The sequence below is a fragment of the Prunus mume genome, linkage group LG3 (assembly GCF_029339155.1).
Source record: "Prunus mume cultivar Tortuosa linkage group LG3, ASM2933915v1, whole genome shotgun sequence".
NCBI classification, from domain to species: Eukaryota; Viridiplantae; Streptophyta; class Magnoliopsida; order Rosales; family Rosaceae; genus Prunus; species Prunus mume.
In genome coordinates this window covers 20,476,965-20,547,140 of record NC_142700.1, presented here as the reverse complement: position 1 = coordinate 20,547,140, position 70,176 = coordinate 20,476,965, and the positions used below count along the sequence as shown (strand labels likewise).

General features: G+C 37.4%; 1 protein-coding gene, 1 long non-coding RNA gene and 5 pseudogenes across 5 annotated transcripts; 4 read left to right on the top strand and 3 right to left on the bottom strand.

Annotated features, from left to right (window-relative positions):
* Positions 1 to 12,783: 12,783 nt before the first annotated feature.
* On the bottom strand, positions 12,784 to 14,152 carry LOC148919063 (putative fasciclin-like arabinogalactan protein 20; annotated as a pseudogene).
* Positions 14,153 to 14,772: 620 nt separating this feature from the next.
* Positions 14,773 to 16,463, top strand: LOC103326676 (pentatricopeptide repeat-containing protein At1g08070, chloroplastic pseudogene; annotated as a pseudogene).
* Positions 16,464 to 17,226: 763 nt separating this feature from the next.
* LOC103326677 (nucleolar GTP-binding protein 1 pseudogene) lies at positions 17,227 to 20,911 on the bottom strand (annotated as a pseudogene). The gene is made up of 3 exons (XR_016125119.1): positions 20,776 to 20,911; positions 17,799 to 19,851; positions 17,227 to 17,366 (listed from the first exon to the last, which is right to left on the bottom strand). The product of XR_016125119.1 is annotated as a nucleolar GTP-binding protein 1 pseudogene (transcript).
* A 13,291-nt stretch (positions 20,912 to 34,202) lies between these two features.
* On the top strand, positions 34,203 to 36,682 carry LOC148919062 (uncharacterized; annotated as a pseudogene).
* Positions 36,683 to 38,223: 1,541 nt separating this feature from the next.
* On the top strand, positions 38,224 to 48,604 carry EMB2738 (GTP-binding family protein). 3 transcript variants are annotated; one of them, XM_008228914.2, is made up of 12 exons: positions 38,224 to 38,686; positions 39,078 to 39,145; positions 39,797 to 39,880; positions 40,036 to 40,329; positions 41,423 to 41,562; positions 42,871 to 42,958; positions 43,283 to 43,465; positions 44,402 to 44,563; positions 46,064 to 46,257; positions 47,107 to 47,257; positions 47,630 to 47,795; positions 48,232 to 48,604. In XM_008228914.2, exons 1-12 carry the CDS (start codon positions 38,296 to 38,298, stop codon positions 48,297 to 48,299), a joined length of 1,989 nt encoding a protein of 662 aa, XP_008227136.2. In that variant the 5' UTR covers positions 38,224 to 38,295; the 3' UTR covers positions 48,300 to 48,604. The 3 variants fall into 3 exon arrangements, with proteins under 3 accessions (XP_008227136.2, XP_016648694.1, XP_088904284.1); XM_016793208.2 differs by having other exon boundaries at positions 38,298 to 38,686; positions 39,797 to 39,848; XM_089048158.1 differs by lacking the exon at positions 39,078 to 39,145 and having other exon boundaries at positions 38,465 to 38,686.
* Positions 48,605 to 48,917: 313 nt separating this feature from the next.
* LOC148919061 (uncharacterized) lies at positions 48,918 to 49,988 on the bottom strand. Its single transcript, XR_016125141.1, has 2 exons — positions 49,631 to 49,988; positions 48,918 to 49,221 (listed from the first exon to the last, which is right to left on the bottom strand). It is a non-coding gene; the product is annotated as an uncharacterized LOC148919061 (long non-coding RNA).
* Positions 49,989 to 51,361: 1,373 nt separating this feature from the next.
* LOC103326679 (receptor-like protein 2 pseudogene) lies at positions 51,362 to 53,754 on the top strand (annotated as a pseudogene).
* Positions 53,755 to 70,176: the final 16,422 nt, after the last annotated feature.

The following is a 70,176-nucleotide window of genomic DNA, read 5'->3' as shown; positions in this document are numbered from 1 at the left end:
ACAGATAATCACTGCTTTACTTTGTTTCTTCTCAGTATGTTCTTCCAAAGGCAGAAAGACAATGTCGTCAAATCAAATAAAGTTGGTTGGTAAATACCTCGAAGTCCACTTTGATATTGCAACAAAACAATTAATTTTCTTTTATGGACTCACGAATTGTATAATAAGATGAATTTTGGAAGACTTGACAGGGTCGAAGATCTCACATTCAACTATGTTTCAATTATGGAGGCAATATTAATGGCTAGGAACAATGAACACAGTACTTTTTTTTTTAAACGGTTTGATCATATGACGAGCCCAATATCGTGTACACAATGAAAATTCTGTAGGTCTGAAATAATGTTATGTGGTGTTATTAATTTATTAAGTTTTATAATATAGTTAAATAACGGACTTATATAATATTAACGAATAAAGCGTGTTATATGACTAAATTGGTAATACATAGTGACCATGTTAGACAGAGTCATAATGAGTCACTCATTTTCATAGATCATCGTTGCAAAAAATATTATCTCAAAGATCATAAATCCCCTGCAGTTTTTTTTTTTTCAACAATCCAAACCCAGGTGAAATTCATTAAGACATCCAATTAGGAAATAACAAAATAAACGAACACGGTGACAATCCCAACAAGGCAAGGGCAACTTGGGCTATAACCTAGGTGAGATTAAAGTGTATATATATATATATATATATATATATATATATATATATTAGTTCTCCTTCTATTTAGGGACACCCTTTAGGGTACCCTATGAAATTTTTTTACACGATTCAAACCATCTATTTTTCACATCTTCATTCACAGATCATCCTTGCAAAAATTCAAGCAAATTGAAAATCATTACGGCATCTAATTGAGACTAATAAAATCAATGAACATGGTGTTTCAAGAAGGTACATAAATTTTAGTAATTTAATTGAGTGGTTAAATGATATCGGATTCAAGTAATTTTTTGTAGAGATGATTTTTGAAATGAATTTCTACAAAATAGACGTTTGAATTAATGAAATACGATGCGGGTGGGCCCTATAAGAGTGTCCCTTAAATAAACTTATTTGAATAATCCCTCAGTGAAAACTCTTTGTGTGTATATATATACGTGTGTGTGTGTGAAAGAAGATATGTTCTTCACTCCCATATCATTCAAGCCACTTGGGACGAGTTAAAGTTGAGAATGATATTTCTACAAGTGTTTTTTCATTGACTTTTTGGCAAATATCCCTCAGTGAAAACTCTCTGTGTGTGTATATATATGTGTGTGTGTGAAAGAAGATATGTTCTTCACTCCCATATCATTCAAGCCACTTGGGACGAGTTAAAGTTGAGAATGATATTTCTACAAGTGTTTTTTCATTGACTTTTTGGCAAATTTTTGGGTGAAGTGACAATGTCACTGCGGTCACATCAGGAAGTTAGGTATACGAAGGAAAGGCATGCAGTATAATTTGGGTGATGAATATGGTTGGTCCTCTTGATATTATGCAAATCTAAGTTTTGAGTATGATTATATACAAGTGGCAAGCAAGTTAGGTGAGCTATAGGTTCTATGAGATCTACATTTTCGATTGCATGCAGCAACCTCCTGCTAAGGCGAAACTTTCATTTATGTGTTCTTGCTTCCAAAAGAAATTAGGATCCACAACCAATAGGCCTTCTTAATCCTTGGATATATTCCTCAAACAAAAATAAGTCAAAACTACTCCAAGTGCTCCAACATTAGCCAGTCTGAACACAAAGTGAAGCTCTATGTAGAGATGCCCCAATAACTTCAACTCAATCAATGACGACAAAAGGCTCAAATTATGCGTCGTGTCCTCCTTAACAACTTTTTCTATTTTTAGGACAAAAATTAAAAAGAGATAGCCACATACCCCTTAGGACTCCAAGTGTAGGTCGCCCATTTCTTGCTGCAATAATTTTTATGTAAGGTGATTCCCAATTTGATCGCTAATAGATTCAAGATTATAATCAGCCCTTATCATTAGTTTTGCTAGTGCTAGCTAGGAGAATTGGTGACAAGATCTTGCTTGTTCAAGAATTATTACAAGGAGTGGTTGAGGTTCCTATATGTGCCATCAAAGTCGTTATTGATATTATGAAATGACAACTTAAATTGGAATTTTGTTCTTCAATATCTAATACATATTTCCATGTTTCTATGATTATGGATGAAATATTCTATCTCCTATCCAATGTTCTCCATCTGGCTTGTTTGGAAGCAAAAGAGGACATAGGCAAGTGGATCCAATGTCTCCTTACCTGTTTGTCAACGACATGGATATGTTTTGGCTAACCTAACTTTTTCTGGGCTTGGTTTACGCTTGTATTGTGAGTAACACGTTGTACCTCTTATACAATTCATTTACTTACCAAGAAAATGCACATAACATTTTTTCTATAGGGAATGATTGATAACACCTTCGTGATTAATTATTTTATATCAATCAATAATTGTAGTTCACGAGATTTGAACGCAAAACTTCCTCTAAAAAACAATATAAATGGGTGTCACTGAACTGAATGGTCATACGCTTTTTTTGTTTTCATTTTACGCATCATTCCATGACATTTTGTCCATCATCCATTCCTCCACCCCGTCTTTCTTCTCTCCTTTATCGCACGCATTTTTTTCTCTATCTTTTACTAAAAACGCAAAAACGAGAACGTGCATATTTTATATGTTCTCCCTACTTTTTCTACACATCTCTCATATCTCCCACTTTCTTCATTTGTATACAATTTCTCTCTCTCTCTCTTATAATATTTTAATCTCTTTAGTTTAACGGAAAGAAATTATAATATCTGAAGGAGAAAGAACATCAATCATTCTGTCATACAAAGATACCTGCATATCATTTATAGTAAGTTACCTTTTTTCATGTAAGTTGTTTTGTAAATGTAAGCCGACGAGGAGTGAGCTTTCAAAGATTTCTACATACATACCATTTTGATACTAGATATTGCTCTCACACCTACCCCACATGATGGCAAACCCACTAATTAAGGGGAATATCATGCCTTTATGCCATGGACCCCCAAATCATGTCTAATAAGGATGCCAAATTAAGGGGCCTTGTCCATTTTTTTGCCCTACAAAAGGTGGCAAGGAGAGGCATCGTTCATTTCATTCTCCCAAAGAGCTCTTCCCTTTTTGCATTCAGTCAAAAGGGCTCCCATACATCACAATTTTAAATTGTGTACATTGACTAAGTGGAGGTAGCCCAATTACAGATGAATCACGTGTTCGTATGTGATTGTGATTTCATAATTTTCATGTCGTTGATCTAAAAATAGTCATCAACATACTACAAAATTGTACCATATATTATGAATAATTTGATTTACATATATGCATTTCATATGTTGTAGTTCCCAAACACGTTTTCTAAAGTAAGAGTCCTTGTGGAGTGAGACAACACCTTCCAAACTGCAAGGACCATCTAGTTTCATGCCCTATACTTGTGAATGAGTACTTTTTGTGTCATGGAATGTTTTAGTTGTTCATGCCATGGACAACCAATCTTTTACGTTTCTTAGAGTGCTTGGGTGTGTCGCAACTTAGCTTAGAGTCCTAGGTCCGATTCCATCCTTTCTCAATATTACTTGTATAAAATATTTTAAAAAAAAAAATTTAACAAAATTTCTTAACTAGTGAGCGACTCTTTTTCACTGTGAATCAAACAAAAACTGCTAATGGCCCAGCTATTCGATATAGTAGTGAAAGTGAATGCTAGGATATTCAGAACAAATTGAAAGACTCCAATTCAATTAAGCTTTGTATACTTAACAAAAGAAATCCAAGTGAAAAAAGTAAGGGAACACAATGAAACCAAGACCCGTGAACTTGAAAGAAGAAGAACAAGGGCTTCCCAATGAGAGTGTAAAGACCTTTTAAGCGCTGGCTGCCTTGAAACGTCTTCAGAACCTCCTTGTCTAGATTGTGATGACATTCCTAGTTTCTTCCCAATTAATGCAAATCTGCCCCCTCCCGTATTGTTTTTCCTCAACGCCAAGAATACCTCTTTTTTGGTGACATCGCAATGGCCCTCAATTTGTAACCGAGTTTTAGGTCCTCCAGTTTGGTTTTTAATTTTTAGCATCCTTCAATTGTGTCATACATGGCAATTTTGTACCCCGTCGATAGGATGCCAATTTAAGGAGTAGAACCGTCAATTCATGTAAAAATCACTCCTAAAATAACCTACCCATCTTCTTCGCATTCCCTCCATAACATACCAACAAGAATTGGTATAGAGAGGGGAAATGGGGCTTCAATTAGGGGGAATTATAATAGGTTATATGAATGGACATTTGTACCCCTCAAATTGATGGCTTTTTTTTTTTTTTTTGGTCTGAATAATACTTCATTAAAAGCCAGAGAAGGCTCCAGCAGCACCAAACAGGAAGTTGCAAGAAGAAGCATACAAGGAAGGGGAGAACCCCAGAGCAATACAAACAAATCACAGGGAGGCCAAAGATACCTCCCAGGAGATAGAAACTGGGAATACAACCAGTAAACGTAACTAATAGCCAAATCTAATTACTAGGGGGGCACGGCAACCCGTCCTTAGCCAAAACCCGAACCATAGAGGGAGGAGGCTGTGAGGCCCAACGCAAGGTTCGCACCCTCATATTTGACAGAGCTGCAGCAGCATGCGCAGCTTGATTTGCTTGGCGAGATACCCATTCCCATTTGACCGAGGTGAACCATGAAGAGAGTCTCCTGATCTCCAAGATAATAGGGATGATTCTCCAATTGCCGCGCAGATTTTCGTTCCTCATACAAGTGACAACATCCATTGAATCACTTTCAAGAATGATTTCCTGACAATTTTTCTCTTTGGCTAGAATCAGTCCTTCCAAAACAGCTTCCGCTTCCACTTCTATTGCAGAGTTCCGGAGAGTAGCCTTACTCATACCAGCCAACAATCTGCCCCTAGAATCACGCAAGCAGCAGCCCACACCACCCTGCAAGAAATGTCGAGTATTGACAAAATGACAAAATGATCAAATTTAATAAATGTCGAGTATTGACAGAAATTCGAATGACCAAATTTAAAAGGCAAGAAAAAACAAAACATGCGTTTCAATTTTTTTTTGTTAGAAAATATGTTTTATTAGAACATCATAGGATAAAAACATCAGAAATCCAACGTGAAAGCCAAGAACAAGAGCTTAATCTTAAAAAGATTTGCAGCTTGAACCAATCACGAGGAAACAAAGAAAAAGAAAAAAGAAGACTACCATCCAAAACAATGTAACAGTTGAGTCCATTGATGGAGCAATAGTGGCCTATTTAAAACCTTGCCTTAAAAAGCCCCCAAATGGAGGAAAATTCGGTCAAGGAAAAAGAGTACCACTCTAAAGTTTGCTCATCCACAACAACCACATGCAAAACTTAGGCTAGTGGACACTGAATAAATGTTGCACAAATCGACCCAACAAAGCCCAGCCCAGGAACAAGTCGCAAGACCAACTAGAACGATTGCGATAAATGAAAAGAACACCAACTACAACATCACATTTCACAACAAAAATGTCTTGTAACTGCTACACTGTCTATGTAAGGTGGCCTCTATGGTTCTCCAAGAATGACGAACAAATGAATGATCCTCGCAACCAACACCATAAAGAACAGAAGATTTTATTAGGATGCTAAACAAGAAGGAAACTATTGCACAGAAGAATTAAAATAACAAATGGGTGGCTAAAACTAAAACTTAGAAAAAGAGAAGAAAAAAGACAAGCAGAAAATAGAATGACTTGCATTTGAAGATAATCACGAACAAATAGATGAAGTAAATAACACCACAAAGAAAAATGAAGATAACAAAACTAGAATCTGAGGCAAAAAAACAAAAAGAATAATAAAAGCAGAAAGCTGAAGACACTTGGAAAAAGGAAAGCGAAGAAAGAAAAACTACTCCCTGAACTGAAAGAGGAAGTGGACATGGGTGATAACCGCCTCCGCCTGTAACTGCTCATACTATTTGGAACCACCAAACTTGGGTGATCGGAACGACGACAACCACCGCATAGCTCCCATCAACCTCCTTTGCCACCAACGTTAAGATCCACACTAGTTCCCTCAAGTTCAACCAAAGTAGGCACAAGCGCCATCCAGAAAGACGACACCACCGGCCTATTCTTGGGTTAACATTTGGCTTTGGATCTTTCCTACCTTCAGTCAGCATGAAGTCCACGAAATCAAAATCCGTCGCTGATTTGTTGGGGATGAACCTGTCCAGATTTTCCCTAGAAATCATTTTTTGAAGAAACTGTTCGGCACCTAGACTCTGACTTCAAGATAGACGAAGAACTCATTGATCCTGCAAAAGAGAGTTAGATTCAAGAATTGTATATCACTACGCAAGAAATGAAAATTGGAGGCTACGTTTTTAATCTCTGAGCGTTGCAATTTGCAAAGAATTCCTCCCAATAGATTAAAGTCGTGTGAAAATGATATTAAATTTGTTGGTGAGGAAATGATTTTGCTTTTGATGATTGTGGGAATATTGTACTCGGGGATATTTTTCCCTCTGCAATTTTGCAATTTGTGAATTGTAGCATCATGTCACGAACAAATGCAGCAGCCCTCTGCTTTAGAATGCTACAAGTACTGTATATGTGAGGTAGAGGCTGTCCAAGGCAAGGTATAACATATCGATGGTTTCGAAAATATCGGTGATTCAAAAACACGGAAATTTCAATGAAAATATCGGGAAACTATCGATATCGGTAAAAATTGAATAAAAACCACAAAATTTGTAAGAAAAACTTGGAAATTTGTATTGAAACTTTGGAGGATGTTTATTCACAATTACCTATTAGTTTACCACAAAAAATTGGATAAAAATGCATTGCATGATGGGTTTAACTAATTCAAGTTGATATGTTAATTAGTGTAGAAAATATGTAGTAATTAATGAAAGAAGATTAAACACGCCATAATCATTTATTTATAATGATTTTTACTACAATATTTTATACTTTATAATCACTTAGTACTACATAGAGTTCCTATGAGGTTCAAATTTTTCGCTATCTTCATCATCTCTATGTATAGAGTAAGTGTACTGTGAAGAGTAAATGTACTTTGTGGAAATGTGGTGAGTAATTGAAATGGAAAAGTCACATGCTCATATGAAAATCTAAAAACAGCTTAAGAAAGACAGTATAAATATAAATAGTTTAGCTTACTAACACAAAAAACATCAGCAACAATGTGGTTAAGGCATTGGAGGAGTGGAATGGTAGGGGTTCGAATACCCCTTTGCGTGTTCGCGATATTTTCGATGTTATCGTGATATTTTCCCCAAATTTTGTTGAAGCGTGTGAGAAATTGTCAACATCGATATTTTTCCAATATTATCATTAATATTCTCAATAATTATACGATATGTGTATCGATATGTCCCAAAATATCCCCAAAAAACGATAATATCGGTGATATTAGAGAGAGTCCAATATATAACTGCTATGTTCAAAACTCAAATACAAACTGAAATGTCCCCTAAGATATAAGAGGTCATAATATTCTATGTATTTACATTAGTTGCCACTATAGTCCAGATATGTATCCAACCGTTTTCAATCACTAGCAACGAACGTTTCATTCAGAACAATTTTAGTTTACCACCATTTCAGCCTTGATCAATTCCCATCATTGAAGCATTCGATTCCAGAGCATTCGACACCGACGTAGCAAGTGTGTCTGTGAGACCTTGCATATTGCAGGTAAAATACGTTTTTGTGTGTTTTGCATTTTTAGTGCTCTCTTGTTTGTCTCCTCTGTCTGATCATATCTACCCAAAAAAATTGCACGTCCATGAGCCCCTCAATGAATAAGTAAATTATTCATTCATTAATAACCAAAAAACAACATTTAAAATTAGGTTTTATAATAGGTACTTTATGTTTTGCATAATTTGTCCACTACTGAAAGGTTGGGCTTGTGTTTCAATTGTGCACGTTATGTATTCAACAAAATCCTTAGATGAGTGCACAAGTGATTTGGTGATGTTATTTTTCCTATGAGGTAGCTATATTATTGGCCTGAATTGTTCCCCTAACGATTTGACACGCTTCACCTTGGGTCTCCATGGTGGTTTCTTTGTCATTGGCGGACTCACAAAATATTCTCCAAAATCCTATTGTGCATGCCTATCAATATTTGGTATGGGAAGAACAGGTTTGTTATAACACTTTTTAAAATATTCTTGTTGGCGTGAGCGATAATTCAAGGATCCTGTGATCCTTGATTTCCTGGTGTAATTTATGCTTCCTAATTAGAATAATTACTTAGTTAGGATTCCTTGTAATTAGCTAATTACTTTCGTTGTAGGAAAAGTGAACTTGTACTTGTATATATATATATCCTCCTCTTGGAGAAATACAATATCAATCACAATTATTCCATCCTGTGTTTAGTTTGAGTTGGTATTAGAGCCGGTTAACCCTAGTCTCTCAAATAAAAATACAAACCCTACCCATCAACATCCTCTAGCGCCGAATACAAGAAAAGAAAGAAAAAAATCCCAGTTGTCGCAAAACAATGGCTGAACCCTTGTCATCACAAACCTAGTGCGACAAAAGACTCCTACAACACCAACCCATCCAAACTTGTTCTCTCTCTTCCATGGCTTTTGAAGATACCCCAGACAACCCCACCTTGCTTCCAGTGCTTTAGAAATCCGTAAAAATCTTGACATGGTGCAACCAATTGTTACGGTTCGCAATGATACTTCCATTGCCCCATTCACCATATGGTTGAATGGAAAGAACTATAGCACTTGGTCGAATATGATGTTGCTTCATTTGTCAGGCCAGGAAAAAAGAGGTTATTTGACATGGAAGGTGGCGCAAGTGGAGGAAGACGCTCCGGGCTTTGATTTCTGGTGTATTGAGGACTCCATTGTTAAAGGATGGTTGATAAAAACTATGGAACCTGATTTGGTAGAATTGTTCTTAGATCTACCAACAACTAAAGATGTATGGGAGAGTACAGCCCATATGTATTATAACACGTCTGATGAGTCGAAGATTTATGAATTACGGTATAAAGCAACCCTTATTACTTAAGGAGGTCGCGATATTGCATCCTACTTTGTTGAGCTCAAGAGTTTTTGGTTGGAACAAGACCGTCGTCGTCCAATCAACATGAAATGCCCTGATGATGTGAAGATTCGACAGGCTAAGATACAAAAAGACCGTATTTATGAATTTCATGCAGGTCTATATGATGAGTTAGATAAAATTAGAGGAGATTTGTTGAGATTGAGTCCATTGTCAAAATTAGAGGAGTCATTTTCTTTTGTTCATAAAAAGGCCCAACACTGGGAGACAATGCTCAAGAAGGATGCAAAGATTGAATCCTTTGCTATAATGGTTTCCAAAGCCCCTGCTGCAAGTTTTTCTTTTCCCCATCCAACAACTGAGGAAAAAGAAAATATGCATTGTATTTATTGTAATGGCAGATATGTCACAAACTGAAATTAGGCTTTCATGAGACGAATATAGCAACAACAAAATCAAAAACAAACAAACAAACAAAAAACCTAACCAGGTGTGTGTTTAGCGTTGTAAATAAAATATTTAGGAACAAACCCCTAAATATAAAACAGTATTACCTAAACAATAATGTATAGTTTACCTATATAGAGTGGCGTCAATTGAATTTGAATGTTTTTTTGTTAAAAGAAGCTTATTTCATTACCTTGGTTTCCATTTTTCCTAGTAGTAGCAAACAAGGTAATGAAATAAGCTTCTTTTAACAATGGCATGCAAAATCTAAATCCTTCTATGCAAGCATGGAAGGAGAATAAATATAATAAAAATAAAAATAAAACCTTTTGAATCGGGATGTCTTTGGGTCATACTCCAACATACAATGTGAACTAGGATTTGAGCTAAACACAACTCCCATGTACCAAGCTAAGTGTTTATATGACAATGACTCATTACCATGGACCCTTTTCTTTGCTAATTATTTACCATACCATGCATTGTGATAAGAAAAGTCCAACCCATAGTTCTTCTTGAAATCCTTGCAAATTTCAATTAGTTTAATCAACGGTTTAGATTGAATTTGGTTGACCAAAATGGAGGACACAATTTTTGAAGACATCATGCTTCTCTTACATTCACGGATGAGTCCGTTGCAGGTGTGTTCGTTGTTCAGGCTCCAAATGTATTAAAAAAAAGCCAATTTGCAGGACATAATGACACATGCACACGCCAACTACAACCATCAGACACTTGTTTAGAATACTAGGTAGTCACTCTCACTTTTTCATTTTTAAGATACCTAACCTTAACCTTTCTCAATGGCATACTTGCACAATTTTTCTATAAACTCAATAACCCCACCTGTAAACTTCTACATGAATTGATGTAGTTCTTCCATGAATGAGAGAACTATGTATGACCATATGGTACTGCATATTTTCCAATGAAATCCTTCTCAGCAGTATGTGTATACCTTCACCAATAAACACATCATCAACACCGTTTTGCTTGTCAAGCAACAGGCACTCCTTAATAGCAATTGTAATTGTATATTTCTTCTCGTTCATTAATGACAGATAAATAACACGCACATCTAAGTCGGTCTCTAGTACAAATGGAGGATGATCCGACACGAGGTAAGTCATCTCAAAAGCCCCAACCTTGAGCTCATTAAATCTTGAACATATATCATAATCGAAAACCATTAGAGTACAATCACTTTGAAGTGGAATCGAAACAGTCTTATCCTTAAACACACATCTTCCAAATACAACAGGTTCCATTTTGATGTAGCAAAGAAAGTACAAGAATATCAATCTAAACATTTAAAATAATTAAAAATGCAGCATCATGTAACAATAAAAATATATATATATATATATATATATATATATAAAGCGTTTGTAGGAAGGCAAGTGTGGACAAACCTAAAACAAAAGAACTCGTAATATTATCGAATGGATGAACTGCACAACAGCAAAATAGAATGCAAGTGTGGACAACCTGAGACAAAAGAACAATGCCAATTGATGATGGGGGGGAGTTTACCTACCAAACTAACAAACATATCTTGCCTATCAAGAATTTATTTCTTTCCTAATCTGCATAAGCGTACATTTAAATCATGAATGTACTCACCTTGAATAGCAAAAAGATAACAAGATGATGACTCAATACCAAAAATGAAATAAATAAATAAATACGAGCATAAAGATTTTAAAAAACTAAACTAAACTAAATTGAGATAAGTTTGCTTAGTCCGGACTCCAATACTCCACAGGGTATACAGTTCACAAACATGAACCTCATATTGAAAACACATTGCTATATTACGAAATGAAAAACGTCAAATAAGTTACCTATCGAACTAACAAACATGGACTTGTTTGTGCCTAATAAATCACGGTCATAAACTGATTGAAGGGACTTCCTCTCGGTCCTAGCACCTACCGTTTCGTTAGGCATTTCGCCTTCCTGAAAACAAAAAAAACTGCAAAGGCAGAATCCTCTCGGCCTCGCAACCGCAGTATTGTAGGCCGAAGGCCGTAAAAGACACGGCCGAAGATACTGTGGTTAAATCGCCACGTGGCCTCAGGGTCCCACTCCCCATTTAATGAAGTAATGCCTCTGACTATCGCAGCAAACCCACTAGTCGCAAGAAGCATTTAATGCACAAGGGAAGAAGGGAAGTGACTGAAGTCAGGATTTGATGATGGAAATCAGAATGGTTAGGCGCAAACATTCTCACAAGTAATCTTACAACTTGAGGTCAGATCACCAACCACCAGACCAGGGCATTAAATGCGTTCCTGTAATACACTTTCAATACCTTTATTTGCTTTCCTAGGAGTAGTGGTAGATTGTAAGGAAAATCCATTCATCAATATATCATACGACCCTTGATTTTCAAGGCGCCGGAGCACCATCTCTGTTATCATCTCATTCACCCCATATATCATACGACCGTCGCTCTCTAGCAACGCGCCGGAGCACCGCCTAAAACCCGCCACCAACACCACCACTAAACAACCTTGTAGCTCGGTCGTGAACCTGACGGCCGAGATCAGTTCCTCTCTCGGCCACAATCGTTTGATTAGGAGTTGAACGCAAAACAGGCGCATCATTTAACCATCTTCTACCCAAACCTCATCACCATCTCGACGCGGTAGACCGTGCTGGCACGCCCGCGCACAACCGCACCGCATCCAAAAGAAAGACGTCACGTGTTGACGCATATCCTCGGCCCGGAGCACCAGGCCGTGAGATTTGCGCAGCCAACAGGACTCAACTATGATCATTATATAAGAGTATACAGTTAAACATATATATATATATATATATATACAGAATCATGTATAAATCCTAATCCACTCTCTTTATCCTTATAAATATTTGGTATTAAGTCAATCTCCAAACTAAAACCATAATCAAAATGTATGAATATGCCAATCAACCCCATAATCAAAACCGATAATTAATTGCAAATAAAAACTCTAGAGGGAATCACCACAATAAATTAGGGAACCAAAAATTAAAACACAATCCTATTACATCTTGAATTGTAAATAAGTGTATTTTGAGAACCTTAAAATTATAATAAATCAGATATTGAGCTTAATAAGGTAACTTGATAAGTTGAATCCCAGTCATGGGTTTTGGTTGATAAAAATTGGGTATTATTTATAGAAACAAACAGTGAAGGGTTACAGTTAAGGCAAATTGAATTTGAAGGAAATAAGCCAAATTTAAAAGCGATCTTATTGATATTTTAGTCCATAATCCAAGGTAAACGAGCTGCCCTTCCTTTATAATCAAAACATGCGCTTCAATTAAAACTTTAATAAAGGCTTTTCTCAATTAAAACTTGGCTAAATTATTGAAATGCCCCCTGTAACTCAATTTCAGTCTCGCTTTCCCCCCTGAAACTCTAAGTGTCTCACTTTCCCCCCCGAAACTCCATATATTGTTTCACTTTGCCGAGATTCCATCTAGCCCTAATAGAAGTCGTTAAATTTGCACACGTGAGGCCCATGTGCGGTTTTTCTAGGTTCTTCTGTCCCTAGAAAAATGAAGCCATAGTTTCTCTGTTCTATGTGGAACCTCAAGAACCTTACTGATTCCGTGAATCGAAAACCAGCCATTGTGATACACTTCTGAAAAAATGGCCGAGACACCATTGAGCATTAACACGTCTTGGGATCGAGTGATATTGTTTGTAAACCCCATCAGATTAGTCCTCAACACCGTCCCATCATTGAAACTCACCAAATCGCTCCACAAAAGCCCAAAGGGCACCACATGGCGATGAAAGATGGAGGATTGCTCACTCAAATTCCCAACTCGGTTCATCAAGACTTGTCAAATTGGAGCAAACACAGTCATCATGGTTTGGTACTTGAAGAAAAATCCATGAAATTGCATTTCAAGAAGCGAAGCCATAACGGGGCACCCTTTCGAACTCAACGCATTCCAAGAACCTATCAATTCAGAAAATTATCAACAACCCATCATCGAAAATTAGGGAAACAGTGATGGGGACGTTGTTGAGTGAGACTTTGGGGTCATAGGCCAAAGTGGTGACGGAGAGAAAGCGGTCAGAGAGTAAAGTTGAGATCTTGGTGCTGAAAGGTAGGGACTTAAGGGATCGGAGAGAGAAATAAATGAGGATGATGTGGAATTGCAGGAGGTTCAGCAATGGCTGACCGAAGTGAGAGAAGGCGGTGTCGGTGAGGGCGAAGATGGTGAGAGAAGAAGATTAGGAGAGGAGGAGGGCTTGAGAGGCGAGGTCGAGGGTCAGAGCCATGGAGGTGTAGTCGAAATCTGAAAGGATTTCAGCGGCATTGACGAGGGTTTGGGCGGGAGGCAGGAGAGAGAGAGAACTGAGAGGACGATGAGAGAGAGAAGGAGTTGGGCTGCCGCCATTGTCGGAGGTTGTTCTTTGTTTCTTGGAGTTTGGTGAAGGGTTTGGTTTTGCAAATGAGTCTGGTGTAGTTGCAGATTCAGAGAGTATCTGAATTTGTAAGTGAAGGTTATTTTTGGCGGTTAAGATTTGATGACTTCTGTTAGGGCTGGACGGAATCTAGGCAAAGTGAGACAATATATGGAGTTTCAGGGGAGAAAGTGAGACACTTAGGCCCCGTTTGGTTCATGGGAAAAGAGGCTTAGGAATGAGAATTCAATTGCTTTCCCATGTTTGGTAAGTCCAGGCATGGGAAATGGTTGCCTAGTACATGGGAAAGTAGGGGGAAAGTGAAACCTCCTCTCAACTTGGGTTTTGTTTTCCCTCCTTATGGGAAAGTTTGGGAAAATGAGCCAACATTCAATGCACAATTTTCATGACTATTTTGTCCTCATGAACAATTTAAAATTACAATGTATCATTAAATACATTCTTTTTTTATTTGATTTAATATGGGTATAATTGAAAAATTATACAAAATTTGTTTTTCATTCCTACTCAAAACAAACATGGGAAAGGAAACAAAGTGAAATTTCACGGTTACTTTCTTGACATTACCAAACATAGGAAATGAATATTCATTCCCATTCCTTAGAAATGACATGAAATTGATTTCTTCAAATCCATTCCAAACCAACGGGGCCTTAGAGTTTCAAGGAGGAAACTGAGACTGAAATTGAGTTACAGGAGGCATTTCAATAATTTAGCCTTAAAACTTTAATAAAGGCTTTTGGCCAGACGACGTCGTCCTCTGCTAGGTTATAAAAATAAATAAATAATTTGGGCCATCTTCTTCCTCGCGTTTTGTTGGCTTGCCAGGCGTATGTTTTTTTTTTTTTTTTTTCCGGTGAATTAGCTCAGGCGATTCATGACCATGTATTCATCTTACAATGAGACAACCACTAAACCAAATCCATGCCCTACTCATCAAAAACCCAAAACCCCAACTCTTAAACCCTTTACTGGGACACCTAACAAACTCCCCCACCCCACAAAATGCCTTCTTCCTCTACAACCAAATGCTCCACCACCCAACTTCCCATAACCACTACACCTTCACTTATGCTCTCAAGGCTTGTTGCTTGCTACATGCACGCAATAAAGCCCAAGAAATCCATGCCCACGTCCTCAAATCCGGTCACTTTTCCGATATTTTCATCCAAAACTCAATGCTCCATTTCTACCTAATTCAATCTGACATTGTTTCCGCTACCCGGGTTTTCGATTCGATACCACTCCCAGATGTTGTTTCCTGGACTTCGATGATTTCGGGTCTTGCTAAGTGTGGATTTGTAGAGGAAGCAATTCTTAAGTTTATGTCCATGGACATGGAGCCTAATTATGCTACTCTTGTCATTGTTATGTCTGCTTGTTCAAGTTTAGGAGCTTTCAAGTTTGGTAAAGCTGTTCATGGCTATTGTCTGAGGAATTTACGTGCAAGGAATATTATTTTGGACAATGCAGTGTTAGATTTCTATTTGAGATGTGGGTCTCTGGAGAGTGCTAGGTACCTGTTTGTAAATATGCCTAAGAGAGATGTGTATTCCTGGACTAGCGTGGTGGGTGGTTATGCACAAAGAGGCTTTTGTGAAGAGGCAGTGAGGCTTTTCCAACAAATGGTGCAAAGAGGAGAAGCTGTGCCTAATGAGGCTACCATTGTCAACGCATCGTCAGCATGTTCTTCGATTGGGGCATTGAGTTTAGGGCAGTGGGTGCATAACTATGTAAGTATGCGGCCAGATCTCATGGTGAACGGCAATGTAGGAAATGCCTTAATCAACATGTATGTCAAGTGTGGCGATGTGGGTATGGCGATTTCAGTTTTTAAAGGCCTGGATTGCAAGGATATCATTTCCTGGAGTACCATCATAAGCGGCATGGCCATGAATGGCCATGGTGTGCATGCATTGCAGCTCTTTTCGCTTATGCTAGTCCACGGGATTCCTCCTGATGATGTGACCTTCCTTGGCTTGTTATCAGCATGCAGTCATACAGGCCTAGTTGATCAAGGGTTGATATTCTTTAATGCTATGAAAGATGTTTACAGGATTGTCCCTAAAACACAGCATTACGCATGTCTGGTTGATATGTATGGCCGAGCAGGGTTCTTGGAGGAAGCAGAGGGTTTCATTAAAGAAATGCCAATGAAAGCAGACGGCTCTGTTTGGGGAGCACTGCTAAATGCTTGCAAGATTCATGGGAATGAGACGATGTTTGAGAGGGTCAGGGATGATCTCCTCAAGAGTACAGGAGTAAGCACTGGAACTTATGCTCTATTGTCGAATACGTACGCTAATCAAGATAGATGGGACGATGCTAATAAGGTTCGTGATGAAATGAGACGGATGGGGTTGAAGAAACTGCCCGGATGTAGTCGGATAGAGGTTGATCCATCCATCTCTCCATAGGATGATCACAATACATTATTGCATTTCCTGTAAAGTAGCTGTTTTCTTTCTGTTGTTAGCCCTAATAGGACATAGAAAATATTGAAACACATTGGCATTCTTTTCTTTTTCTTCTTCCACTTGGAGCATTCGTTTGTTTTTAGATCATCTATCATGTGACGAGTTCCTATGTTAGATAGATATGGAGAGCCATCCTCTATACGTTTATAACAGTACTGATTCATAATCTGAAAAATAAGATGCGTTAGGCAAGAGAAGGAATATTGAGCATCGAAATGGGCCAACAAAGCAACTCTTCTACGAAATAACTTCTCGACTCTCATTTTATTTCCACCGCAGAAAGAAAGAATGAAACATTTCTCTACAGAAAAGCATGACCTTTGAGGAAATGCAGGCAACCTCTGTTCTGATTTCATTGATCACAAAACTGCACTTGCAACATGAGGAAAGTGAACAATAAGAGAATAAAAACTAGAAATTAAAGGGAAAAAACCCGAGTATTAGAAAGGCCAACATAACTGGATCTTAAAAATAGCTCAGAATTTGTTAAATCGCCCACGTTTAATGAAAATGCTTCATCACTCTTATGTTGCAGGAAGTTGCAGAATCCAATCCCGGACTTGATAACAAGAAGTTACAATATCTTAAACTACGCTCGAAGATGAATAAAACAAACAAATGGCAATTTAACTTGGGCCAAGTTTCACATATCGTCAAACGAGAAAATTACAAAAGCAAAGGGTAAAGACAACTATTTGTCTGTAAATCCAAATCCACTCAATATACTGTAACTGAGGCATGCCTCGGATCCAAAATTTCCTAAACAAAAACAGAACTGAAAAATAAGGAAACTGTGAGACTCTGGTTGCATGATCTCGAGTGCTGCAATCTCCTGCCGAACCAGAGATGAAAGAACCAAGTTCTTTTTCAGCAGCAAGTACACTCCATGGTGCATAATACAGCAAATCACAAACCTAACTCCCTGCAAGAAGAAAAAGTATATTGATTACTGGCAGAAACATAAGAAACATTGAGCACATGACAAATATACATTTTCAGTCTTAATACCTTCAATAGTTAAGTGAAATCAACACCCCAGAACAGGAGATTAATTTTAATGATAAATATGACACTAGCATTTCCTAATGGACCAAAAATTTCCTAATGGTAGCTACGAGAATGTTATTCTCACACATCTCCATCCGATACATGGGTGCGCAAGTTGATGAGGTATGCATGTAACAGACACAAAAAATAGAATGCAATTGGTCCCAAAAATAATGTGATATGCACAAAGCATACGCATCCCTAAATCTGGTCTGAGAACAAGGAAAATCAACATATATAACTGTTTCCAATGAGTACTCCAAACAAAGACAAGCTGAACTGAAAGTGATGCAATGTGTCTGAGTACCTCAAATATTTTAACGCCTTTGAGTTTTTCCAATTGATCGTTTTCCAGAGAACAAGTGCTTTGGTTTTAAAGTGGGAATGACCCTATCTGCCTCTCCACGACAAGCATTCTTGTTTCTCATCTTATTAGATTTATTGGCCTTTTGTAGTGCCTTAGCCTTTTGAGCAGAGTCCTTGAATCCCTCTCCAGGGACAACTTCAGTTGGAGGCCTTGATCTTGACCTCGAACGGGATCTAGATAACATGCGTTGCTTCTTGTTGGGTGTATCTACATCCATAGGCATGACCACCATCAGTATCATCCCTGTCAAGTGATCTCTCCCTCTTCCGGCCCCTGGTTGAGACAGATCTGCTTCGAGCTCGGTTAATTGCCTCAGTTGGATCAAGTCCCAACTTTGATAGCTGCCTCCCCATTCGCTTTGTTGTGAACTTTCTGTCCTTGTCAAATTTCCTTGGTACAGTTGGTCGACTCTCTGCTGTACTTTTCTTGATTCTATGTTGTTGAATGAGCAAGCTTTTCTTTTTCCTTATCTCAGCCAATGTCTTTTGCTCTTCTGGAGACAATTCCAATCCATCCATCTCAAAATCATCATCACCCTCCTCTGCCTGACGGTGTCCTTCTTCTCGTTCCAATTCCTCAAGCCTATGCAAAATATCAGGATCAACAAAGTCGTAAATATTGTGCCCATCAAGAATTTCTGGCATGACATCCTCTTTCCATTCATCATTAGCTAAGATATAATTCTTCTTCAAACTGGCAGAGTATACACCTGCACCACCATTCTCATTCTCCAAATCCCTTTCTGTGTTTCTCTTTTCCTTCTCCGCTGCTTGCTTAGCCTTAGCTTCTAAAACTGCCTGAGGTATACATGGGGGTCTTTCCTTATTGTCACGTGGCTTTGGCATTGCAACATGAAAACGATTTAAGCAGTCATTTATCTTTTTGGATTTCATCTTCAATTCCACTCTCTGATTCAACAACCTCTCACAAGCTGCATTCTTTACAGCAATTACCCCCTCCTCGGTCAGAGTGCTCATGGTTAAGAGTACCCCCTCATCATTGGTAGCCTCACCTCCTTGACCAATCACTGTCTTCATAGCTTCAGCTTTCATCTCCGTGACCAACTTCTTGTCTTCCTCAGATATACCCTCCAGTGGCTGCAAATCAGTCTTGTTGCAGACTATAATCAATGGTTTGTTCATAAACAGAGACTTAATACTGTGAAAAAGAGCTGCCTGTTGGGCAATGCTGTACCCACAAGACCCCGAGATGTCCAAGAAAAACAAGACCGCAGCTCTCAAGTGAGCCAAAGCTGTTATGCTGCACATCTCAATAATGTTACGGTCTTCAAATGGGCGGTCCAAAATCCCTGGTGTATCAATTACCTGGTACCTCAAGTATTTATAATCTGTATGTCCCACAAAGAGTGACTTGGTGGTAAAAGCATAAGGCTGGACATCCACATCAGCCCTAGTGATCTTGTTAATGAATGAGCTCTTTCCAACATTCGGATAACCACAAATCAATACTGTCCTGGTATTAGGGTCAATTGAAGGTAACCTTGCCATGTGTTGCCTAATTTGTTCTAGGTAAGCTAAACTAGGACCAATCCTCTTTATAACCGTGCACATGCGGCCAAGAGCAGCAACCTTGAGACATTTGCATCGGTAAAGTGAATCACCATACTTTAACAATTTCACATAATCTTTGGAAATCTTACCAATAAGGTTCCTTGCAGTATTGATCTGGCCAAGTGCAAGCTTGTAATGGTCTTTGTTGTAGAGAACATGAAGAAGGTCGCCATAGAAAGGGTGGATGTCATCCAGCCTAGGAAACTCATCAATGATTGTGGAGAGCTTCTCATGAAAATTCTGTTGGGTATATTTTACTTTACGCATATAGAACTGACGGAGGCGGGAAATAGCATAACCCTTGTGGACTACAGTTGGAGTCTGCCTCTGGGTGCGAGACAGGATAATGTCAATGAAGTCCTTCCCACTCGGTACAACAGTCATCTTCTTGAAGTTATATTGCACCATGTTTACTTATTGGACTGTTTACAAAAAAAAAATCTATATATAAATATCAAGTTAACACCAAGGTTGATTACCACACACTGAAAGTAGAAACCATTTCAAAAACTGATCTTTACAGAAAATCACTTGATTTAAAACATCTGATTTATATTCATGATATTTTTTAAGGCACAAGAGTCAATTTCTCAACCCAAAAATGACAACAACCACACCAACACCACATCAGCCACCAGACAAATGCATATAACATGTATCAATACCGACCAACATGTGGCATACAGAATCACCATTAACATGGATTCTATAGGCAGAAACAACTAAATACATGTAGTGGACCTCCTATTCTACTGAAATAATTAAACACTAATTTCATCACCAAATTTATAACATTCATCATGAAAAAGTAATAGATGCCAAAACACCAGATAACAAAGTTGAAAGTTTAAAAATAAAAGATTCAAAGGAATTGACGGGGGCCTGCACAAGCGGTGGATCATGTGGTTTAATTCGCATTTGACAGAACTCAGAAAACAACCAGGCAAGCAGTAAAACAATTGACTTTCTTTTTACTCTGACAAATTTAACAACAAAAGAAAATATGGTCCCCAAAGCATCATAATTCGCGATACATGCGTACATAAGATGCAAACTGGATTAACTATACTAATGAAACAGAAGGCAAAAAACAGGCATGTTTAGCTGCTTATAAAAAGAGAATTTCCAACGAAAATTGAAACTTGGGTTAGTTACGAATTATAACTTGATCAAGAAATGGTATAATTTTCACAAAAACAGAATGAAATTCGAACAAACTGAAACCAAACACAAAACCCTATGTCTTCAGTTCGCTGGAACCATAACCAAAGAGGATGAAAAAATACTAACAATACGGTGATAGAGATTGGATAGAGAGAGAAAGAGGGTGTTTGAAGAGGTCTTACCTTACAACAGAGAGACGGGTTGAAGAGTTGAGAGTTTGAGAGGAGCGGAGGCCAAACTGTCAGCTTCGACCTAAAAGGGTTAGGGTTTATGGTTTTAGGTACGATTCAGATCTACTGTTATCGAAAGGGCTTTATATCGCAACACGTGTCTGAGGCCCGCGAAATTGCGCCCTTCATTTTATTTTATTTTCATCTATGGTCATCAAGTTCTATTAGTTTGCTAACATATATATGAGTATAGACGCAATATTGTACACGACACGAATTCACAAAAAAAAAAAAATCAGTATTCAGGTCCGAGTTATCGTGTCGTGTTGATATCATGTTGACTGTTAGTCACACGTTAAGCTAACGGGTCGTGTCGTGTCAATTCGCGAATACCGTAACCTGTTAAATTCAAGGGCATTTTTGTAAATTTATATCTCTTTCTTTTTTTAGGGAAGTATATTCAATTAAGATTTTAAAAGAATTTAAAAGTTTGGGTGTATTCAATTTAGATTTTAAAAGAGTTTTTAAAAGTTTGGGTGTATTCAATTCAAATTTCAATTGACATTAAAAAAAATATCAAAATCTAGGTGTATTCAATTATGACTTTTTAAAAGTCAAACAAAATTTAGGTGTATTCAAAAAGTAATTTATTTTGAAGGAATTCATAAGTTGCTTGATTTCGTTAGAAATTAAAGTGGTAAGTATAAATACAAAAGGTCCTGACAAATTTTATGTCAACTCTAGAAACTTTAAACGTGTTCTACGCTTTCCCATCCTTAGACGTGTGTGCTTGTCAAGTGAAGATAAAAAAATCTCCTCTTTTTTTACATTTTCATATATGTATGATCTTTCATCGTGTGTTTGAATATTTGTTGTTGTTGTACATCACCATATATTGATGAACAATAGTATATATATTGATGTACATTATAATATGAATAGTTGTTGGTTGAATACTTGTTATTGTTGCCATCATCATATATAGATGAACATCAACATATTTGTTGTTGTAAATATTTGTTGTTGTACATCAAAGGTGTTGTTGCTTAATTTTCTAAGCTTTTTTAACTTTTTCTTTTTTTATTTAGTTGCTGTTATTATTATTATTATTATTTATTTTAGGTGCTGTTAATTTTTTTGGTTTCTATACATCATATCATATATATAATTTGATCAATAAATAAAAAAAATCATATATGTAATTTTCTTTTCTCTCCTTCTCTTTCTTCTCTTTCGTCTCTTTCTCCCCCATTCCCCCTACTCTCTCTCTCTCTCTCTGCCACCTAGATTCCTTGATTATGAGATGAAAAACATATGATAATAATAAAGTGATTACTCTTCTGAAGTAATAAAAATCAGCCACAATTGCAAGGGGAATGACAAGGAAGATAAGCACAGAAGGCTTGTTACCAACAATGGCCTCTTGCAAATCATTGAGCAAACTTGAATGCATTTGGATCCGAACCCTTGATCTAAGACTCCGGTTGGATCTTTTACGGACTAGTATGGAGGCTGATGATGCCATTCTTCGTGGTGTACTACATCCATTAATATTAATCCGCTGCTCCTTATGATTATAACTACTTGTTGGTTGATTTTGGGGGATAGATGGCGGTGGTGATGAGGGCTAGGCGACGACGCACTATGACTGATTGATTTGTTTAATTGTTTAATATTTCTGGTTTTATTTTTTATATTTTATATTTAGTTTTTTTAATTTTTAACGAGTGAAGCAGGTCGTGTCGTGTAATTCGTGAATTGTAACAGTTTAATTCGTGAGTTGTAACAGTTGTGTTCGTGTTTGATATTTTCCACCCATTTTTTTAACATGTCGTGTCGTGTCAACCCGTTAAGAAAAGCGGGTTGACACGAACTCTGAAACGAACAATGCAAACACGACACAAATGTCAGGTCTATATGAGGAGTCCACATATCCAATAATACAGTGCCACATGTATTTAAAATACAATATATATTCTAAAAATAATTTAAAATTTTAAAATTCAGAAAAATTAAAAAAACAAAAGAAAAGTTGTATTTTAAAATTTAAATTATTTTAAATATATATATTGCATTTTAAATACACGTGACACTATATGATTGGATATATGAGCTCCATATATATGTCACATGGCAGGACCCGATCTAAATTCCACTTTGGAATCTGAGCCAAACCCTGTGTGTGTCCGACACTGTAAGTGCTTGGACACACTTGACTAAATTGCCCTTCTAACGAAATCGAAGTTAATCTCAAGTTTGACTTCTGAAAATTAGGCAGAGTCTCCCCTATAAATAGTCATTTCCCAAAATTCTTCCACCTGTACAAAATGCAATTGTAATCCCAACCTTTCAACATGCATCAAGTTTACATTCAAGTAATCCAACAACATAACTATGTGGCCTCAGGCCTTACAGAAATCCTAGTGCAATTTCAGAGCAATACTAATCAGTTTAATTTACAGGAGTAGTTCGATTATAAAAGAAATCCTAAATAGTAGAAAGTATGAGAGAAGAGTGGTCACTCTCCTTGTGGTGGAGCTTTGGTACACGACTACTGCCTGGGGACGCAAAACATTTAAAACTATGAGTGGACAAAAATAAAGTTTTGTAAAATAGAATATTAACATACTTACCCCACTGTTAAAACCATTTAGAAAATTCCAATTATGTTCATGTTCTATATTTGTACAAGAATAAAATCATGCATATTTATATACATATAACTAATCACGCATTCAACTCGAATCATAAAAATCTTTTGAAAGTATTGTAAAGAAATAATCTCTTTCCCACCTAAGTGTACCCATCATATATCCGTCAATTCCATGATCTTTATATTCATTTCCCACATTATACCGTCAATTCCTTGTGTCACGTAATGCGACACATCCTCGCAGGTCTCGAAAACACAAAGTCACCCGAGCCGCATTCCTAGCAAGACTCAGGGGACATTTAGTCAGCCTGAGCCGCATTCCTCGCAAGACTCAGGGGACACTTGGTCCACATGAGCCGCATTCCTCGCACCACACGGTCCGAGCATCCCCGAAACTCGTGGAACATTGTCAAACGGTGTTGACTCAACCGAAGGCAACTAGGATGTCCGTGGACATCATTATAACCGAAGACAACAATTTATCAAAAGGCAACATTTTATCCGAAGGCAACATCTTGGGTACCTATTGTGGTTTAAAAACATTTCCTGAAAAATTATAATTCTATTTCTCAATAAATCCTTTAATCCCGTTATCACTTCCTTTCCTACTTTCCAAGCCATTTACACTTTAAACATAACAGAATTTAATAAAAGTATTTGAATTCAAATATTTATGCTTGGAAAGTAATAGCCATAAATAATTCATTCAAAATCAATCAATAAAACTTTAATTGCATAAAATCCATTTATAAAACAAAAGTCCACTCACTGAGTGTCCAAGCTAGTTTGACCCTTTAAGGGTCCTTCCTGCAGATTTGAAGAAGCTCGAATACTTATTTAAGAAATAAAGAACATTTAATTAATAAATAGCTCAACCACATATATTAAATCAAAACCCTAACCCCCGGCCTCAAAAGTGCATGAACGTGACTTACAAAAGTTCCTAGGCCTATTCTCAACATTTTTTTGACACATGAAATGGTCTGAAAAGATTCGAGATTAAATAAGCATTTAAATTTCCATATTCGTCAATCTAGTACCCCGTGGGGTCCATGACCTCCGATTACCCATTTGAGAGTTCCTTTAGATTCAATATACTTTAATAACCATGCTCTGCATGTTTGGTCCGAATCAAACGATCGGATCGCATGATCGGACGATTATCATTTAACTTAATCTTTGAAATATTGAATCGGAGTATCCAGGACTCCGATTCTTGATCCGTGAATTTCTCCACGATCCTAGAAGTGCCTAGATCAACATATTCAAAAATGAAGTCGATCCAGTTGTCCAAACATATCAAACCAGGATAACGCTTATTATGTGATATCCGATCGACGATCAAAAGGTTACCAAATTGAAATCCGAGCATACCATCGTGCTCGGGTTGACATGAGGATTATTTTAGGACTCGAGGAGTGGTGTCCAAAGCAATTCCTGCGATTGGAAAATCTCCAAATCGCTAGTCAAGACATATACCTACATGATCAGCACCTAGAGTGGAGCAACTTTTGTTCTTGGACCTACCCCAAAAAGTGTACAGAAATGGCTGGAATCGGAGGCCGAAAACCAGCCATACTTCCATCGCTTAATTACGTCTCAAAACTCAAAAAAATTTCTTAACCAACACAACCAGCAGCTACAGTACATTGAAAGGATAAAGAAGCATGCCAATTACGCAAGGATTGGTCGTCTGAATCGCTCAATCCAGCGTTGGAAAAACGAGTAAAAATTCGATCGGGTTTTGGTAGATTTCGCGAGCACGGTGGGCGGCGACCGCTGAGATTGTTTGGGAAAGGACGGGGAGAAGAGACGGTTCAAATGGGATCGGTCTCGTCGATCGGGGTGGCCGAAGGTGGCGACGACATGGGTGGGACTGTTTTGGGTGAACAGTGATGGGGAGGGGATGCGCATGGGAAGGCTTGGGAGAGAGAGAGAGAGAGAGAGAGAGAGAGAGAGATCATGTTTTTAAAATCCCTTTTTGAAAAATTTATGATTTTTCCACTAGGACATTTTTTATCGTAACTTCTTCATTACAACTCCAATTTGAGCCCACTACGTATCTATGAACTTATCTCAACGTGCTCTATGCAACGGTTCATCTGAAATCCCAAAATTCATTTCCAAACAATAAGTCAACTTTTGACCCAATAAAATATTTTCGGGGTAAAATCATCTTTTACTTGAATAAATTAATGATTAAAAAGTAATTAAGGATCGGGTTATTACATCACATCTGCAAACTAACAGAATTTTTGACGGAATGACTATTTGTGAGCACGCATATAAACCTTGAAGACCACAAATAACAAAAAAAAAAAAAGTAATTTGATAGTTTCATAAACCTCTGAGACATTTTGTGATAAAAAGCCTTATAAAAAAAAATATCCAAAATTTTCCCACTTTCAAAAATGTCAATTTTTATAAAATCCTTCAAATATAACTAAAAACTCACCTAAATAGACATAAATTCCCTTAAAAATAAAACCCCACATAAACCTAAAAAATAAAACCCTACTACACGAAGTTTGGAATCACACGTACGTACGTCTGTAGCCTTGGTCAGATGAGCACGCACGTCTGCGCCCTTGGTCGAACTACTAGTGAGTAATGTTCTTCTTTCTCTTTCTGCATATTTTGTACCTCTTTGTGCAGTTGCTTCTTTCTTTTAATTGTTTATTCCTTTCTTTGGCATGGTAGGAACTAGGAATTGAAATATTCATCAGTTTAGGTGTGTTTTAATGGTGTGATGGTTTGGGTGGTATGGTTATACTTTCGACTCTTTGGTCTCAGTCCCAAGACTTGTAAGTTCCACGAATGTTAGAATTAAAACAAAAACTAAGAAATCCAAGAAGAAGTAAGCCTATTATAGTAGAAGAAAGTCCCACAAATTTGAACACTATACAAACTTGGGACTAATCTCATGAACAATAGTGTAAAAGCTTTTACATACACTATACTATAGATCAAATCAAATATAGAACTCTGTTCAGTCATGAGGTTTTTGTTCTAATGGCGTACAAGATAGAATTGTCTGACCACCAATTACACGAAACTAGTATGGCATAGGCAAGGAAAAGAGAATCTCCATCGCACTATGAGTTCAAGATGTGGTTCAACTGGGCATTATTGACAAACTTGCAAGAATCCGATTGCACTTCACCCTACCTTGTAGATATAGTGTAATATTTTACTCTTTAAATTTATGAATTATAGTGAATAATGGATGAATATTTAATTTTATAATTTTCTTAAACTTTCTAATGTAAACTTTTGAGGGTGATGAATAAAGCCTGCTGGAATTTTTTTTCTTAGTTGATGTTGATTGAGGGTAGGAGTTGACTACCTATTAGGTTATTCCATCCAAGTGCTACATACTCAGCTAGATTATTTTTTTTTAGCAATACTTTGCTTAGCAAGTGAGTTTATATGTTCTTCTTACTTGGGCAACGTGCGATTGGACAAGGTTATCATCACTTAGCAAAATCTCAGTGAGAGATGATGGGCACCTGTGAGACAATGGTTTTGTTGGACACCTACGATTTCACGCATTAATTTTCTTCAAAGACTCAATATATTCCAACTTTAAAAGTTTATGTGGGTTTTAATTTTTAAGGGAATTTGTGTCTATTTAGGTGAGTTTTTGGCTATATTTGAAAGATTTTATAAAAACTGACATTTTCTAAAGTGAGGGGTAAATTTTGGCTATTTGTGATAAAAACTCTCTATTGTGCCCACTTTCTCTCTACCCCATATGTTCCCAATTTAAAATGATGACAGATGTACATCAACTAAATTAAACTTTAAAACTTTTGCAAAAAAATCACTTTAGATCCCGGTAGTTTACTGGTTTTTTTCACTTTCATCCCTATAGTTTCAATTTTGTCAATTTTGTCATTGTAGTTTTGTAGTTTTAGCAGTTCAGGGGCACATCGTGAAAGAAATTGATGGAAATTTTGACGTGTCCTTGAATTGCTACAATGGCAAAACAAAATTGAAAACTATAGGGACAAAAGTTCAAATACAAATAAATTACACAGACAAAAAATGATATTTTTTCTTTCGAGTTAGAGGGCACTAAAGGACAAAAAAAAACCTCATGTGATGGGCACATAGTTACAGAAGGTTGACAGAAATTAGGATATGTCCTTGAATGTCTATAATTATGAAGGTATAATAGCAAAATTAATTTGACCTTAAATCCATATCCAATTAAACCTGGAATCATCCCAAAAACCAAAATTCATTGCCAATATCCATCACAAACAACCATCACAAATCATCCCAAAACCCAAAATGCAGCACCTTACAAAGGAAGTTTTGCACTATCCTCCCAAAAACAACATATCCACTCAAACATCCCAAAACAACATATCTATTTGAACATCCCAAGACAACATATCCTTTCAAACATTCCTAAACAACATATCTGTTAAGCTCGTAATTTCATACATATATATATGCCTTATTCGCTTAGTTCCTTAGCATTTTGAGTCATTTACCTCTCTTTGTCTATTTTGTAGGTCAATAGAGCAAGATAGCATAATTCATGCAATTCAAGCATGTTAAGGCCTGATTTGGATGAATGGAAGAAGAGCTTAAAGACAAATTGAATTTGGGATATACTTCTTTTTCAATCTACTTTCATAGGTCACATTCCAAGCCTTATTTCAGTAACCTACACGGCTCGGATGAGGCAAAATCCTTCATGGAAGTTGTTCCAATGGTGTCTATTATAACATATCCAAAATGCAACCCCATTGGATAAATCTGGAATTCGTCACACATCAAACACAGAACCATACTCAAGATGAATTTTGTGTGTGCTGCCAAATGAGTTAGTAATTTGTTTCGGTCTTAACTTTTTCCTTCGACCTTAGACTAGGCCAAATGACATATGGTTTGAAAGAAAACATTCTAAACTTCAAGATAGAGGGCTCAAAGTCGTTATTTGCTTAAGGGTGAGCTAAGTGTGCTTGGTCATGCTAACCTAAGGATGAGCTAAGTGTGCTTGGTTATTATGACCTAAGCATGAGGTGATTTATGATGGTAGGGAAGTTAGGTGAGCTGATTCAAGTGAAGATTTCCATCAACCACAAGAAATAAAGAAGATGAAGTGGATATTGTTGGTGTTGTTAGTGACTAATTTTCAATTGCATTGGTATGTTAGGTGAAGTAGGTGTGGTTGATGAACTCAATTGTAAAATATGATTCACCTATCCCTTGTGCCTATAAATAGAAAGTCTTCAAAAAGCAAAACAATTCATCATTCATTCATATTCCATCACATCATACACAAAAAAAGGGAAAGTTGAGAGTCACAAAGGGAGAGAAGAGAGAAGGCAACAGCTGGGAGGCTTTGGTGTCCTGGCAACCATGAGGATGAAGTTTTTCCATCTCTAACATACTGTCGCTATCTTCTTCTTCTCCCTTTGCCTTTTATTTTCTTCTTGTGTTTCCATAGTTTTACTTTGTTTTAATAAACACCATGATGATTTTAAGCTTTTGAAGTTTGATTGGTTTCCAAGTTTCAATTTTAGTTCTTGTTCTTATTTGTTGTACCCGTAATTTTGGGATAGCCATAGTATCACAATCATACAAGTAGAATGAAGAGATTAAGTGGTTCACCCATTGAATTCGGACTATATCCACTGGTTGTTGTATTTGTATATATATGTAGAGATTACATTGGGATAGGCTTGAGAGCCTTTACAGATGGGAGAAGGGAGAAATCTGGAGGAAAGGAGAGAGAGTTGTCGAGTGCACTCTTCTCTTGGTTCAGTGTCTTTCTTTTTGGTCCCCTCTCAGCAAAAGGAAAGAGTCCCTTTTGTAGGAGAACAACAATTGACTTCTATCCTTGGGCTTGCCGACGTGGCAGCCCATTAGAGGCCCACCCAAGTGAGGTCAAACCATGCGTTAATAAGCCCTCCAATCCTCAGTCTAAGAGTAGCTTCTTTGGCTGGGGACTTCACAAGTCCATAGAAGGTTTTGGCCAAGCTGAACAGTTTGTCGGAGTTAGTGAGGCCAAGCCGAGCACATATATGAAGATATAATTTTCCTTATCCTGCTTTGACTATGGTGGTACAAGGTCGATAGGGTGTCGAGCTGAGCACACATATGGAGATAATAAAGCCGAGCCAAACACATAATAAGGCTTTGAAGATATAATAAGGCCGAGCTGAGCACATGACAATAAGACCGAGCCGAACACATAATAAGGCTATGAAGATATAATAAGGCCAAGCCAAGCCATCTCGGTCTCGATGTAGTTTGAGCAGTCCCGGTCTCGGTGTCATTCGAGCTGTCTTGTTCTCAATGTTGTTCGAGCTGTCTCGATCTCGATGTCATTTTGAACCTGTGATATTGATAGTGGAGAACCCATTTTATAGGCGAATATCTTTTGTTGGTGAGGTACCCCTTTGTGGACTTAGTTTTTTGGCGATGTGGTAGCACTATAGAGAATGTTTGTGCTTAGCCAAATGTTGGGGCAGTGCATATGGCATAATGTCATAAAAAATGAGTAGACTACTATGGAGTTCGTGAAAACATAATCACATAGGCACGTAATACCATTAAGCAGTGGCAAGTATAATTATATGAAGTACATAACATTGCAACTTAGGTGTCGAGCAGTACATGTATTGGTGGCACATGAATAATTCTAGCATGCATGGGAGAACTCTCTCCCAGAGCTGAGCACAAGAGTCCATATCTCACACTATGCTGGCAAGTAGTATAATAGGTAGGCTACCCGAAATGGTCTCAGCCTTATGTGATCCCATGTGAGTATTACCCCTTGGGATTATAATTAATAATAATTATTCCATTTAAGATTTTATCACATGGTGCATAATAATATTGATAATATGATATTAAATGTATAATATTTCGAACCTGTAGATATGAGATAAAGTTTTTATTATCGCTTTGGGTGGCCTCAAACAAAGCACATAGAACTGTGCATGTTTAGACAATGGGGATGCCGTTGCTGACTGGGTGTTTGTATTTGTAGATATGAGCCCTCGAGTCCAGCAGCGTTGCAAATTAAGTGGTCGTTGTAGACTACAGTGGCCTACTCATCTAGGAACGATGGGGTGATGCTCTGCCATTTTGTGTTGGGCAACGTGTTGTCTCTTAACATGGTGTTCGTTGATATGGTGCTAGTCGACTCAATGGTGGGACTTGGCCGGAATGAACAGAGGAGACCACAGGTGAATCTGGGTGGTCGGTGGAGCCGAGCCCACATGGTCACTACATTGGGTGGCTAGGGGCTGAGCCGAACCATTTCCACCTTTTTCTCATTTCACTTGCTACTCTTGCTTTCTATCGAAGTAGGGGGAAAGATTCTTGGTCTTTTTGAGAGAGAAGAGGGCATGGGTGCCTTGAGCAAATATTTGGCTAAGAGATGACCCAACCTAGCTACCATATTTTGCTGAGGTTAAGTGGGTGAGATCGACAACAGTAGTAAGGTTTGGTCGGTAGCGATAAGATCAAGTCGACAACAGTGACGAGGTCTGGTCGGCATCCATAGGACCTGGTTGGCGACTTTGCCAGTTCGAAAACTTCTTACTTTCTGTTGCTTGTTAATCTTTTTGGCTGATCTGGGCCATGAAATAGAGGAGATGCTCTGTCCTCTTGTCAACATTTTTGCTCCACTGACCCACGAGAGATCGATTATGAGAGAAGGTACATGGCCATGCAAGGTGGTAAGGGGGTGCATTTCTATCAACACATGTGTAATACTGAACCGAGCACATTGGAGTTGTGGCACCGAGCTGGTTTGAGCATACTAGAGGTGTGGTGCCAAGTTATTTCTTTTGTTAAGCACGTGAGAATTGATAAACACCATTTCTTTTGCCTGCTGCATTATTTTTTGCGTCAGGTCGGCCATGCAAGGTGGTGGGTTACCATGCAGAGTGGTCGGCGCTCATCCACGGTGGTCAGGTTTGCCATTCAAAGTGGCAAGCAACCATGTAAGGTGGTTATAATTTGGTTCATGTATCGACACATAATAACAATATAATATCATAAGATATTATGTTATGACAGCCCATCATAGATATAAAGTTGAGATATTATACCTAGATATTTATGTTTGCATATTATTTTATTGTAACATCACCAAATGAGAGAAGATATTTCTTATCTTCTTCAAATGGTCTCAGAACTAGCACAAAGGAGCATGAAATTGAGGAGGTGGAAGGCATATGGTACCGATCATGCTTAGACAAATGGATGAGGTGGTCGGTGGAAATTTGCAGGCGAACACCTAGCTTGGCTACCCCATGCTCTGAGGTTGTGAAATAGAAGATAGAAGGTAGATGAAGACACAATGGGTGTCTTGAAAAGTTTTGGCAGAGGAGACACCTGGGTGTCTTCATAGTTGCTTGGCTGGAGCAACAGGTTAGGTGTGTCGTGACAGAGAAGGGCATTCTTCATGTGTCACATGCCTTGTTTAGACCAAAGATGAGGGGCTACCTCCAATCGGAACGGATTTTCTAGTGGGCCTCTTGGTTGCTCAAAGTGTTTCACGGTCAGTAACAAAATGGTGAGTACGACATGGATCTTTGCCGTGTTTCCCACAGACGGCCCCAAATGTTATACCCGTAATTTTGGGATAGCCGCAGTATCACAATCATACAAGTAGAATGAAGAGATTAAGTGGTTCACCCATGAATTTGGGCTACATCCACTGGTTGTTGTATTTGTATATATGTGTATATATTACATTGGGATAGGCTTGAGAGCCTTTACAGATGGGAAAGGGGAGAAATCTGGAGGAAAGGAGAGAGAGTTGCCAAGTGCACTCTTCTCTTGGTTCAGTGTCTTTCTTTTTGGTCCCCTCTCAGCAAAAGGAGAGAGTCCCTTTTGTGGGAGAACAACAACCGACTTCTATCCTTGGGCCTGCCAATGTGGAAGCCCATTAGAGGCCCACTCAAGTGAGGTCAAACCATGCGTTAACATTATTCATTATGCTTAATAGTTAATATGCTTGTTTGAATGTTTAATCATCATTTAAACTTGTATGTTAGCTATCTTGGTTGGAATTAAGAGTAGACACCATATGCTTTAATTTCAATTGAACTATGAATAGGAAGAGTATGTATGGACATTCGACAACAAGGATTAGATACATGCTTGGTTGTTTAAAACGTTCTCCTATACTTAATGGATTTCTAATGCTTACTTTAGGTTTGACAACAATGATCTAATCAGGGAATTAGGAATACAAGGTTTAGACTAGACACCATGGCTAGATTATACATTAGAGAGAATCAATCTTTTTACTTGAATTAAACTTGTTAACTTGATCGCTTGAAACTTAGAATTGGATTGTTCCCTAGTATACACGCTTTGCAATAATCTTTAAACAATGATTCAATTTCTATTTTGTGCAGGGAATCAAATTGAATCAATCTATTATCAATCATTGCGATCGACCTCATACTTACACATGCTATACTACCCATGGTTCGTGCATTTGCGAGTATCACAAGTTAAGGATGCAGTTGAATCAATTTTGGTGCAGTTGAATTCGGACACAACAATATCCATTCAAATATTCCTAAAACCATTTCAATTGAAACATCATCTTCAAGGGTGGAAGAACTGTGATAAAGTGCTTCTATTGTGTAGTTTTTTTTTTTTCATCCTCTTCCTATTAGGAAATCTATTCATATTGTATAATATATTTTCCATATGTTTTGATTTCAATTAGTTTCCCAATCCCAACCTCTTCACCATAAAAAGCCACACCATCCTCATAACCAATATCTTTAGCCATAGCCCACAACTCTAACATGGACATATACTCAGACTTTGTGTAGTCAAACCAACTCATTGAATCACCCAAGTAAGACCATGCTCTCTCACCCGAGCCTTTTTTAACTAGCTTACCTCCATGACAGAAATTAAATATCACGAGGTCATTTGTTTTTTCATCTACCACATACCAACAGTGGCGGACTGTGCAGGCGCAAGGAGGTGCGCTGCACCTCCGATCGCGGAAATATCCATTACAGATATCTTTGGAGTTGCACCTCTGCTTCAAACCAGCGATGCACATAATGTGTTCGATGAAATGCGCAAACCAGTCTGGGCAGGTGTGCACTTCCTTTTTTCAACGAAGTCTAGCCAAAACAACGTCGCTTTTGGACCGTGCTTTAAAATGTGCAGTTTTTTTTTTTTTTTTTAAAACCCGGCCCAAACGACGTTGTTTTGGACCAGGGTTTTAAATAAATAAAAAAGAAAGAAAAACAGGAAACTGCTGCTCTGTATGATTGTATCACGTGGGCTTTTGTGGGCTTTTCAAAAGGGCTTCTATTTCCTTACTTAATTGGGTTTTAATTAGGAGTTTTCTTTATTCAATTGGGTTTTGGGAATTCCTTAATTAAGTAGAATTAGGAATTCCTTAATTAAATAGAATTGGGAATTCTTTTTATAAAAGACTAATAGCATCACCCAATTTAATCAAATTGTGTGTATGCCTCACAAGAATCTTGCGTTTTATTTTCCTTTTTGAGTACGCTAATCCAAAGTAAGTCGAATGCATTTTTTTTTCTTGAGCAAACACCAATTTTGTTTATTCTTTTTTTAATAATTTTTTTTCTTATTTAGCTCTCTCTATATTAGTAAAATCAGCAGCAAACTCGAGGAGTAAGAGGCTACGTGACACGTTATTCGAGGTATAATTAATTTTTATTTGTTTATTTAATTGATAATTTGATATTTATTTATTTATTTGATAAATTATAGTCAATTAGTCATAGTAAGAGATTGTACAGTTATGGAACGGTACTTTCAGAGAAAAAGTTTAAATCCTCCTTCAAATAATCCGTCTAGTTCCAACCCTCCTTCAAATAATTCAGCTAGTTCCAACCCTCCTTCAAATAATCCGGCTAGTTTAAATCATCCTTCAAATAATCCACCTACTTCACATCCTCCCTTGAATAATTTGAGTTGTCCAAAACGATCGGAGGTCACTGAGTTGGATGAAATATTGGCCAATCTTCTTGCAGACCCTAGACTTAGACCTCCAATGACTTATTATAATCCCAATTTTCGAGAACAAATCCGAAGAGCCTATCTGCAAAGAGGTCCTTGTCAGCCTAAAAGCCAAAATGACATGCCTCAAACACTTATGGGGGAGAGTAATCAATGTTTTCTTGTGAAATGGTTTGATTCATTTGTTTGGTTGGAGTATAGTAAAGAAAAAGATTCTCCATTTTGTCTTCATTGTTATCTTTTTAAATGCGACTTTGATAAACAAGGAAATGGTTGGAAGTGATGTCTTCACTGAGAAAGGGTTTAAAGATTTGAGGAAGGGACCCAAGAATTTTAGGGACCATGTTGGACAAGTTGGAAGTCTTCACAATAAAGCTACACAACATTGTATAGATTTAATGAATCAGAAGCAACACGTTGAAACCATTGTGATCAAGCAGACAGACCAAGCTTGTAGTAATTATCACATTCTATTAACTGCCGCACTTGATTGCACTAGATATTTATTGCGACAAGGTCTTCCTTTTCGTGGTCATGATGAAAGTAAAACATCTAGTAATAAGGGTAATTATGTGGAGCTTTTGCAATTTCTTGCCAATCATGATGAGAAAGTTCATGCGGTTGTGTTTGAGAACGCTCCAAGGAATCTCAAGTATATTGCTCCTAAAATTCAAAAAGAACTTGTCAGTTCTTGTGTCGCTGAAACCATTGATGCAATTATTAGTGATATGGGCAATGCATTCTTTTCCATATTGGTAGATGAATCACGTGATATTTCAATAAGAGAGAAATGGCGGTGGTGTTACGTTATGTGAACAAAAAAGGTAAGTAATTGAAAGGTTTGTGGGTGTCCAATATGTCTCTGATACTACTAGTAGCAAATTGAAAGAGGCAATTGAGCAGTTGATTTCTTCAACAAATTTGAGCATGTCCAGGCTACAAGGATAGAGGTATGATGGCTCTAGTAATATGAGAGGTGAGCTCAATGGTCTTAAAACACAAATTTTGAGAGAATATCCTCAAGCATATTATGTCCATTGTTTTGCACATCAACTACAACTAGCTCTTGTAGTCGTGGCAAAGGGAAATGAAAACATTGCTACTTTCTCCACAACGGCTAGTAGTGTTGTTAATATTATTGGAGCATCGTGTAAGCGTCATGATGCACTTAGAGAGCAACAACAAAAAGATATTATGAAAGCTCTTGAAATTGATGATCTTGAAACGGGGCGAGGGTTAAATCAAGAAACTACTCTCAAACGTCCTTGTGATACACGTTGGAACTCACATTATGATACTTTACTTAGTATTAATACTATGTTTCATCCCGTGGTGAAGGTGCTTGAATGGATTGTTGATGATGTCAACCAAGATAATTTAGGTGAAGCAAATAGGTTGTTGAAAGAAATACAAACTTTTGACTTTGTGTTTCACCTATATTTGATGAGATTTATATTGGGAATCACAAATGATTTGTCAAAGGCATTACAAAAGAAAGATCAAGATATTGTGAATGCGATGATGTTGGTCCAAAGATGTAAGCAAAAGCTACAATCCTTGAGGGATGATGACTTTGATGATTTGCTTCGCGAAGTATCAATATTTTGTGGCAACAATGATATTGATGTTCCTAACATGGATGATTTATTTGTACCACAAGGAAGATCAAGACGTAAAGCTCAGAAAATCACAAACCGCCATTATTATCGCGTGGACCTATTTCTTACTATCATTGATAAGCAACTAGTGGAATTGAATAATCGCTTCAATGAGGTAAATACTGAATTACTTCTTTGTATGACATGTTTGAGTCCGGCTTATAATTTTGCAGCTTTTGACAAACAAAAAATACTTAGTTTTGCTAAATTTTACCCTCAAGAATTTAATGACCGAGACCTCATGAAGCTTGAAGATCAACTTGGGCTTTATATTGTTGATATGCAGAGCAGCACAGAGTTTTCATCATTGAACGGAATTACTGATATGGCAGAAAAATTGGTGAATACATGAAGGAGTAGAATATACAACTATATGTATTTACTTCTTACATTGGCTTTAGTTTTACCCATTGCAACTGCTTCGGTTGAGAGAGCTTTTTCAGCTATGAATATTGTGAAAACACCATTGCGTAACAAAATGGGGAATCAATGGTTGAGTGATAGCTTGGTTGTTTACATTGAGAAAGATGTTTTTTCTTGTATTAGTAATGAAAATATAATGCGACGTTTTTATGATATGAAACCTCGTCGGCAACAATTGTAGGTTAATTGTAATGTTATTTTTTTAATTAATTATGAATAACATTATTTTTTAAATGATAAGGATGTTTAGTTGTCTTCCTTTTTTTTTTTTTTTTTGTGTTTTGTTTTTGTTTTTGTTTTGTTTTTGTTTTTTTGGTTGAGCTCTTAGCTTTTAAAAATTGCACCTCCATTGAAAAATTCCTGGGTTCGCCAGTGCATACCAAGCCTAAATATAGTGCCTTAACTACTTTAGTCAATAGAATAACGACAAAACTACACCCTAAATAAAGACATAAAACCATGCCTATTTACACAAACATGGCAAACAATAGAAGGACCAAAGAAAAAAGGAAAAAAAAGGACCAGTGACAACGAAAGGACCACAAAATAGTTAAAAGCAAAAACTATAGTAACACAATAACAAGCATTCAAAAGCACAATACAAAAATCTGACAAAGTAGTGAAGATATGGTCCACTTACACACGGGTTGAACAACTCCAACTTCTCTAAGCACAGTCATGGTCACACCAACTTAATCTGCAGCCTTAAAGTCCAACACTAACCAATATTCAATGATTCTTGCCCCTAATCTCAAACACAAAAACCCTACGCTAACTACCCCATTCAAAGATTCCCCGCTCTAATTTCAAGTATTTTAAACTATAGATGAGATTCCCAAATTAGCATGCTTTAATATTTTGCACTCGATCCCCAATTTTTTTTTTAATCCTAAGAGCACTTCCACCCATTTGCCATGGGCATGTGAATAGTGTTTGCCCTAGCAATTTTTTTTTATGCATTCCCATCTATTGCCTTGGCAACCCAAGGGCAATTACTATTTACATGAGATATGAAGAGATGAATTTGTATGAAGTTTTGGTGTGGGAAGTGAAGAATATTGCTAGGTATTTATAAAAATCATTTTAAACTTTTTTGTATTTTTCTTTATTTATTTATTTAAATATTTTGGTATTTAAATTGGCTGTTGACGTCAGCTTGCCCATGCAAGTCTTGCCTTTGGGCTCGCCTAAGCTTAGGTATGGCCCATTGTTGCCGGGCAGTTTTGCACCGTTATGATGGGTTTTGGGAGGCTAGAGGGCCTTTTGCCTGGGCAAGCACCTTCCGTTGCAAGTTTTCTAACTTGGCTGCACTACCCCATATAATCAATTTCGAGTTATAACCCTCAATCTGATGAGGGGTCCCACAAAATGCCACCTCATATCTTAACCTACACCTATCCATGTGGATGAAATTATTAAACTACCCATTCCACCTAAGCAAACTTAATGGCTCTCGTTATGAAATTGACGAATTAATGTAATGTAGGACACATAAAAAGTGAGCACGGGAAATAGTGATCCTTTTTAAATTTTCAAGAGGTAAAGTGAGATTTATGATAAATCACAAGGGTATATTAAAAATTAAATAGTAAAACTGACAAAATCGAAATTACAGGGACGAAAGTGAAAACATTGGTAAACTAGAGGACAAAAAATGATTTTATGCGTATAACTTTGGTCGAATAATTTTAGCAGTAGATTTGAAAATTATAATAAAAGCATAACCCCACCAAGCCAGGCGCGGAAGTGGATAAACTACCACCCAGAAAACTCAAAAAGCTTTTTACACAGACAATGGCAGCTCCAACGACAGAGCTCTTGTGCTACAGAGGAATCACGGCTTCTCCCACTCTCTCCAAAACACTTTCTCTTCTCTCTTCCCCATTTCAAATCCCCAAATCTCTATCTTCTCCAATCCCTCGCGCTCCGCCGCTTTCCCTCCACACTTGCCTTCCCTCTCTTCCTCGCGTCCTTTCCCGCCTCTCCACCAAAGATTTCAATATCTCCATAACAGATGACCAAGAAGAAGACGGAGAAGAAGAAGAGGAAGAAGAAGTGGGAGAGCTCGTGGATGAGTCTGACGGCGGAGACGATTTATTAACGGTCGACGCCGATGACCTCGAAGAAGACGCTCGATACGTGGTTCAAGAGTTCTCTTCCACCTTGTCCAGCCAGCTCAGAATCGGTACGTTTGTCTCTGCCTGTAATTTGTCCCTTAGACTATCGTTTTGATGCTTGGTATCGTATTCTTGGAAAGTGAATTGTAATTAAAGTTGGGTGAAATAGCCGATTTTGTTTGTATCTGACGAACCCTGTTCATAATTTCACCCAACTATTCTGAAAGCTGCTGACCTTTTCCAAAAAATTCAAAAAGAAATAAGGCTGCATTAACTTTTTCAACGTTTATTTTTCATTTTAAAGGATTTTCCTTCAGGTTTTCCACATTTGATAAAAATAATTTAACTTTAGTTTTGTTGCCCATTTTGTTTGGGCATTATTGACGACCAAGTTATCAATGTGTCCTTTGTCATTTGCTTGTGTATGATGACTACATATCCGTCATCTGATGCTTTCAGAAGATGAGAAGGATGACCAAGAAGAAGTTAGTCGAAAGCAGAGGAGGCAGAAAAGTACAGTTAAAAGTGTAAGTAATCGTCTTATCAGGGTCATTTTCATAGTTTTTATGAGAAAGTAGTGAGAGTTATGTCTGAGGATAATGAAGATCTTGAATTCATTTACATTCAGTTAAAGCATAATTGTGCTTTTTGAGTTCTTTAGAAAAATTAAAATCATTATAAGGGATGGTAAGAAAGAGATTACTGTTGGTTGAAACTTATAACAGATGCTTGGGGCGCCCATGATCTCCGTGCATGACCAAGACTAATGTAAATGAATTCAAGATCTTCATATTATAGTGGTTATCGTTTTCTTTACCACTTAGGACCTCAGGCCTTTGATCTTAGGAATTGATAAAAATGCTATGTTGTAGATTGCAAATCATAACTAGAATCATAAATTGGTGGCAATTCCTAAAAAATACTGCACTTGTTGTTCTTTGAAGTGTGCGGTCTTTGCATATTTCCTCAATTCTGTTTATCTTATAATTGTGGAGCATTTTTACTGTTTTTCTTTCCTTTTTTGTGGTTTTTGCCAAGTGTTTTGTTGATTTCTATAATGCAAACAGACTGTTCTTTCAAATAATGTAAGTTTGGGGCTCTTTTTTTTTTTTTTTTTTTGAGTGAAGGAAAAATAGAGAAGATTCATAGTCACTAAACCATTCAAATTTCATTTGCAGATCCCTGACCATCTTCTTCCAAGGGTAGCAATTGTTGGAAGACCGAATGTTGGTAAATCAGCATTATTTAATCGCCTTGTCTCGGTAATCTGGTCTTATGTTTTCTGTTTAGTTTCAATATGTTTTGATACTGAATATACAATTTCAAGCTTCCAAATGTAACTATATCAATGCTTTTAATTCGTAAGTTGACTTCTTCTTTGTTTCTTTGTATTTTTATTCATTTTTATGTATTGCAGGGGAACAATGCAATTGTAGTTGATGAACCTGGGGTTACTAGGGATCGCCTTTATGGTAGGTCCTTTTGGGGAGATCATGAATTTATGGTGGTGGATACTGGTGGTGTTCTTACAGTTTCTAAGTGCCAGGCTAGTGTCATGGAAGAGTTAGCTATTTCAACAACCATTGGTATGGATGGAATTCCACTTGCCTCCAGGGAGGCAGCTGTTGCCAGGATGCCTTCGATGATAGAGAAGCAAGCTACTGCAGCTGTTGAAGAATCATCTGTCATTATATTCCTTGTTGATGGCAAGGTATAGTTTTTGGTAAATACTTGTGGGACCACTGCAATGTGCCTCTTTTGCCTGCTTCGGGCTGGTATGTGTAAGGAAAATATGAGCTTCTAGCCTGCAATATGCTTATACATTATTGGTTTTCTGAAGATGCAAATGTTGCATAACATTAGTCATGCTGCGTCTATGTATTGTTTTGGTGGCCCAATAAAACATATTAAAGCAAAATTTCTTAGGCCCAAATTGATTTGGAAAGTTATTAAAAATTTAGTGTTAGCCCCAAAGTTATCTATACACTTTTGGAGAGGGTACTATTAAATAATAAGAACATATGAACTATATATACACACATATTTATATACTTGCAACGGGCCATATTAATGAATGAAAAATAATTACATAAATACCTTTGAAGTGATAACCGTAATCATATTCAAATATTAGGTAGTGATACTGATATTTTCAAAACTTTCAAAGTCGAAAAACATATGTTAAATATTAGAAATATTAAACAAAATTGTATCACTGAAATTGTACAATAGTATAAGTGTACACAATATTGAAACACATATAAGTTTATGATGGTAAGGTGGATGAACTGCATCTAATTTCAGATAGCATTAAATTTTTAGCTTTGTTTTGCGCATTTTTGTAAAAGCATTTTAGAAATATTTCTTTTAGGGCAGTTCACTTGATTGGTGGGACTTTTGAATTGAATGTGATGTGTTTTTGCTGAGTGGTTATCAATCTGGTTTGACAGATTCTTGTCCATGCTACTAGTACTTTTCTTCCAGATCTTTAAGAAAATAAAGTTTGTGTTTCTTCTAAAATAAAATGGAATACTACCAAGAAAAATAGAAGTTGTCAAAAACTGGTCATGAGGTGGAGTAGTATGATTCCATAATTTCCGAAAAGATTTGTTTCCAATTGATTTACAATAATAGCCATCTTACTGTGACACGAATTTTCAATTATGACAACCATGTGGATAAATGATATGAGTTCATAAAAGTGCATATTTGGAGGTTTTATATTAGCAAATACTTTGGTGAAAAAGGTGCCTGGGTTTAGAATTGTGAAGATAACTGTATATAGTATTGACAGTGATAAACAGGCAGGTCTAACTGCAGCAGATGAGGAAATTTCAGATTGGCTACGTAAGAACTACTCAGATAAGTACATCATTCTTGCAGTTAACAAGTGTGAATCTCCACGTAAGGGGATCATGCAAGCATCAGAGTTTTGGTCGTTAGGGTGAGATAAATTTGTCTGTTTTTACTAAATTTTTGACAAAAGGGTTCTGGTCTTAGATCAGTAGCATTAATTTTATTTTAAAAACTGATAAATAGCAATGCATCTCTGCTAGTCTAATGATCGACCAAGAAAAAAACGTGTTAGTCTAATGAACTTATGGGTTATACCCTGTTTTGTTCAATCCAGAATAAACAAGGTATTAGATAGTAAATTCTTCTTTCTATCTTAATCTACCTTCTTTGTGTGGGTTATATGTGTTGTGTTGTCCTTGGTGATGCATGGTAGCATTATCATAGGGGTATACACACTTTCTTTTTGTTGTGTTTAAATATGCTATTCATCCTTTAGCCTGGTAATAGTTCCAATTTAGCCCTGTTTTAATACCAACTTTGACAAGACAATAAAACAGAAAAATCAGGCATATAATATTCGAAGGAACAATTTTTTCAACATATGTCCCAGATTTCAAGCCTTTCTAGTCTATTTGTTATCTAATTAGGCTTGTAAACATGAACTGTTTTCAAAAAGGAAAAAGAAAGCCAATTCTAGGATAACTTCGTTTTTTAGTTCCGACATCTAAACTGATGCCTTATTAGCAACTTAGACAAGACACCAAAACAGACCAATTAAGCATATAATCAAAGCAACAATGTTATCGACAACTTTCATCATAAAAGATATAAGTTCAGAATTGTACCTGTGGATTTCTTATCAGAAAAAGAGTTATACCAGTGGATTTCTTATTTCCACCTAGCTTCGTCTTTTGTAATCTAATTATAGTGTCTCTCCTACCCCAGCTGAAGCCTCTTTTATTATTTGCTGCCCCTAAGAGTGTGCCCTCCTTATTAAGGATGTAGATTTTTATTTCCTTGAACAAAAAAAAAAAAAAAAAAAAAACTGTTATGTTTCACTCTTAAGAGAATGTTTCTGTTGTTAAATGACTGCATAGTGTCTTCTTGCTTTTATGAAGATATTCTTTTAAGAATTAGGTTGACTCTGGCATTTAAGATGGTTTAGAAATATAGGAAGTTTACTCCTCTGTATTATGTTTTTTGTTTGTGATTTGTTTGTTTTTAGCTTGGCATTAACAATACTTAGCTTAGCTTAAAATTGATTTCCGAAATCTGATACTTGGGGAGGATATAATGTCTGAGTTTTCGTTAAGGTTGGTTCTTTTCATTAGTGTTAATATTTACAATCCACAATGATGGTACACATAGGCACATTTTAAGTTTTGGATCTAGTGGATACATAAAAATGTAGTATCCTTATGTTAATGTACATAATGCTTTTTGGTTGGTTGACCAGGTTTTCACCACTTCCTATATCTGCTATATCTGGAACTGGAACTGGAGAGCTTCTTGATCTTGTGTGTTCAGGGCTGAAAAATATTGAGGTTTGTAGTCACAGAATTTTATTTAGGTTATATCAGTCTTCAAATTTAACTTCCTTTTGTTGAATACTGGAGTTTAATTGGCAATTGGCTTAACTTTGCCATCTGTTACTCACTTTTGAAGTAGCACTTTAGGGAAGAAAGCTGTTCATTTTGAGCTTGTTAGTGAACTTTCAGTTCAATATTAGAATCTCTCCATGCTTCTTAGTCCTTAGTATAAAAATCTGGTGCTTCTAGTAATTTCTTAAGCCCAACATAGCATGTTGTTGCCCTGTTCTATGAATTTTGTCGTTTCTTTATGACATATTTTTCTATGCTTATATATAGGACCCAGAAGATTTTGCTGAACAAGAAGATTATGTTCCTGCAATTGCGATTGTTGGCCGACCAAATGTTGGTAAAAGTAGCATTTTGAATGCATTGGTTGGGGAGGACAGGACAATTGTTAGCCCAGTCAGTGGAACTACCCGTGATGCAATTGATATTGAATTTATTGGACCAGATGGACAGGTTTGATTGGATTACAGTTATACATTCTATTCTATTATACCACATATTGCTGGCAGTTATTACACAAAATGTTCTACGCGAATCTACTGTGTTATTAGTATGAAATTGAAGAATCATAAAAAGCACTTCAGATCAGGTGCTTTTCACAATAGTATTCATCCACTCTTTAAATGGAGCTTTTATAAAAATTTCCTCTATGTAGAATTCTGCCTAGGAATACGAAGAGAATTTCTAGTGAAATTAATGATTATTAAAAGTTTGATGGTAAACTTGTATCTTGAGACAAAACCATCATGTCTAGCCTAAGAAGTTCATTTACCTCTAGCAATTCTTACTTTCCACTATTCATCTTTTACCAAAATTGAAATTCAAGTGCTGATTTTATCGACTGAATCTTGGAATTGGGCTTAGAAAAGAACTGTGCCACTTGCAAATTGTTCAAGATCAAATTGCTCAAGTTTGATTGTTTATTTTCTTCTCTCTGTTTGTGTGTGCTTCTATCCTGGCTTTTTATTCTGTTTGTTATAGACACGTGGAGATTTTCTATTAGTGTAGGTAGAAAGGTGGGCTAGGGTCTGACTCTTTGTTAATATACTTGACTTATGAAATATTCAAATCCTATTTGCCTGGCTATTGCTCTTCTCCTCTTAACTTCCTTTCCCTTATCTTTCTCTTCTTCTATCTCTTTCTCCTTCTCCTATTGGTTCTGCATCATCAAGCCTGGGAAGTTTCCTTGAGGCAAATCCTGAGGCTGTTTAGGCAAGTTCAAGTATAAGCCCAGCTCGAACAAGCAATAGTTTGGTTCAGGTCTACTCATATGCCGTATGTCTTAGATGGGATCCTATAGCTATTGCTAGCTTATGATATTAGTGGACAACTGTTAGATCAGTAATCCTTTATAATTCTACTTTTTTTTTTTTTTTTTTGGTTTTGCAGAAGTTCCGGCTCATTGATACTGCAGGAATCAGAAGAAGAGCAGTCGTTGCTTCATCAGGTAGCATGACAGAGGCTTTATCGGTAAATCGAGCATTTCGTGCCATTCGTCGTTCTGATGTTGTGGCTCTTGTAATTGAGGCCCTGGCTTGTATCACAGAACAGGTAACATTCTTTTTGAGTTATCCTTTCTATAAAGATCTGAAGAACATGCCCACAGTTTTCTGCCTTCATGTGCGCAGGGTAAACTAGGTTGGATTTTTTTAAGGGTGCTGATTTTCCCACTCCCCTTTTGTCCACTTACACTCCCTTTTGTTTTTTATTACTTTTTACTATAACAAAAAAGGGAGTGTAAGTGGACAAAAGAGGAGTGGGAAAATCAGCTCCCTTTTTAAAAGCTTGAATATAATGAATAGTTCTGATTCCTATTAAAGAGTCTTTCTCTTATCCAGGTGTCCGGATTGTTTAGTATTCGGATCCCAATGATTCTTCAGTATGTCCCTGCATCATATATGCTGCCAAATCAAGCCACTACACTGCTATATAAAAACATCCAGTCGGTGCTGTGGAAGTATGCATCTTGAAATCATTTTTTATAATGAAACATAGGTGCAAACATTGGGGTCCACATGCTAAACAATCCGGACGTCCATTTAAGAGAAAAACTCTCTTATTGGATAGGACATATATATAAGTATATAAATGTACGTCTCTATATGTATTACATGTATTTTTATATAAACACAAAATAGTATCACATATAAGCTAAACAGAAAATGTTATCACAAGCAAAAAGAAAAAATAATTACAATATGAGTTAATGCGTAGAAACTTCTTAAAATAAGTCATGATATAACTTTATGGGTGTTTTGGTTGTATGTTAATTATTTATCTTTTCCTCCATATTCTAGATTTCTTAACTTTCGTTGTTTCTTTTAATAATATTTAAAACACAATATAGTGTAAACGGCCTAACATTCCTCTCCATACCCTAACAGGTCCTTGCAGACTTGAAAGTCAGTCTCATTCATGCCAAATATGAACAGAAATAGAGTGTCTATTGTACGTTTGGAAGTTATGGTTTTCTTGAAATGCTTAACAAGCAAAATTGAGTGTTTTGTGTGTCTTGTTGGCATCTGTTAGTTTTCCAGTTTTATCTTTCAAGTTTTAAAATAAGTTTCAATGAACAAAATTTTGCGATAATGTCTTTCCCTGAATGTGAGCCATTTTTTTAGTTTCAAATTATGTACCCTTAAACAAGGAGAAATCTCTTTTTGAAATGAAAAATAATTAAGACACAAGGATCAGTGGTCAGATAGTTTTCGGGCTATTCAATTTGGATATACTTCACTGAAAAGATAGCAAAAAAAGTTGTCATGTTTTAGAAAACTTTCAACTATATATATATTTGGTCCAGTTCTTATGAAAGCTCTTTGATGCTAAAGATATTCATATTTCTAGTATTTAGTTTATAGTTTATTATCTAATAACTCATAGAAGAATGAGTAATAGGGAAAACTTAGCGTTTTTTTTTCTTCCAAGACATTTTTTTAAGCTTTGATCGTATAATATGCATCTCGAAATTTCTTCAAGCAATGGCATCTTGGAATTTTGATTAATGAGATGTTTTCTTTTCCACATGTATATTTCTTGTATATCTCTTAGGATTGCAAGATTGCTGAAAGGATAGAAAGAGAAGGTAAAGGGTGCCTGATAGTTGTAAACAAATGGGATACCATACCGAATAAAAACCAGCAGACTGCAACATACTATGAGCAGGATGTTAGGGAAAAGCTTCGTGTTCTTGGTTGGGCACCTATTGTATATTCAACTGCAATAGCTGGTCAAAGTGTTGACAAGTATGTTTTCTGTTAACATCATCTCTTTTATAGCTTAACAACTGCAGTCTTTACCTAACTTCATGTACGTGAAGAAACCCTTATTCTCTATTCACACCACAAGATAAATGATAGGAGCACCTTAACTGGAAGAAGTTTTCAATTTGTTGTCAATATGATGGATGTGATAGGTTATATTTGAAGTTAGTTTGACGTTGCTCCATCTTCTAATAGATGTTTGTTAAGCTTTAGATTCTTGTTAAGATAGGTCAGCCTAAATTATGTATGATATCATAGTTGTATATATAACCTATACTTGTCCCTACAGAAAGAAGTTGCATGATGTAAAACGCAGATGGTGGTAGTTTTCTGTTGAAGGGTATAAAGTCTCACAATTGGAAAATTGACTAAGTAAAATACAACATATAATGAATGGTTCCACTACTAATAGCACCGAGGCCTTTTCTGATATACCCCAACACCTACTAGGCTTTATAGGTGGTTAAGTTGGGGACAATATCGGTATTGCCAGTAATGGGCCGCTGCTGACCCGTCTTTCTGAAATTTAACAGGATTATTCCCAATGGACTTTAGGCTTAAACCAGTTTGTAATTTCGGTTTTCAGTTTATGAGTTATATACATTCTTATATACAGTGTCCCGTATCAGTAAAACACTATACAGGTTACAAATGGAGTTTCACAAGAATCCTATGCATAATTTTAATGGTTTGAAGTTTCCAGGAATTTAAGGTCTTAGTATTGTATGCTATTCTTGATAGAAAACCTCTGTATATGCCAAGAATTTGTTTTCATATTGCAGATATGTTGGCCGTGGGCTACATTAATGGTATTATTGTCTTTGGTTTTAGGATTATCATTGCTGCCAGCACAGTTGAGAAAGAAAGATCAAGAAGGCTTAGTACTTCTGTAGTAAATCAAGTTGTACAGGAGGCACTAGCTTTTAAATCACCACCAAGGACACGAGGTGGCAAAAGAGGGCGCATTTATTACTGCACTCAGGTTCTTGTTTTATGCAGGATGCATTTTATGTTTTTTGGTGATTAATATATCTCTTGCATTCTTGTTGATCATACTCCTGGCAAGCGACACCCTCGCAAACTTTGGATGCTAGTGTCAACGAAATTTTGATATTTTTTGTTGTTATGAACAGAAAGCATGATCTGTTAAGACCTGGAAAAGCACAGTTTTCTACTGCTATTAGGTTTTAGATGATTCAGTGCTAAAAATTGACTCTATTAACTTTATTCCTTGCGTGCCTATCCTGAGGACAGTATCTGTTCTTTCAAACTTGCATGTGATTGACTACAAACCAGTATTTGTTTTTTTTTATGAACATGACAATTATGTGCATTACTTTGTATTCATTTGCAGGCAGCTATTAGGCCACCAACATTTGTGTTCTTTGTCAATGATGCAAAACTTTTCCCAGAGACGTACCGCCGTTATATGGAGAAGCAACTGCGTTCAGATGCTGGGTTTCTGGGAACTCCAATTCGGCTTCTTTGGTCTAACAGGAGGAAAACAGAGAAAGAGGAAGGTCAGTTCTGATCTTGTCTGTTTAATGGATGCATGTATCAATATATCTTTTTGGGAGATGGAAAGTGATAAATGTTTGTGAGTTCATGTGGTCTATCTATAATCATGTGTACGGTTTTTGTTGACTTAATGACTTGTTTTCTCTTTTTGTGGATTTTTTGTTGTTGAGTTTTTTGTGAATTGCAGAAATTAACCCGTACTATGTGCTTGTTTCTGTTTTGTACAAATATGCAAATGAAATAACTTTCTGCCCACATGATACGCAGATGCGTATAAGAACTTTTTTGTATCAACTTTCCTGTCCCCCTTTTTAGATCCCTCTTGAACCCTTGATTATGTCCTCTTTCCTCCATGAATTTTCCATGTTCTTGTGATTTTTGAATGCCCAAGAAGACAAATAATCACTTTAAACGGCTGTAAATCATATATGTTCACAGGCAGAGCTGCAACGAGGACACAAGCAAATCTTGTGCCACGTGACAGAAAATTGGAGTTAGCTACATGAAGCATGTGAAATATAGTGTCATCTCAGAACTGGAAAGGAGTCTGTTCTGGAACAGCTTTATGCACCGCTGAAACTATTTATCAGAGGCTGATGTAAAATTTTCTCCAGTTTTATTAATTCTATCAACCCATGCGGCAAAGGCCTGTCATTGAATGTATATCCCCCAACTGTGATGGCTTAGAACTTGCAAGTTAAGCCTTTGAATTTACTTTTTTTGTTTGTTGGGTTTATGGGCCTTTTAATATACTTTGGATTCAATGTAAATAACTACTATGATATGAAGATCCAGCAGATTTTCTTGATAATTGGCACATGCCTGTTTTGTGTTAATGAATTAGATCTGCACTTGCATCTTGGGTTGGCCAGTAGGCCGTTTCTAATTTGTAAATATATGATGCCTGCAAGCTATTATATTATAAAGAACATCGCATTTCCTTGAGACTGAAAAATCAAATGAGGTCAAGTGCAATAAAAGTAGTTTGATTTGGGTGATGGATTACGTAAAGCCCAAGTTATCTTTGATTCATCGAACTATTAGATTTTTTTATAAGTGTTATACTGGCACGCTTGCATACAAGATAATCTCTTGGCCAATTTCTGAGGCTGCTGAGATTGGAGTAAATAAAGTTGGTACTAATATATGTATTTTTTATATATACATTAAGGCTTATTCACGCGTTTGCCTGCAGATAGGTAGAGTGGTGGTATCGCTGAAAAGGCAAGGCGTTGCAGTAAAGGCTACGTAGAATAAGAAAGATGAACTTGTGAAAAGATTGATGGAGAATTCTAAAATATATGAAGATACAATTCGAATAAACTCTTGAAACCGAGTAACGTGATATATTGTGGAGCGCCACCAAAACGGAGATCCACAATGAAAAAGCTTGCATCCATGAAATCTAAGTCCTTTTTCCAATGATCCCTGCTCAAAGTAACAAAACCAGACAATGGATTAGTATAAAACCACGCGAATGTCTATAAATTGTAAACTTTGAGAAATACAATGACAAATTTGGCTAAATTTTTTTCTTAGAGTGACCAAATTAAATTTTCGTACAAAACCCAGTAACCAAAAAGTATTTAATCCTAAAAAAAATATAAAGATGAGCAATTGTGTTTAGTTATAACACCATGTGACACGTTACCAATTCATTTAAATTATAACATGTGGTGACTCATAAGCTACATATTCTAAATTTGTGTGAATCGATAACGTCACGTCGGGATGCCATGTTCAGTTCCAATACTTTTGAAAACCCAAGCAATCAAATTCCATTGATCTAAAGTCTAAATTGTGGGTGAAATATGTTTCTTAAGTGGGGGAAAATTACCGCCTTTAGAGGTGTCCCCTTGTGCGTCTCCTCCATTGAGGGCCCGACCTTGGTGACGATAAGGGATGCCCACTAAATGGAAAGAACTAAGGGAAGCCCAATTTATAGGATGAGAAGACGTATTGGGGGAGAAGGACATGGGGGTTCTGCATTCAGTTTGGTTGCATGCATGAATATTTGTAGAAATAATGGAAGAGAACAAGAGGATGAAAAGGAAGCCATGAGGCAATGGGTGAGCAGACTGCAGTAGCATGTTAATTTCTTCTTGAATGTGCCTGGTTTTTGATAGATTTAGATTGTCTGCAGGTTTGTGTTTATATGTTGGAGCAAATCAGAGTGTTAGGACTTAGGAGCAATTAAAGCCAATGACAAAGAATTCGTATTTCTTTTTTTAATTTTAGCTTGAAATGAAACTTCAAAACGTCGCTTACAAACTGATAAAGTGGGAAACAACCACAGCCACATATTCTGAATTCTTCAAACCGATCAATACATCGAAGAGAGATTTTACCACAAAAGAAAACCGAAGCGAAGACCTCATTAATTGGGTGTACAAAGTCTATAACATACTTCAATGGCAGACTATAGAACTAGTAATGGTGCAGCGACTTGTGACTTTGTAAGCCTTGGCTTTTACATGTCATGATCATGTGCGTATTGCAGGCTACAACTTTTATATATGGAAATTTTTGTTTCTTGTAGGATCGGAAATGTCCTTTGTTGACAACAGCCCGAAATTTAACAGTTACTATCATTTCTTCCATATTGAAAATAGAATGTTGGCATATATATCAAGTTATATGTATTGCTTTCCTCCTACGCATGAAGCTGTGGAGTTACAATATGAGAACGGGGACATTACCATCTTAGCAGTTGCCCATTCCATGTGGGGTGAAAGGGCAATGTGCTTGTAAATAATGACTATCTTACGAATTACAACTTTTCAACACAAGAGAATTAAAAAAATCAAACGTTCCAAGTAGTTTGAACTATTAACCAAAAACGAAAAGTTCAACCAAACGCAGCATTGGCTCGTAGTCTTTGAATGTTTTGCATTTCAAACCTAAAAATTAATGCATCTAATTGACAGTCAACTATCTCAACAAGAAGTTCGCTGATTATGAGAGAAAAGACCTGTATCGTCTAATCCTATATCTGAAATATTTTCCATGACCATAATTATATTCAGGAAAATATGTGCTCAGCTTGACAATCGACATCTTTCGAGTCAATTAGACTTTAAAATAAGAGTTCCGGTCATCCCATGCAGCTCTTGAGAGCCATACAAGAGTTTTCCTAGCCGTCAAAGAGAGACTTCCGATACAGACTACAAGTTTTCCTAGCCGTCATAGGGAGACTTCAAATACAGACCTCATTGGCTCTCGAGAGCTGCATGGGAGGACCAGAACTCTTATTTTAAAGTCTAATTGACTCCAAATACCGTCGATTGTCAAGCTAAGCACATATTTTCCTGAATATAATTACAGTGTAGTGTTTTTTTTTTTTTTTTTTTTTTTTTTTTGGGCAATTACCATTTTCTCAGTTAGTTAGGAGATGTTCTGAGTCGTTCTATATATTGATGTATCGTTTTTAGGCCAGAAGAAAAAGAAAGACATTATGCTTTTTAGTTGCATTGCTTCAAACTCTTATAAATTTTCCCCATTATAAATACAAACCTGTGAAATCTAAATACACATAATATAAGCAAATACATCACAGAAACATGCAAGTAGAGAATATCCCTTACCACCAAATGGCTCGTGGCCTCCTTTTCTTCCTCTTATTGTCCTCCATTATGTCCACAAATTATGCATGCAATGAAACTCAACGTAGCTCTCTTCTTGTCCTTAGCTCTCACACTGTCTTCTCCTTCTTTGAACTGGACTTCCATTGATTGTTGCCATTGGGAGGGCATCACCTGTGATCACAACGGTTGGGTCACAGATTTGGACTTGCCCTCCAGATCAGGGCTCAATCTCAAAGGAGGTATTTTTCCCTCACTCGAAAATCTCACGCATCTCTCTCTTTTGAACCTCTCTCACAATTCACTCTACGGTTCGCTTGAACCCCGTTTCTTCTTGTCCTTAAATTGTCTTGAGATCCTTGATTTGAGCTATAACCGTCTGTTTGGAGAGCTACCACTTTTCATTCCACCCAGCACTCGCATGGTGGACTTGTCCAACAATAACTTCCATGGTGCGATTCCATCGTCATTTTTCCGACGAGCTAGGAATTTGACTAGTTTCAATGTCAGGAACAACACCTTCTCAGGTTCTATCCCATCCTCTATATGTCTTCATTCTTCTCCCCTGATTAGGCTGTTGGATTTTTCCATCAATAAATTCAGCAGCAATATTTCTGGTGGACTAGGGAAGTGTTTGAAACTACAGGTTTTTCGTGCTGGTTACAATAGGCTCTCTGGACCACTTCCAGAAGATATCTATAATGCTACCACACTTGAAGAAATCTCGTTACCTAGCAATGCGCTTCATGGAGACATTAGTGATGAAATTGTCAACCTCACCAACCTCACAATCCTTGAACTACATGTTAATCAATTCAGTGGCATGCTCCCGATGAATATGGGCAAGCTCTCCAAATTGAAACTCATTCTTCTTCATTTCAACAATCTAACTGGTTCTCTGCCCCCGTCTTGGCTGAATTGCACAAACCTTAGGGAATTGAACCTCGGATTCAACCATTTTGTAGGAAAGCTCTCCATGCTTGATTTCTCGAAACTTAGTCGCCTTACTAAACTTGACTTTATGAGTAATCAATTCACTGGTGCCTTCCCAATTAGCCTTTACTCATGCAAGTCCCTGACAGCACTTCGGCTGAGCTTAAATGACTTAGACGGACAAATACAGCCTGAGATTCTTTCACTGAAATCTTTGTCCTTCCTCTCACTTTCTGCGAGCAGATTGTCCAATATCACAAGGGTACTTAATATACTGATGGGCTGCAAAAGTCTGAAGGTTCTCATCCTTTCAAACAATTTTATAGGTGAAGAAATGCCAAATGGTGATGGCATCGTTGGTGTTGATGGATTCCAAAATCTTCGTATTTTGTCTTTCCGTGGTTGTCAGCTCACTGGTCACTTACCTGTATGGTTATCCAAAATAACAAAGCTAGAGGTCTTGGATTTGTCCTCTAATAGATTCACAGGCTCAGTTCCAACATGGTTGGGGAATTTTCCATGCCTCTTTCACATAAACTTGGGCAACAACCGAATTTCAGGTGAGCTTCCAAAGCAACTTTGCAAATTTCCAATGTTGGTGTCTGAACAAACTGCAGCTCAAGTAGATCATAATTATCTCCAATTGCCTTTCTTCGTCAAACCAGCAAGTGGTGCAGACTTTTTGCAGTACAGTTCCCTTTCTTTCTTTCCACCAGCTATACACCTACACAAAAATAGCATCAGTGGGATTATACCAACTGAGATCAGCCAATTGGTCCTTCTTCGTACATTAAATCTTGACGACAACAATTTCTCTGGAAACATTCCCGACAAAATATCCAACCTGAAAAAGTTGGAGACATTGGATCTTTCAATGAACCACTTGTCTGGAGAAATCCCACCATCATTGACGAGCCTTAATTTCTTGTCCTTTTTGAATGTCTCGTATAATAATCTCGAAGGGCCAATACCAAAAAGCACTCAGCTCCAAGGCTTTGACGTCTCTGCATTTGAGGGGAATCCGAAACTTTGTGGTGCCCCTCTTCGGAATGAGTGTCCTCTAATGCACCGTAATAGCCAAGATATGGAGAATGAGCCCCAACTTTTGTGGGTTCATACTTCGGTTGTGATTGGCTTCATCGTAGGACTTGGTGGATTTTGTGGTCCTTTAATGCTAAAAAAGACATGGAGAGATGCATATTTCCAATTCCTAAACAATGTACAAGATAGGCTCTGTGCGATGAGAAAAGTGCGTGCATGATAGGCTCTATGATCATAAGGATGCAGAGAAAGTTTAGAAACTTGTTTAAGTATTTTTATGTAGGTTCAGCTATTAATTGTTGGGGATGATTTCTTCTTGCCCTAAAATGTGGCTATTATTGAATTTATTAAAGGCTTAAAAGTCAAAATAGTCCCTGTGTTTTACCCATTAAGCCAATTTAGTCCCTATGTTTTTAAATTGGCTAATTTAGTCCCTATATTTACATATGTTAGTCAATATGTAGGACAATCTGTCAAATAAACATATGCATTGCACGTGGGTGGGCATAAAGGTATTTTAAAACAAAGCAAAACCCTCGCGACTCTATTCCTTGGAGACAATGACAATTGTCGTGGCATGTGTTCATGAGAATTGGGGTATCAAATTCAATCAGTTCCCTTGAATATCAATCAATTCACATGAGCCAGCAAAAAGATGGCAAGAAGACGAATCAAATCTGATAGAGGCTCAATCAACCCGGGTGAGTATTCTCGAGTTTGAATCCTATGCTTGTTTTCCTTTAGTGTTTCATTTTAGTGACTCGTTGGTACACATGTCTTGCTTATTAACTATTTTTTCGCTTTATTTACTTTCTTTACTGATGCAATGCTCGACGATGATAATTTCTATGATGATGCAGTTGATACACTAGAGACTTTCATCGGATGTGGTAAGTACAAAAAAAACACTTGGGTGGCAGATATACAAGTTAAGGATATGAACATGGAAGAAAACAATATAATTTAGATGCGTTACATTCAGCATCAAACTCTGATGAAGAAGGAAAGACTCGTAGATACAAAGAGTTTAATATTGATACTGATATGGACAACCCACAGTTCGATGTTGGGATGAAATTTCCAAGTAAAAAGGTCTTGAAACAGGCTGTACAAATTTATGGACCATTAAGGTCATATGAATGCAAGGTGGTGAAAAATGATAAGGCTCGGTTGTCTGCTAAGTGCAAAGAAGGTTGTAATTGAAAGTTGTAATCCTTATTGGGCTCCGGGCTGAAAATTTTAGGTGTAAACAGTAAAATGTTTAAGGAAGTAGCTTCCAACTACTCTTTGTAGAGATCATCGTTGTGTTCCAAACTTGAAACACTACTATCCCTTAAGGAGTCTTTTACTTCTTACTAGTTAGTTTGCAACCTTTACATAGAAATTTCCGTTCCATTGTCCATCCTTTCGTAATGAGAATATGTTCCTTTGGAGTTCTTTACCTTCTTCTTCTTGACTTCTTCTTTGACTTTAATAGTCTTGGTCCTACTCCCAATGTCTCTCTTGAGACTTTGCTTCAAATGTGATTCACAAGTTCAACAATTGGAGAGAGTGTGATTCACCTTGGTCAATGACACAAGGGAAAAATCTTGCACAAGTTTCCCATGTAGTGGAGTGCATAAGCTCTCCAACTTTCAATGATCTCAATCATTCTCAGTCTATGATGGATTGATGCCCTTTTGACCATCTAGGTCTTGACAAAATTACAGACAATTGAGAGGCGTCCGGGACTACTTCTCTTCTTCATAACTTGTTTACATGAAGAATTATGGCACTGGTAGTGTCCATGTAATGCTTCTCAATCGAGAGGAAGCATCTTGCCTGAATGTCCTTCTCAACATGTAATGTTTAAGTAAGAGTGTGAGAAGTGGACTAGCTCTCATACATTGCCGTACTAAGCCGGGAAACATAGGCCTCGCACGCTTTCTTTGTCAAGTGTTGGAATGCGTGTTTGCAGATATATTGAAATAAATATAACTTAACAAATTTAAATTAGATTGATTTTAAGTCTATTGATCCGAGTCTTTAAATCAATGACACCTCCCACTATTTTGACTAATTCCGCAATCCCTCAAAAGCGGAACTCTAGAGTATTCTATCTTGAAAACTTTTAGTGGGATAGGAGGCTCCTTATGCCTTGTTCACCACACCATAATAGGTTCTTGGGAATTGTCAAATAATAAAGAGAGAGTCATATTGGCCATATTTGTTGTGAATATTCGCAACATCTAATGTATAAAATAGACTCATTTTAAACATAAGTACTTTTCTTTGGGGACTCCCATATTTGAGTGCAAGCCTTTATTGCAATTTAATGAGAATCCACCATTGTGGAAGGCCATGACTAGGCATTCAAAGTGCAAATTGCTTCTCTACTTAATCTAGGGTTAATTGAGGGTTTTAAAGTCTCAACATATAAAAATTTAATCAAATTAAACTACTAGGCCTATAAACAAGGCCCTTGGATGATTATGGACTTTTACTGTGATCCAACATCGAGCCAAGATGTTGAATCCAGGTCTAAGGCAGGTGATTGATTTTATTATTTAACTAGTTAAGAACATACATGGTTTGTGGGCATTGGACCCAATTAAATTATAATTACAAAATTGATCTCCCTTCTTTCAGCTTTTCTTCTTGGGCCTCCATCTTCCTAATTTACATAACTATTTCAAAAGAAGAACTCAAAAGCCCAATGGGCCTTGAGGGAGTTACATAGTTGAGGGAAATGGAAATTTACATTGGAGATAGAGGGAGAAGAAGCATGCAAGCCTCTATCTAATAATTACTGTTTGGGCCAAAATTCTGCACGCCAACCCATTTTGTTAAAAGGCCCATGACAAAAAAAACCAATTGGGCTTTGTATCTATTTGAATTGGAAATCAACCCAAAATGCTGAAATAGCCTAGACCGTTTTTTAGGCAAATTACAAATATAGCCATGGTCTAAAAAATAATTACCATTATTGGCAATTAAAATATGACACACACAGCTTTGGATCAAAAGGCCCAACTTTTAAAAAACTCTCACCATCTAGTCTCAACCCTAAAAGCAAGTCAGCAGATTTTTTGTCTAAACAATGTTTTGTCAAAAGAACCCCACGTGACTTTCTGACTTTGGAAAAGTCAAAATTTTCAACTAACAGAGGAAGTGATAGGGAGTTAATGAAGACATGTCATACATAAGAACTTCTCCATTTTTTAGCCAGGGAAAGAAGATCAACTCCTCTCTCAATATGCAAAAAAGCTCTGCACCTAAGCAGGTTACATTTCCAAGAGAGAAGCAGGGAGCAAGGGAGTTGTTCACAAGAAAAAGCAAATGGACCATCATGGCATATTGTGTTTTTGCAAGGAACAAACAGAGAACAAGAATGGTTTTCTTTTAGTAAAAAGCAAGGAAAAGACCACCATGAAAACTAACTGTTGATGGTTCTTCTTTGCCAGAATAATAACTTCCCTTTTGTAGCATTGAAAAGGGAAAATCTTTTTGAAAGATCTGCCGCCCAGTATTAAAAGATTAAAAGCCCCACTCCGGCATTGTCTATAAATATGAGAGGAGGTGGATAGATTAAAGGACAGCCAAAAAAATCAATCAAGACAAAAACTCTCAAAGTCATACTGATAGATCCAAAAAAGATCAATTGATCTCAAAAAGCCTCTAGATATTGAAGCAATCAAAACTCTTTGATCCACAAGAAACAGGTCAGCTAGAATTCAAATCTCTGACTTTAGTTCAGTTGATAGAAACAGTTCTACAAAGCAAGATTTCTCTCGTTACAAATTTGGTTCAGTATAAGCCAAGTCAAGCAGAATCAGTTTTCACAATATGAAAAAACTCAACAAATTTATAGAAGGTCTTGATCAAGTAGAACAGGTACTATAGTGCAGGTCCAACTCAGTAATCATCAATCTAGCCACTTTTGCCCCTTTCAGACTGAAAAGGCCTCAATTTTGCCCATTCAACAAGCCTTCCAGGGTTTGAAATAGATCAAAGCTCTGCCAAACTCAAACATTGGTATCGATTTCCAATGAAACCTATCGTTGAAGGTGCTGACGATTCAATCCAGCATAAACACATCCAATCCAACCCAATTCAGAGGCAGCTACCCACGCAGAAATCGAATTCCAATATTCCGTTGTCTTTTTCATACTTGACATTTCTCTTTTAAGTTCTGTAATAGGCGTTCTGCTTAAATAGTTTGCTTTCTTTTTATTTATTCGGCCAGATCGCCAATTTTTGTACTGAGAAAAATTGTGAAGTCCTCACCAGTCTGAGAAAAGAACTTACTTAGGAGATATTCCTAACCTAAATTCACAATTGCTTGTTTAAAATCAGTAACTTGGGGCGCAAGTTATCTATTTTTTAGAAGTCTGCTAGGGTTTTAATGCTAGCAGTGGCACGATTGCACACAAAAAGAAAGTTGACTTGTTAACCACCAATGATTTTCAAGCCAATGGGGAACTTTACCCTACCATCACAAAATTAAATGAAAAACGGGTGAACAATTACAAACCAAATAATCTAACTAATTAGATTACTACTCATTTAATCAATCACATTCATTCTTTATGAATAGGCGGCCAATCACATAGCTCAATTATTGGATAAGCCCTAAGTCCATAATCACCCTTTATTTATTTAATCTAAGAGTTATTTACATTAATACCCCTTTAGGTTTTCGATTTTTTCACAAAACCCCATGAGGTTTCAGAAATTACACGAATACTCCCTGAGGTTTCAAAGGCTAACTTTGTCATTTTGGAGACATTTTTTATATATATAAAATCAATAATCTTTGGACAAAAGATCAACAAAAAGCGGTTTTGTGAAAACAATTTCAAACCTCAGGGGGTGTTCGTGTAATTTTCAAAGCCTCAAAGTGTTTTGTGAAAAAGCCGAAAACCTAAGGGGGTGTTAGTACAAATAACTCTATAATCTAATTAGATAATTCAGATGGGAAGCAAAGTAAACAACTTGTTATTGGATAATATGGGCTTAACTTCAATGGAGCATTTATTTCAAACAAATAAATGTTTTTCACAAAAAGGCGAATACATTTTGTCATTTAGTGAAATGGGGCAAAACCGCAATTAATTAAAATTTTGGGCAGAACTGTAATTTTTAGAAATTGCATAACGACCCCAAAAATTTGAAAATTGCATGAAGACCCCAAAATGGGTCTTCTCTTAGGGTGGGTTGGCCTAGGGTTATGTGTGTGTGTGTGTGGGTTCCTGAGAAGTTCGTGAGAAAATGGCATCACAATGGTGACATCATCTTGTGTACCATAAAGCATCTTCATTCTCATTGGTGCATTTAAAAAAGGAAGAGACAAAGGGAACAAAGGGTACAAGTTTGGTGGGATGTGTCATAATATGTTTTTGATTAACTCAAGAACACAATAAACATTTCATATCTTTCGGATATTTCAAAAATTCATACATAAATCTTAAAATCACGGAAAATTCATATTCATGCTTAGAATTTTAAAACAAAACAACCATATAAGTATTTTACACATTGACACATAATAGCAAGGCAAGCTCGAAAATGCCCTATGTCGCCACCCCCATAATGTCCTAAAGGAAATATGCATCTCATGTCTTTAAAATGAATTTAGCCGTAACACATAACAAAAACATTCATAATGGCGGAATTATTTTGCTTATTCCAGTTAAGCTAATCCTATTAAACCCAAGTATCTTGGATCTACTCTCCTTGAGCACAAAAGAAAAAAGAGAGAAAAAGGTTAAGCTGAAGCCTTTTCTTGGAAAACCAAGAATGATCACCTTTGTTGGAAAGGCCTTCTAACTTCCTCTTGATTCAAGCTCTTCAACCAAAGAATCTAAAGTAGAATTCCTCTACCTCACCACACCAAAATGGACTAGAGATGGAGAGAATGTCAACCAAGAGATTTGAGGTGCTAAACTTTCTCTTGGTTGGGCTGACTTTTAGCTAAGGAAGATGAGAAGGAGGATGTCCCACCTACACATCAACACTATAAACTTGGAGGCCAAAAACCCCAACTAGGTTTTGAGTCAAAGTGTGGCTTTTATAGAAAAGCACACAAGAGAGGAGAGAGAAAATATCTCCCCATGGCCGGCCAAGGTGGGAATGGGCGTCACTTGGATCCCTTGAATTTGTGTTGTCATACAACACTTATTCTTGGGCCCAATAGGCATTTGGGTTTTTTCCCTTTTTACCTTAAATCACAATACAATTCCAAATGTCAAAGTTAATTCCACATGTAACTCCTAATTATGAATTATAATTTAACTCCTAAATTACAATTAGGAAAAACTACATACAACCCCCTAAACTATAGGGTCATTTTCAAGTTCATACCCAATGTTAGAGACATTTACGAGTACATACTCAAACTCCCAGAAACTATATAATTTTCCCCCTCCGTTAGTCAAACCGTTAGTTAATCTGTTAAATTTTGATGTGACATTTGTCTGACCTACTTTTTTAATGACATGGACTTCCATGTAGACAAATAAATAATAAAAAATTCTTTCAAAAAAATTAAAATCATTAAAATTGAAAAAGAAAAAAAAAATCTCTCCATCACTCTCCTCCCAACCTTTCCCTAGCTCGACTAAGAGCATCTCCAACCGATGTGTTAGACGTGTCACATAGACATTTAACAGCTAGAAATGACATCTCACATCACTCCAACCGATATGTCAAAGCTGATATGGAATGAAGGCTGGAGGTTGAGATGTTATTTTTGACATCCCAAAAGCAAGATGTCAAATGAATATTTTATTATTTTTTCTTTTCTTTTCTTTTTAATTAAAAATAAATCAACACTAAAATGTAATAAAATAATAATTTAATTTGACATATCGGGTGGAGTGTAAAGCTGTGTAAGATGTCAAATTACCACATTAACCATCAAAATTAAATTTGATGTTTGATATTTGACATCTCCCTTGGAGATGCTCTTAGCTAGCCAACCCAAGACCCAAGCCACCCAAATCAGCACCCCAGTAGCCCAAACAACCACCCCAGCTAGCAAACCACCACCCACCACCTCATTCTCCCTCAGTACTCTCCTCCTATCCCCAACCAATACCAGAGACCTAGCCAATAGATCTGAGGAGGAGATTTACATGTCGTTGGAGATGTATGTCAGATTCGGCATATGGGTTCGCGACGACGTCATTTAGTTTTCGAGGTCGACGACGACCCATCGCCCCTCCCGATTGCTCATCGCACCTCCTGATCGCCCCGAAATCTCTCAGCCCAATGCCACCCCTTTTCTCCACATAGGCCCATCCCCTTTCCCTCCTCCCCTGAAATCTATTTGCCTCTCTCTCTCTCTCTCTCTCTCTCTCTCTCTCTCTTTTACATCTGGTTTGATCCAATTATGCTAACACACCCATATCCCTACCACCAAGCCCCATACCAAGATCTGCAAGTGGTTAAACTCCAGTTTGTGAAACAAATGTATTTGGACTAATATGGAGGAATCAAAGTCACGCCCTTGAAAAAATCAATAGCCCACTTTCAAAACATGACCAAGTTCTTGAAGCCTAAAGTTGCAGCAGTTGGGGATTTGAGGGTTGGGCTGTGTTGGTTAGGAGAGAAAGAGAAGGGAGGAAAGGTGACGGGGGTTGGGTTGGAACAAGATGGGTTGTATGGCTGGGATGGTTGGCCTAGGTAAGTTATTTGGGGATGTGAGTGGAGGAGATGGGTGGCAGTTTTGGTGGCTTGGGTGGTTGTTTTGGTGGCTGGAGTAGCTAGGTTCACTAGGTAGGGGGCTTGGAGCAGAGAATTTTTAATTTTTAATATGATTTTAACTTTTTATTAAAAGTAGAGAATTTTTAATTATATATTTGTCCACATGAAAGTCCACGTCAATTCAAAATAGGTCACACAAATGCCACATCAACATTTAATAGATTAACTAATAGTTTGGTTAATGGAGGGGGTAAATTGTAGGATTTCCGGGAGTTTGAGTATGTGCTCGTAAATGTCTCTAAAATTGAGTATGAACTTGAAAATGACCCTATAATTTAGGTGGGGACCGGGCTAGGGACACCTTAAGAGATGATATTTGGGCCTCCTCCATCAAGTCAAAGGGGGACACCACTACTCATGGTATTTTTACCCTCATCCACTTTATAACTTGGAAGGAATTGGACGTTCTTGTTGAAAATTAGTATTGCATGAGAGACCATAAATATAAGGTGACATGTCGAACCTGATCCTTTTTTCTACATTATGGGCAAGCTCGATCCCATACAATGAGCAGATCAGTTCGACCCATTGTATAAAGGGTAAGGTATGAGCCATGATTTGTAAGTTGGGCAGCTCGATCTGACTCAATATTCAAATTAATAAATTAATATGCTTAAACTAATATTAATTATGATTGTATTTAATATAAGTAAACAATTTGAAAGAATTAAGATTAAAATTAAAAAAATTAAAATGCAAAAATGATCCCTGTGTTTTAGATCGTTGGCAAATTTAGTCCATATGTTTTTAAATTTGGTCAATTTGTTCCTTATGTTTAGCATTGTTAGACAATATGATCAAATTTGTTAAAAAGGGATCTGCTTTTCCCACTTCTCTTTTGTCTACTTACACTCCCTTTTGTTTTTTTAAATACTTTTGTAATACCGTTTGTTCACCCGTTTTGTGTTTGCTCCTGTGATGGAAGGGTAAAGTTCCCCATTGCCTTGAAAACCATTGATTGGTCAGCGTGCCACTGCTAGTAATAACAATTCTAGCAGACTTCTTAAAATAGATAACTTGCGCCCAAAGTTACTGATTTCTAAACAAGCGATTGTGAATTTGGGTGAGGAATATCTCCCAAGTAAGTTCTTTTCCTGCCTCAGACTGGTGAGGACTTCATAATTTTATCTCAGTACAAAATTGATAGTTCTGGCCAGAATAAATGATAATAAGGTGGACTGTTTTAGGCAGAACTACCTTTTACAAAACTAGGAAGGAAAAAATCAACTCTAGAATGACAAAAAGAAAGCTAGAATTCCATTTCTACCTGTATGGAATTCTCGATCCGGTTGACTGGGTATGTCTGATCTGGATTGAACTTTCAACAACTTCAACTGCTAAGCTTCAGCTGTAAATCAATACCAAAGTTTAAGTTTGGTAGAGCTTTAATCTATTTTAAGCCCTGGAAGGCTTTTTGAACGGGCAGAACTACAACTTCTTTGGTGCAGGCAGGCGTATGGTGGATTGAGGATTCTGAGCCGGAACTGCACTATGGTACCTGTCCTGCTTGGTTAGGGCTCTCCATAAATTTGTTGAGGTTTTCATATTTGTGAAAACTCAAACTCTGCTTGTTTTGGCTTTTGCTGAACCAAATTTGTAATGAGAGTAATCTCGTTTTGAATGACTTATTTTTCTAAGTCTGAATTTGGAAGTTCTGATTTATAGCTAGCTTCTTCTGTGGTTTGAATGAGCTTTTGGTTGCTTCAGTTTGTTTGGGGGTTCTCAAGGATCAAGTGATCATTTTGAGTTCTTGTCTTGGGTTGAGTTTTTGATTGTTTGATTGATTGTTTTTTTGTGTGTTGTTTTTGCTCTGTTCACCCTCTCTTCTATTTATACGAAATGCTGGAGTTCTTATTCTTTTAATAATGGGCAGCAAGACTCAAAAGATCTTTCATTTTTAAATGCAAAGAAAGAAAGGGGTTTTATCAATTCTGGCAAATAAACCCTCAACATCAGTTCCTATGGCGCACTTCCTGTATTTTTGAAAGGAAACCTAGCCCTTCTTCCAATTCAACTGCCCTTTTAGCCCCAGAGTTTCAGAGAAGTCTTTTGCTAATGACCTGCTTTCATTTAATTCCCAATCAACTTTTTGTGATAGTTGAATTTGTTGACTTTTCCAAGTCAGATAGTCACGTGGGTTATGAGAATAGGCTCTCTAAAAGATCTTTGATGATTTTGCACTCTGGGTTTTGAGATCAGTGGTGAGCAGAAGCAGGGCCCCGTCTAATTTTTCTTTCAATTTTTTACTAACCTGCTTCAGTGGTTGATTGCTATTTTGTAAAAATCATGGGCCTTCTAATTTGGTTTTGGGCTTTCTCAAAGCCCAGTCCTCCGTCTTTTCTATTTCGTGGGCCTTTGTGAGAAGTGGGCTGTCGTGCGATTTCTTTTGGTCCAAACAATGCCCCCTTAAGTTTGAACCGTTTTAAAACGGTTTCAGACTTAATGATTGGCCATTCAATGATATGTGCCAGTTCCTGCCGTTGCACTAGCGCACGTCTGCGCTATTTGATTTGGACTTCGTGGGGAACTGGGTTTTAACAGCTAATTAAATCTGAATAAAACTCCCTTCTTTCTAACTTCCCATGATCTTCCTACCCAGTTTATAAAATTTGTCGAATCCTCATTACTGTTTCATCGAACCCTAGTTATGTCTCAGCTTTCTATTCCTTTCGAAACCCTCTATTCTTTTGATTCCGTTCCTTTCAATTCCCCCTTTTGTTTGTCTGATTTCAGAAAAGAGAAAGGAAAATGTCTTCCCCAAACACTCGCGCCAAGAGCTTCTCTTCTTCATATTCTCATTCCTATCTCACCGGAGATGGGGTCGATCAACATGGGATTGAGGTCCGTAGCAGGCTTCATCCATATGCATGGAAGAATTTGGATGAAAACATTCTTTATCTGTTCGAAAACACCCTTATCTTAGGTCCTCACTAGTTTGGCTCCGTGCCGAAAGAAATGGCGGACCTGCTTAAGGAAGATGTTAAGGCTCCTCTGTGCCTCCAAAGTCCCACGGCTCTGTCTTTTCATACTTGGGTCAGTAAGAACTTGAGTCGTTCATATCTTCGAGTGAAGTGAGGAACAGTGTAGTGAGGTGGTCTGATTGGATCGACAAACTTCTCCCAAGGCATGGAGCTTATTGGAAGAAGGTTGGGATTTACGACGCGATCCTTTTGTCTAGGAACTTTGTCAATAGGGACGAGAACTTGCTGCTACTGCCTTGTCAATCTGGAACTCTGCCAGAAACACCTTCGACTTTCGTTTAGGTCCCATGAGTCCAACCCTGCTAGATCTTGCTCAAATATTTGGGTTCAGGCCCCATGGGAGGCTTGTTTATGCTGTTGGTGACTACCATAGAGGAAAGAATTGAGAGAGATTGGCCAAACCCTTTACCATTCCTGCTACCACGATCAACCAAAACTGTTCATTCTCTAATTTTTTCAAGAAGTTTAGTACTGAAAAGGATAAGGATCAGCAACATATGTTATTCCTTCTATATTGGTTGAGCAGGTTCGTCTTTCCCAACCACTCCTCGATAGTTCTGCTGGAATACAAGAATTTGGCATAAGCTTTGCACAATCATGCTGATGTAGGACTTGGCCCCACAGATTCTGGCTCACCTGTACGAGAATCTTCACAGCGCCACTCTAGAGAGTCCTCTGAACATCTCTGCTCCTAGCGCGTCGGATGGTCAGTTAGGCGACGTCTATTTTCGGAACTAAGATTCCCGGACATTGTTCTGCCTAAAGATCAGTCATGGCAGCCCCTTGATGTTGTGACAGAGGTGCCTAAGCGCTTTATTGAAGAATATCTCATGTTTTTAGGCACTTTGCACCAAGAGGTTCTGCTGCGCATGGTAGGTAGTGCTTAGAAGATCATACCCTTGGTTCCAGTCCGACACGACTTTTCAACAAGGAGCGAAGAGGAGGTGGCAAAGATTGATTTGAGAAAAAGTTTACGAGTGTGGCGTTGCCCAGGACATGCCCTTGGTGGAGGGAAACCTTCCAACTATCATCAGGGGCGAAGTGTATCACCCCAATTTATGTGCCCGAGGCAACTTGGTTGTCCCGACTCATCCCTCTCAAATCCTATAGGAGCTGCAACCGTGCTACCTCATGGAGGGACTTAGATGATTTGGACGTGCACAAAGACTGCAGGTGTTCGGTGAACAAGATAAATAACAACGTGGATGCCTTCTACCCATCCTGGGAGACTAACTCTTGCAGCTCTGGTGAGTTTGATGCCTGGTGGAAAGCTTGCTTCACTGGTCTGCCCGATGCCAGCATTGTTGTGAAGACCTTGTTTGAAACTTGGGATGTTGGGACTGTCCTTGCAGAACCAGAAGCCAAAAAATTCATAGTGCAGATGGTCAAAGGCATCAATGCTCAAGTGATTGAAGGTAAAATTGCCAGTTCTGTTCCTTTGTTTTGGATTTCTGCATTTGAGTAGTTCCTTAACTCTATTCTGCCCGTTTATCTCAGATCCTTCTATGACAAGCAATCTTGGGGGCCAAAGTGTCCAGGCTGGGGAAGTAGTTGGTAAGTTGAATTCTGCCATTTAAGCTTGTTTCTTTGTTGGACTGTCTGCTAACCCTTTTCTCTCTTGTGCAGTTCCTTCTGTTATTGCTATTGGAGACTTGGAGCTTCCTTTTGGTGACGAGGAGGATGATTATGAGACTTTGGCAGAAGCTAGTGTTGAGATAACTCCTTCTACCCGAAAGAACAAAAGAAAGGAAGTCACCTGGCTCAAGACAGTGTTGTCCAGCTTGATCCCCTAGGTATAATTTTTAACTTTCAATTTGTCAATTTTCTGATCAGTTTTGCACTTAATTCTGACTTCCTTTCTTTGCGCGGCCGAAAGCTCCTTCATCCCTCCAAGGCGAAGAAGTGAGAAAGAAAGCTTTTAATGAGCTTGACGATAAGGAAGAGCAGCAGTTCTCTTGAGACCACAAATCGATGAAGAGCTGCGAGAGGCCTTTGAGGCCATGGAATATGAGAAGGAGAAGGAGAAGGAGATTTTGGAAGGAGAAAAAGAAAAGAAAAAAGATGGAGAAGAAGAGAAGAAGAAGTAGGTTTATAGCAAGAGATCCCTTCCTTTGGTATTTTTTCTAGCTTTGTATTGTATTCCTTCTGACTTGAGTTCTGTCTTTCTGTAGGAAGAAATTCCCACCGAAATAATAGCAGAGAGCATTGAGTCGATGAAGCGACAAGAGGCCCAAAGAACAGAGCGCACTTGAACTGGCTCTTTTTATGATGTAGAGCAGAACAATTTGCTGCTATTCCAGCATCTGAGGTAGTTCTCATTCTTTCTTAATTTTGTCTGTGTTCTACAACCCTTTCTTCCTCTAGCTTTCTAATTAATTGAGATTCCTTTCTTTCTAGGTGGAGGAGGCGCAGAACGACTGGGATGTTGGCTGTAGTGACCAGTCCTCTCAAGCCTCCCATTGTGGCTGTAAGTATCGCTGTGCCTTTAGTTTTCTTGCTCTTTTTCTTTTTTAACTCTCAGCATGGAGTTTCCTAAAGATCATTTTTTGCAGATACCTATCCACTATATTCCTAGTTCACCACTCGCCTCTTTTCTGATCCAGGATCTGGATGCTCAACCGACAGGCTAGAGCATCGGCTTTACTCGAGCAAGGCCAAGTCTAAAGCAGTGGATGAGGTAGCGGACATAGTGAAAATATGGCAGTCAACGGAGTTGGATTTGGATGAAAATAAAGAGGCCATAGATAAGCTGATGCAGATCTAGACTGCTGCATAGGCAGAATGTGGCTCCCAGGCCCAGTCTTGAGAGTAGCCTTGGCTTGACAAGAGACGTGCTAAATCTCCACAATTGCTATGAAGATCTCAAGCCCTCGTTCAAAGCTTCTGAATTCTGAAAAGCTACTCATGAAGCTGACCTTGCTGACTATCAGAAATAGAACGCAAAATTGGACATGATGGTTGCTGACTATTAGGAAACCAAGATAGCTACTGATAAACTGGAGAAGCACATTGAAGAACTTCATAAGCAGCTAGCTAGCTTGAGGGGCAAGCAGAACAAGCTTGGGGCTGGACTAGCCACCAAGACTAAGGCTACTTTTCTTGTACAGAACATGGTAGTTGCCTCTAGGCCAGCCTTGAGATTGCAGAGGCCTTTCTTCACCAAGGGATGCTTCTCCAGCAAGAAATTTCTACCAAGAAGGCCGGATTGCAAAAGACTCTTAGAAAACTAGGACTTCAAATTTCAAATTTCAAATGTAATAAAATTTTAGTCATAAGAAATGACTATATTTAATATAAAAGTTATTTTTGTGGAACTCTTTCTTGCACTTGCAATTCCTTTTGTCAAAATAATTAAAAAAAATAAACTCAAAAAGCGAAATAAAAGTGGTACTTCTGAAACAAAATTCAAACAACAGTTTTATTTCGTTCCCCCTCTATTCCATGATCTGTTTGTATAGCCTATGAATCCCACATAGTTGGATAGAATTTCTTCAACCATTTGCCATTAATTGGCGCAACATGAACGTCTCCACCTCGATCCTGCAATCTGTATGCCCCCATTTCGAGAATTTGCTTAATTATGAAGGGGTCTTCCCATGTAGGTGACCATTTTCCATATCCAGCTATGTGTGTTCCAAAGGGCATCTCCCTCTTCAAAACTCTTGTTTCTAACTCTCTTGTTGTAAGCCCTTGACACAGCCTGTTTTCCTGCTAAGAGTTTGTTGAGGGTATCAATCCTACTTGCATCCAATCCTTCCAGTTCTAGCAGCATGGCTTGAGAATAGTCTTCTCCAACCAGATTGTGTTGATGTGTAATTCTGAGGGACTGATAAGTCCATAAATATACTCATTTATGTACTCTTTTTACTTAGGTTTTGTAGGAGAATTAGATTTAAAAAGGGTTTATTACTTTACTTTTCTGATTTTCAGTTTTTCTGCGCTTTTAGAAGGTTTTTAAGGAAAAATCAACTTTTTGGAGAATTTTAGCGCAAGGACAATTGGAGATGAAAGCTAACATCTTGAAGTTCAATCTGTGATTTTTCTAGAATTTTCTACTAAGCCAATTGGTACAGTATTACAAGTAAAGTTAGCCCACGTGCAGACAGGACAGTTTCGTACATGTTACGTGAATGTGAAGAACGGAAGCCTTCCTGAATTTTCCAAGTTACGTGCTATATATGGTTGGAAAGATAAGACATTTATCTTTCTAAAATATATTTTTAATAATTTTTCTACAAGGTTGAAGATCCCCAAATCGTGTGAAAATTGGGCTGAGCTGTATTTCCCTGTGGAGTTAGGAATTGTGATTTTTACTTTCCTATTTGGATTCCTTGTTTACCAAGACTTCTTGGACGACTCTCAGTCAATTTTAGGGTTTATAACTTTGATATAAGTGATATAAAAGGCCAGCCAGGGCCCCGATACAGATGATTCACGTCCAAAAGGGATCAACCGCGTAAGAGGAGAAAGCTGCCAACGAGTTCTTTCTTTTCCTTTCTTCTTTTAAGTTTCAGTTCTTATGTATTTATTTTTGAGTTCATCCAAGAGCATGAGTAACTAATTTATTGTTAGTTAGGGCTTAATCTTGAAGCCCTAAACATGATTTCAATTCTATAAACAAGTTTGAATGGATTTTCAGTTTCTACAAGCGTGATGATTTCAGTTTCTCTATGTTATGTGAATTCTGATATTTTGTTTCTTTGAGTAGCTAACTTTGAAGCATGTATTGGAATTAAATTGTTGTAGAACATAGGTCAATTGCCATATTGAATGTGTTCTTGTTTGCAATGAATACTGGGGTTAAGAACTAGTTATGAGAAATCGATTCTTGAATTCCTAATAACAAATGCTATGTTTTAGGGTTTTTGTGACACTCATATTCTCTTTGATCTTAATGGATTCTTGATTGTTAATTTGAGTAAATGCCATACTAGATTTCAATTAAGAATACACGTATTGATGTAAATGCCATACACTTTACATGCACTTAAGAGAGAATCATACAACTCGAGTCAAATGCCATGATCTTGTTGTGAGTGTCGTCATCATATGCTTGCTAGAAATTGATTATCTATTGTTGTTTATGGATTGATTGATTGGTTAGAGGTGGATAGTGAGTCCTAGCTATTGTTCTTGATTGATTATAAACCAATTTCTCTTAAACTCTCATTTAAATTCTGTTTTGTTTTGTTTTCCTTATTTTGTTTTATTCACAAAATCAAATCAAAACCCCCCTTGGTGTTGGCGTGTGTGTGGAAGTCCTTGTGTTTTCGTTGCGTGACATTGATAAATATCTCTCTAGATTACAATCTCTGTGGGAATGACCTTTGCTTGCTTACTATACTATCATTTGATTTGTGCACTTGCAAGGTTTAAATATTGTTATTAAAAATTACCAACAGGGACTAAACTGCTATTTCCATAGGCAAAATTGCATCATGGTCCTAAGTCAGAGTATAAGGGGTTATGCCAGTTGCCTCTCTTTTTGAAGTTCTATATGCCCACAGGGTTTCTAATAACTTCTCATGCCGTTGCTTGGGATTTTTCTCAAGCATCTTCCTGATAATGTTGATGATCACCTTGTTACTTGATTATGCTTGTCCATTAGCCTGAGCATAATAAGGAGTGGATTGAAGTAGTTTAAACTTGAATGCTTCTGCCATATCTAGCATTTCTCCATATATGAAAGAAGATCCCCTGTCGGTTGTGATTGATTCTGGAATGCCAAACCTTTGTATGATCTGCTCTTCTATGAAAGTGATGATTTCTTGAGATGTATTAGATTTAACAGGCTTGGCTTCCACCCATTTGGTGAAATAGTCTGTAGCTACAATAATAAAACAGTGTTGTTTGCTACTGGCTGGATAAATCTTACCAATGAGATCCATTGTCCATCCTCTGAATGGCTATGGCTTAACTACTGGATTCATGGGAGCTGAAGGAGCTTGCTAGATTGGGCCATGCCTTTGACAAGCCTCGCACCCCTTGGAATAGTTAGTGCAATCCTTCATCATGGTTGGCCAGAAGTAGCCATACCTTCTAATTAACCAGCACATTTTCCTTCCTACTTGATGAGCTCCACAGATCCCTTCATGAGTTTC

What these genes read in the sequence shown, in the direction of transcription:
- EMB2738 (XM_008228914.2), top strand. Translation starts at nt 38,296, where the DNA reads ATGGCAGCTCCAACGACAGAGCTCTTGTGCTACAGAGGAATCACGGCT. An exon ending in GCATTTATTACTGCACTCAG is followed by an intron (nt 47,258 to 47,629) that starts GTTCTTGTTTTA and finishes ATTCATTTGCAG; the next exon opens with GCAGCTATTAGGCCACCAAC. An exon ending in GAAAACAGAGAAAGAGGAAG is followed by an intron (nt 47,796 to 48,231) that starts GTCAGTTCTGAT and finishes ATATGTTCACAG; the next exon opens with GCAGAGCTGCAACGAGGACA.